Below are 72089 nucleotides of genomic sequence, written 5' to 3'. Positions count from 1 at the left end.
AGGCAGGTCCTGAGTTTTTTCCACTTGTCAGCATCTTCATTCCATACGTCATCCAACACAATAAGGTATCGCTTCCCACTTACTTCATTTTGAAGGTTCTGCAATGCCTTGTCACGGTCACTCTCACTGTCCTGACAGATGCTATTTGCAATCTTAACAACATCAAAATCATCTGACACACAACACCATCTCCGGAGTTGAAAATACTCCTTGATTGCAGGGTCATTGTAGACCAGTTGAGCAAAGGTGGTCTTGCCCAGCCCACCCATTCCAACAATGGGAAGGACAATGAGGTCCCTGTCGCTAGCTTGATTAACCAATATACTCACTATCTTCTTCTTCTCTTCGTCTCTTGACCTGCTGACAATATCCTTCTCGGAGTCGAGTATTATTGAATCCGTGCTACGCCACTGCTTGGATGGTGGTGCTTGCTGCAGGTGTTTCAATCCAAGTTCATTCATCTCTGTGAAAAGGACCTCAATGATGCGCACAATCCTGCGCAGCTTCTTGCCCATCCTGTACCGAAATATAATGGGGCTGTGAGCAGGGAAGAGGCTTACGATGTCAAAGCCAAGCTTCTTGTAGTGTCCCTTATCCTTGGCGTCACGCCGGAGAACCTCATACTTGAATTCGTCAAAGATATCGTTTGCCTCACAGGCCACCTTCTTGAGAGCTTTGAGCCAAGCGCTTACTCCAGATCGGTAAGCTCCTTGCTCCTCCGCATCTTCTATGATATTCAAGATGGCTGGAAGCTTGCGCTCCAGGATCTCACACTGCTCCTCCATGCCATCCATCACCTTGTACCGCTCCAGGAGGTAGCTGGACACCTTGTCCTTCAGCATGGAGATCAGTGGCCCAACTGCATACTCAGCCATGATTGCTCCAACAGTTTGCAACTCACACTGTACAGACACAGGGAAACACAAGTGTGTGCAGAAGAGAAATGGTATATGGGGTGCGGCTGCGCAGATCTAGATCAAGGACACCTAGATGAGCGTGTGTTAGCTGACTTCCCTTTAGAAGAGGGGGGGGGGGGGGGGGGGGGGTCAGCAGAAGTAAATCCTACTATAATACAAGGCCTGCTCTCTCTTTTTATGCAAAGCTAGCTTCTCGTGAGTATCCACCAATCTCGATGTGGATTCCAATTTAATTGGCTCACTCGATTGTGCTCTTCATTGGTTATTTTTAGCTTGTACTCACATGTCTTACTTGGAGCTCCTTGTATGGTAAGACAAACTATTTTGTTTCCCACTGAAGTCATGGACTCATATAGCACAAGCTGTGTACTGCTCATTAATGGAATCATTGGGAAGTAGAAGAGGAGCAGATGGGTTAAGACTTAAGATAACGTTAAGAGATAAGTACTTTGAGATTGGTATTGCCGTGTGTCATGTTTTAAGAGGTGTCTAATTTGATAAAGTAAAGAAGACCAGTTTTAGATAATTTTTGTTTCATCAGCGGTATGATTTGTCTGTGAGATCGAGATCTCAAGACAATAAGGTACATCATCACCAATTTACCATGTGAGAAGTTTTACCTTCAGCCACAAACCGTGTGATAGCATCTGTCTGCTCATAGAAAAATGCACCCAATGTATCCACTTGAAGTTAAGTAACTTTTGCCGATCTCGAGACTAAGATTAGGATATTATTGGCACTTCTAGCAAGAAAGAGTTATTTATTGATGTAAATATAGTCGTTCCACCGGTTACCGCGACCCCCTTTTGTGAGGGGGCACCCCTTCTCCCAAAGTAACGTTTACGTTATACTAGTAGAGAGGGGTGGGTATCACTGACACGATATGGTTGCCCCTCGTAAGGCCATAGCTAGCGTCATTCAAGGAATCTCTAATACTACTAGCAAAAATTATAACTAATTACCCAAACTAGAGTGCCAACACTAGTGCTTGGTTTAGTAGCACACAACTCAGCACGATTGCCAGAAGCACACAACAGCATGTAAATACCCCACAGCCAACGCCACCAAGGACCGATAGTTATCATGAAGATACCTGTTTCTCTCATTCTCAGGGGCATTTCATCGAGCAGAGGAAGCGCAGTCCGTTGCCCGCGCACCAAAGAGCAGAGCACGCACCTTTCTGCGGAGAGGCTTGGCGAGCGAGAAAGCTAGGCCGCCGAGACCTTGGGATACCTCCTCCCGGGCGATCTCGCCGCCATTGCCTCCATTTCTGACGCGGCAGGAGGGAGGGCCGGCGGCAGAGTCAGAAGAAGTTTCGCGGCGGTCCGGCCGGGAGCCGGGGAAGGGCTGGGACTTATCATGTGGCGCGGGGTAGGCCGATGAGGCGGGCGCCGTGCTGGCAGTGGACTCGCGCCCTCGCGAGGCGGCCGGCCGACAAGTCCTCACTGCGGAGAGTGGGAATTTGGACGTGTGCGAAAAGCGTTCTTTTTTTCTCTAACAAATATAACGTGGGTTCAGATTATGTGTACCTGCTATATGTAGAATATAGAAGTTTGAACAAATTTTACAAAATTTGACTTTACAGCAAAACTTAAGAAAACATACAACATATTTTGAAATAAAGAAATTACTTTGCATATTGATTTTACGTTAAAATGGGGCTAAATAGTTTGGTATTGGTTATACGATGTTTTTTCACGAAAAGGCCTAAGGGCAACTCTAACGCGCCAACCTAGATGAACGTGAATTTTATCTATTTTTTTGTCTGTTTCGGTTGCCAGTTTGGCCGACGTCTGCACATGAGCGCGCGTTTCTTGTCAATGCACCCAACTGGCCGACCCATTTGGTATGTCCCGTTCATTTTTTAAATTATCATTCGCACCCAAATAACAACCCAATCCGATTAAACACTACTGAACAAACACATACTCCCTCTGTAAAGAAATATAATAGCCACGTCGGTGCTGTGCCCTGTTTTTCATGGCACGCAGACAAAGTTGTTTATGTCGAATACATCACTCTTAAGTCCAGTCGCGCCATTTGTGAAAAATTACGAGTGAATTTAAAAATTACTCACCTTCAAAAATTGTTCTCAAATTTCAAAAAATGCTCGCCGACTCAAAAAATGTTTACGAGCTTGAACTTTCTTGCGAATTTGAATTTTTTCATGATTTCAGAAAATATTCATGAATTTTTAAAAGTTGATTCCATAATTAGAAAGTTTACGTATACAAAAAAGGTTCACGGATTTGAAAGATGTTTCCCGAAGAAACACAGAAATTAAAAAAAAGCAAAAAATGGAATAGAAAATAAAATAAAAACCAAACAGGAAAAAAACTGAAATGACAAACAGATTGAAAATAAAAGAAGGAAAAACTTAAAAAGATAAAAGAAAAAAAAAGTTCAGGTATTCTTAAATCTTCCCAAAACCGATGGGAAAGAAACTAGACTGGGCCAGCCTTATACATAGAACATGGCTCACTGGAGGGGCATTGAGGCTACCCAATGACCTATGCGTCAAATAGGAATCGCCCAAGTTTTGGCCCATTCCTCCGTGCAGGGCAAGGAAAACAAGGGCTCCTTTTTTTTGTGTGTGTGTGTGTGAAATCAGTGGGAAACCTATAGGATGGAATCTTTTTGAATATACTACAAAAATTGCTTTTTCCGATAAAGATAACTCCCGAACGTGCCGCCTTCTAATCTGTACCGTTCATTCTTTTAATTATCATTCACACCCAAATAACAACCGAATCGAATTAAACATTATTGAACAAACACATACTTCCTCTGTAAAAAAGTAGAATAGCCGTGTAGGTGGTGTGCCCATGGCTTTGCCCTCTTTTTATAGCGCAAGTGCAATTTCGTCCTTGATGGCCGTCGTGCACATTTTTGGCCGTGTCCCCGTCGTACATATTTTTTTGTCTGTGTCGCCGTTCGCAGCCGTTTCGGCGGCGCGCCAATGGTTTTGCCCTGTTTTTCATGACGCGTCCGGAGGTAGTAGTTTACAACTCAAATAAATAAAAATAACATGATTTACATCCAAATAAATTTAAAATTGTACCAAATACATTGAAGAAAAAGATACTTCTGTTGGTTTTCCTATGTGAGTCCACGTATGCTCAATCAATTTATTTATTTATTTTGAAACGGAGGTAAAAGTTTTGCCTCATCTCATTAATAAAGAAGAAGAGAATTGCCCGGTTAGTTAACAGAAAACCGGGCGAAAACCGTTACAACATGCCCACACAGGACACTAGGGCGACCTGGCAACCCACACAAGAACGCACACACGCCGTCGAGGAGGGAAGCGGCGTCGAGGTAGCAATCCGGTGTCATCGTCATCACACCTCTGCCAGGGCGACTCCGACTCCACCATCAACGACCACCGAAGAAGCCCTCACCATAAACGAGTGTCGAGGCCTGCGCCGGACAACGCCAAACAGTCCACCGCACGCGCCGAAGACCAGGCAGCTTCGACTCTGGCAACGAGCATTGCAGGGGGAAAGCGTTGGACCTGCGCCGAGCCAGCGCCGGGACCGACCACCCGTCTCATGTCATCTTAAAGTTGAATGTGAGTTGTCCAATCACGTATTTTTTGAAATTGAGTGAACTGTGCAAACGTTGCCGCTCCATACTCATGCTTAACATTTTCACCCTGATAATCCCATCTGTTGGAAATATGCCCTAAAGGCAATAATAAATTGGTTATTATCATATTTCCTTATTCATGATAAAGGTTTATTATTCATTCTAGAATTGTATTGACCGAAAACTTAAATACAAGTGTGAATACATAAACAAACACGATCTCCCTAGTGAGCCTCTACTAGACTAGCTCGTTGATCATAGATGGTTAAGGTTTGCTAACCATAGACATGAGTTGTCATTTGATAACGGAATCACATCACTAGAAGAATGATATGATGGACAAGACTCAACCGTAAGCTTAGCATTGGATCGTATCACTTGAGTTTATTTCTATAGCTTTTTTCATGTCAAGTACCTATTCCTAAGACCATGAGATCATACAACTCCGGATACCGGAGGAATACCATGTGTGTTATCAAACGTCACTTCCTAACTGGGTGATCATAAAGATGATCTAAATGTATCTTCGAAGGTGTCTGTTGGGTTGGTATGGATCGAGACTGTGATTTGTTACTCTGTGTGACGGAGACATATCTTTGGGCCCTCTCGGTAATACAACATCGTAAAGAGCTTGCAAACAATGTGGTAATGAGTTAGTCACAAGATCTTATATTACAGAACGAGTAAAGAGACTTGTCGGTAACAAAATTGAACTAGGTATGGAGATACCGACGACCGAATCTCGGTCAAATAACATATCGCCGGACAAAGAGAATTGCATACGGGATTATCCGATGTTTGACACGAGAAAAATATCTAAGACTTCAGGAGAAAGGAAGAGAGAGTGTATTTCTCTCATACGCCGGGGAAAGGAAAAAAAGTATGCGGGCGTGCCAGTGTACGAAGTACACAAAGAAATATGATACAGGAAACAAGTATTTCATTAATCTCATTGGAGAAATAAAATTATAAGATCCCATAATAAAAAGGTGCGCTCCATGGCCTACTAGCGCGGCCAGACTGACTGTGGCGATTGTGTGATCTCCTGGTTCTCGGGGCCTCGGAAGGCTTCCGGCGTTAATTACTTCTACGGGTTGCTCCACGGGATACCTCCGATTGAGCTGTGTGGTCGTCTTTGTCGTCTTCGCTTCACGTTCTCCATGCATGATGATGGTGATGTGTGTGTGGGCGGCGGCAGAGCCCGTGTCCTCGTCGGTACACGTGCCACAAGTAGCATGGCCTTTGCGGTGACCGGGCTCGCCCTCGCCGTTGTGCCTCATCGGTCTTGGCGGCGTTGGAGTGATTGTCGTTGAGGTATAGCATGGATTGCGCTCGGCTCAGACTTCTCGATGACTAGTGGCTTCTTGGGGTGTGCAAGGGGCTACGCCTTGCGGGAGTAATTGTCGGTGGACGTACCTCTTCGGCTCTGAACGCGCAGAGGGTGCCGCTGTCGTTGTTCTGGCCGACCCTCGCGACCCTCGTCTATCGTCTCTCTCGCAGAGCATGGACCTGCAGATGACCGATGGTCGCGTGCAAGACGCCAAGACCCAGCCAGCTGCTCTCCTCATGCCGCCTGTAACATGCGTCCCCGGAGCCGCTCGTCATTGCCCAATCGTCCTCGCGCCAGCCCTGCCTACAGGATGGGACACACGCTGCCCGCGTTAGCCGACCGGCTGGGGGCTAGGACGACGACGTGGCCAACCAGGCGATGCGTGTCAGCGGGACCATGATCCTGCTGTTGGCCGCCATCGTCGTCGTGCACGTCTTCATCGCTCCTAGCTAATGGCAGCGCCACCGTGGTCGTCGTCCTCGTCGTCACCATCGCAAGATGAGATGAGCGCCAGCCAGTAGCAGCTAGAGGGGATGAGCGCCAGCCAGTAGCACCAGGGGAGGCGCCCGCTGACACAAACAAAGTATTACGTGTAGCTATGCCTGCCCGTTGCTATAATTGTGCGTGCTCCCGGTCGATCCAAGCATCAAGGAAAATCAATCGAATGAACTTGTTGTTTGTTGCCTTATGTACCTGTATCTTTTGGCAGAAACGCCACTGGCTGCTTGTTGTATCTTGTCTGTTGGATGCAAGCGGAGACGCTGCTCCACTAGCCGAGCACCTGTAGGCTGTCGTAGGAGCTCTTCAACAGGAAGCTCTGTAAGCCTCTGCCCTGCCCTGCACTACTTGGGCAACAACACGAGTAGTGGCATGCCGTGCGAGCTGGCGCGCGCAGAGGAGAGGTCACCGCCTCGCGCTCCAGAGTCGATGGTGGCGCCGGAGAAGGCCTGCACGGGAGACCCCGAGTTGCGCGAGGCCGAGGCGAAGGAGGCTGCCTCGCTGCTCCGAGCAGGCCCAACATGGCGTGCGCGCGGGGCTCCAAGACCAAGGGCCATGGCACCCCGACGCGCTCCGCCCCAAGACACGGCGTGCGCGTGGAGCCACGGCGCGTGACGCTCCAAGACACGGGGCCATGGCTCCCCGTCCCCGGCCGATACCCTTGGCATGGCATGCGCGCGCGGCTCTGCCTCCTCCGATCCCAGCGCCCCGGCAGGGGCAACGCAGCAACTTCGGCGCCAAGGACAATGCCATCGCTTGGCTCGCGTGAAGAGGAGACGGTGAACACGACGCGTGGCTCCTGCTCTTCCGGCTCCTCCCCGCGGGCTCCCAAGTCCAATGGAAGAGATCCCCCGGCGGCGCCGACCTGACGCCGCGGCCTCCACTCTACGCCCGGCCGTGTCCTCCTGCAGAAGATGGTGGCAAACAGCGCTGCATCGCCTCCGCCGCCAGCCCTGGCAACTTCTAATCCACCCGAGACGTCTGGTGGGCCGAAAAAATCCACCCGATCGACAGGCCAGCTCGTCGTGACTTTATCGTTTCTGTTCCGCTTCTTCTATTAATAGTACCACACCGCCTGCTATACAACTTGTTTTGCAGCTTAAATAGCGTGTATCCGGCCATCTATTCGCCGACGACGCAAAGCTGTTCTAAATACGTATGCTGAGGCAAAAAGCAGTCACACCACACTTCTAGCTGGGCCAAGCCACGGGCCTATCACCTGAAGTTGCTGTTAAGTCGTGCATGAGGGGGGCCAGTCTGTTTTATAAAAAAATTTACAATTACGCCGACGCTGTTGTTACTTTATTTTCTTTTTGTTAATAACTTATTTTATTTTATTTTCTCTTTCTCATCTTCAAAACCTTCTTATATTTCAGTTACAAAATAAGCCGGACAAACATGCCCACGTCTCCGAGTCCAGCACATATACGTGAAGGAAGCATCACTAGTAGAAAACAGGGCTTTCGTTCGGGCCTGGCCAGCCCATTAGTCCCGGTTCTGCACGAACCGGGAACCATGGGGTGCATTAGTCCCGGTTCGTGAGCCCAGGGGGCCGGCCGGGCCACGTGGGCCACTGGTCCCGGTTCGTCTGGACTTTTTGGTCCCGGTTCCACGCACGAATCGGGACCAATGCGCCTCGCCCCTGGCCCATGACCATTAGTCCCGGTTTGTGCCATAAACCGGGACTAAAGGGTTGGTTCTCGTTGCGGTCAGAGTTTAGTCCCACCTCGCCAACCGAAGGGCGCTCATACCGGTTTTTAAGCCCGTCCCTCTCTGCCTTGTTGAGCTCCTCTCAAAATGAAAATAGATGCCCTTATACAGGGAATTTGACCTAAATTCACGGTGAGTTTCTCTAAAATTCATAGAAATTTATTATAAATTTAGGTTGAATTCTCTCTATAGGCGCATCTATGCTCATTTTTTTATGTTGGGGTTGGCGATCTTTACAGACTTTTTGTGTGTTGAATATGCACCATTCAAAATCAGTCTCTGCTTTGAATGGTTCATTTTGAACACACAAAAAGTCTGGAGTTCAAATAAGTTCAAGAAAATGAAATCCCTTTGTAACAGATGAGTTTTCGTCCGAAACCCTGATACTTCGAAAGAGATTGTCCATTTTGTTCACGAAGTGCATCCACCTTTTGCGGGGACCCTCTCAACTTTTTAGCACATGCTATGTGGGTGAAATAATGATACCATGCCAACTTTCAACCTTTTCAGAGTTTATTTGAAATGCTTTTCAATTTCAAGTTCATTTGAAATGCTTTTCAATTTTAGGGTATATGGCTTTGAATGGTGCATTTTGAACACACAAAAAGTCAGGAGTTCAAATAAGTTATAAAAAATGAAATCCCTTTGTAACAGACGAGTTTTCGTATGAAATCCTGATACTTTGAAAGAGATTGTCCGTTTTGTACACGAAGTGCATCCAGTTTTTGCCGTAACCCTCTCAACTTTCTTGCACATGCTATGTGGATGAAATGATGATACCATGCCAACTTTCAACCTTTTCAGAGTTCATTTGAAATGCTTTTCAATTTTAGGGTCTTATAGCTAAAAATAATTAGTAAATGCATGAAAAATAACAAATGAAGTCAGAAAGGATTGAAAAATGATGATGTGGCTTTGAATGGTGCATTTTGAACACACAAAAAGTCAGGAGTTCAAATAAGTTATAAAAAATGAAATCCCTTTGTAACAGACGAGTTTCCGTATGAAATCCTGATACTTTGAAAGAGATTGTCCGTTTTGTACACGAAGTGCATCCAGTTTTTACCGTAACCCTCTCAACTTTCTTGCACATGCTATGTGGATGAAATGATGATACCATGCCAACTTTCAACCTTTTCAGAGTTCATTTGAAATGCTATTCAATTTTATGGTCTTATAGCTCAAAATAATTAGTAAATGCATGAAAAATAACAAATGAAGTCAGAAAGGATTGAAAATGATGATGTGGCTTTGAATGGTGTATTTTGAACACAGAAAAAGTCAGGAGTTCAAATAAGTTTAAAAAAATGAAATCTCTTTGTAACAAACACTAAAAAGCTTTTATAAACCTCTAGTATTTTTTAAACTAAAATTATATAAAATTTATGCAACTAAAATTATCAAAGTATTTTGTGTTTAAAACATGAAAAGCAGAAAGAATTATCATAAAAAAATTTGTTAGAAACTTTAGTAGCAAAAAGAATTTTCGTAAAGAATTAAAATTTTAACTATGCAAATTTGGAAACTAATGGAGTAACAGAAAGTTTATAATTATTCTGAGCTAAAAGCAAAATAAAAATAAAAAAACAAAAATCAAAAGAAATAAATAATTCAAAAAACAAAAAAATACTGAAAAAAAATAAAAAAGCCGCCTAATGGGCAACACGGCCTGCATACGACTAGAAACCCATCTGCACATGGGCCAGGATGCAGGCCCGCAGGCCCAATAGGCCCAACATGGCAGTGAAAAGGGTAGGCATGTAATGCCTGCATATTAGAGAGGAGCTCAGCACCTGAGCTACAACGCAGCTTATAAACAGGTGCTGAGCTCTCTCAGCTAACGAGGTGGGACTAAACTTCCCACCGCACCGCGCCAGCACATGGCCTTTAGTCCCGATTGGTGGCTCCAACCGGAACCAATGCTCCCCTTTGGTCCCGGTTGGTGGCACCAACCGGAACCAATGCCCACCCTTTAGTCCCGGTTGATGCCACCAACCGGGACAAAAGCCCTCTGCTTCCCGCCCTTTGGGCTGGTGAAAAGAGGCCTTTGGTCCCGGTTGGTGCCACCAACCAGGACTAAAGGTGGCATTGGTCCCGGTTTGTGCGTCGAACCGGGACCAAAGCCTTTGCTATATAAGCCAACACTTAGGAAATTTTCAGATTTCCATCGCCAGTTTCCCCCCGCCCGACGACGCCGCGAGCTCGATCTACGACACCAGGCTGCCCCGCCGCCGTCGCCGTCGTCCCCCACCCCCCGCCGCCGTCGCCGTCGCCCTCCGCCGCGCGCCCCCGAACCGTGTTGCCCGTCACCGTCGCCGTCGCCCTCAGCGCGCCCCCGGCCCGTCGCGGTCGCGGTCGCCCTCCGCCACCCACGCCGTCGCCCTCCGCCGCCCACGCCGTCGCCCTCCGTCGCCCGATGTGAGCCGCCGCCACGCCACGGCTCTGTTTATTTTTTTCATATAATTTGTATTATTTTTTTGTTCATTGCATTTTTTCATATATATAATGTATATATATGTATGTGGTAGCTATATGATGAATGGATGTGGCTATGTATGTATGAATATAATGTTCATAGAATTTTTTGTTTATATACATTTTTTATATATGTATTAATTTTTTATTGACGTTAATTATTAGTAGATATCGATTTTAGGTTAGTGCTTAGTAGTTGAACTAGTTCATTTAATAAAACTATTTTATTAAATTTTACTATATATAGAAGTAGTTTATTTTTAGTAAGAACTACTTTATTTTATATATTTATAGTAAGTGCTTAGTAGTTCAACTAGTTGATTAATTAATAAAACTATTTTATTAAATTTTACTATATATAGAAGTAGTTTATTTTTAGTAAGAACTACTTTATTTTATTTATTTATAGTAAGTGCTTAGTAGTTGAAGTAGTTGATTAATTAATAAAACTACTTTATTTTATTTATAGTAAGTGCTTAATTAGTAGTTGAACTAGTTGAGTTAACAAAACTAGTTTATTTTACTATAGAAGTAGTTTATTTTTAGCAAGGGAATTAATAGAACTAGTTTTTTTTAGTTAAAGCAATTACTCCCGCATCGATGTCGATGATGCCTATCCCGCATACTCGTCGTCGACTCGGTGGAGGAGACCGGCTTGATCAGAGGGGCCATGTCCGGGACTGGGCTCCGCCGAGCTGGTTTTGGGAGGTGCTACCTTCCGGTGGGCGTAGGTTGGTGAGGAGCCAGCCCGTCGTTGACCCGAGCCTTGTTTGGTGGCGGTCGCGTGGGCCAGTGACAGTGCCGAGGCTTCTGGACACCGTGGAGGTGGTACGTCACCGTGTCAGCGAGGAGGACCAGCACGTCCGTCGCTAAATGGTTGCGTTGGAGGGCAGGTTCGACAATACCCGGCAGGTTCTCCAGGGATCTCACTGGAGCTATGATCCTGTGATGGTTCCGTCCCTTTGGGTGTCCACCGCTCGCGCCGATACCCGTCGGGCACTACTGTTCCAGCTGTACTAGCGATGCTATATGTATGATAGTATTCGAGGTGTATTAGTGATAATATTCGACGATGTACGGACGCATGGAGATGATGTAGTTTTGCTTATAACTGAATGCATCCTAATTTGAATACTACTTTATTTTGTGATTTGATTTTGCTTATTTAATGCTCAAAGTGGAAAACTACTCCTACTTTGAATGCTAAAATTGGAGAGCACTATGATTAGTTGATAGCTTATAGGGTTTTTGTTTTCGCAGAAATCTAGGAGCCCCCGGCCCCTCCATCATCCCCGCCGTCGTCCCCTTCACCGCCCCCTCCGACATCGAGGTGAGACCAGCCAAATCCTCTTTTAGAAAGATAATTAAACGATATTTCGGGTTGACTGTAAGTCTGTCGAGTCTCCACCATATATGAGAGGACGAAGAATCCCGACTGTTGTCGTGGGGGTAGCTTCTCCTTCGTTCCCGTGTGCTAGACAATTCGGTGTAATGCACTCGAGAACGAAAGGAGGAGCTACCATCACCGACGGTCGCAAATGTCAGAGAGGAATCAGTGAGGGAGAGTTCCACCATATATATATGAGAGGACGAAGAATCCCGACTGTTGTCGTGGGGGTCGCTTCTCCTTTGTTCCCGTGTGCTAGACATTTTGGTGTAATGCACTCGGGGACAAATGGAGGAGCGACCATCACCAACGGTCGAATGTATACACCACGTGAGCTGAGAGTTTTCAAGAAAAGACTCGACAAACCGATAGTCAACCCGTGATGAATAATAATGATCTAACTTAGGTTTTTTAGTACATATATTTAATTGTAGACGTTTAATATTTTAATTATGAACATAGGAAATGTCGTACTCGGATGACGAAAGTCTCCCGGGGGAGTGCGACTGGTGCCACGACGACCGAGGTCAGTGCGACAGGCCTCACCTGGACGAAGATCGGCGCTTCAGTATTAAGCTAGAGGAGACCTTTGATGTTGAAACGGTACGCAACGACGACAAGTGTTATTTTTTCGTAATTAAGCACGACTTCAACTATTTCAACGTGTACTTTTCATCTTTTACAATTCGGCTAGCTTATCACATGCCATGCAAGACGCTACGTCTTGGAGAGGATGGGTTTTGAAGACCATGAAAGTATGGAAACAAAGAAAATTCACCTAAGGACCCATCATGATATAGATTTTGAAGTAAATCTATATAATTCTGATAGCGTAACCCATTTTGGTTGCAAAAATTGGGAAGCATTTTGCAAGATGTATGGTTTTGATGAGGGTATGCTTGTCACCATGGATCTTGGTGATCCTGACATCGAGCAAGACAATATGGGCATTTGGGTCCTTGTTGATACGCCTCCAATTCTACCGCTATGTGAGTTTCTCAAACATAGTTATTAGCTAATTTATATTGTTCATTTCAAAATAGTTGACAGCTTATTTTCATTGACAGCTTATTTTGATTGTTCAAACAATGTGCGGAACATGGTAGACAGAACCTACTACACCGACGACTCTGAGTTAACTTATAAGGAGAACACTCATCTGGTCGGATTTTGTACTGATCTTGAGAATTACAATATCTATTGTAAAACTCCTCCACATTATGGTCAATACGTGCCACTAGTGCACGTGTTGAACTACGGTAACTACTATGGAGATACCCTGGTAAGATTTCTTACTATTACGACATCCGTGCATCTTTTGCATACTTCTAAAACTAGTACATCATTGCTAACTATGAAGTTATTACTATGTTTTTCAACAGATAATCCCAGAGGATTGTGTGCCTCATTTGATGTATCAGAATGGTAGGCTTGATGTTTGGAACATACAACCAGGTCATCCTACGAATCTCAACTGTCCATACCGGATTTCTAAAAGAAGTGGAGACATGCAAATCAAAGAATGGAAAAAATGTATGGACAGTCGCAAGAAGGTTCTTGGAAGCAAAAGGAAGCGAAGCGCAAGAATTGGAGACATGATGTCTCCATTCTCCATAATGGAGAGTCAGGGTCTATATTGTTTTATGTTATTTTACCTTAAAGACGGTATTTTGGTCCTACCTAATACTGATGATCATGTGCTAAGAACAATTAAGTAGGGTTGGTTCGATGACTATGAGGATGATGATCGTATGACTTGTTATTAATAACGAGTAGAAGTTGTATGATGATGATTAGTAGGACTTGTTATTATATATGATGATGCATGATGCGTGCATGAAGAGTTATTATATATCAGCGGGTGAAATGAACATGGATTGGATTGAAGTGAAGGCAACATGCATGTGGTGCATGTCGAAAGTAGTACAATCCAAACTTGATCAAGTTAGGATTAGTATTACTTTCGACATGCACCACATGTTGCCTTCACTTCAATCTAAGCCATGTTTAGGCATAGCAGTACGTAGCGTTGGTAAACCAAGCACGGAGATATAAGAGAGGACACTTCTCTCTAATAGCGACCTAATAACAACCTAAATTAACCCCCAAAACCCCTAAATCAGCCCCTTTCAAAAAAAAAAAACCTCAGCTCCAGCCAGATGCTGACGCGTGGACGCCTATTGGTCCCGATTGGTGTAACCAACCGGGACCAAAGGCCCCCTGCCTGGGCTGGCCGCAGCGGCCACGTGGAGGATCTTCTGTCCCGGTTCATGTAAGAACCAGAATTAAAGGCCAAGGGCATTAGTAATGACCTTTTAGTCCCGGTTCACAAACCAGGACAGAAGGCCCTCCCGAACCGGGACAATAGGCCCTTTTTCTACTAGTGCATGCATGTCCTAATAGGAAAGAAAAGAAGGGACAAAAAAGGGTTGCAACATACATGCTGCAAGCAATTAAAAAACAATTACTTGAGATAAAATTTGAAAAATATTCATACTTTTTTTGCATGGTAAGAAAAAGATCCATATTGGATAAGTTGCTATATCACCTTTCTCTTCAAAAAATCGGTACATTGAGATGTATCAAAACTATACTTTTATTCTTTTGCATGGTAAAAAAATATTCATACTGTATAAGTTGCTATATCAACTTTCTCTTCAAAAAATCGGATACATTGAGATGTATCAAAACTATACTTTTATTCTTTTGCATGGTAAAAGAAGATTCATACTGTATAAGTTGCTATATCACCTTTCTCTTCAAAAAATCGGATACATTGACACGTATCAAAACTATACTTTTACTATCTGTTTTTCCTGCAAGTCAACACGTACCAATGGATAGGATCCTAAGAAGCCCATTAGTATATGCATCTCTCTTAATAAAGTCCAGTAACTAAAGTAAAAGTTCTTTAGACCAAAGTCACGCCCGATCTTACTTTATAACCCAAAAGAAGCATTATCACACTCTTAATACATGAACGGTATGCACCAAAAAAAACTCACGATAAAAATATCTTTGCAGGGAAAAATCTTGCATGAACCTAAAAAGATATACACGTCTTCTTCAGAATTCCAACAAGAATAAATTGAAAACATCAATGGTGGCCTACATATTCAGTTATACTGTTTTTGCCCAAAAAAAAAAGACTGAATCTTCCCATTCATCGGTTATATGGTGGACCTAACTATAATGGTCCGACCAAAGGGCAACATATCATAGTATATTCATGTGAAAAACTAGGATTCTGAAACTCATGACAAGAAGAAATAGTAGCTCGGACTACATTGCATGTGCTGATGTAATGGTGACATCATGGACCACATTAGTAATTGAACATCCTTTATGTTTTTTCTTCCATTGAGTGTCTGGGAAAGCAGTGTGTTCATGTGAAAGAAAGAAACATAAAATAGAGAATCATTGCGTTTGTTCGTTCGACCGGTTCCATAAGCTGCACATGACAAAAACTTTAACTAACATTTAACGTACACATTTGCACAATAAATCCATTGGCCAGAAGGCCATCGCGAGCAATTGGCACACGTATTATCATGCATGGACTTGATCAAAATATACAAAGTTGTTTCGAGAATTATGGAGTTTTAATGATTTAGAAAATTTCAATGAGCATGCCACAATAAACAGTATGTTAGATATCCCGGCCATAACACATATTTTAGATGAACGCATATTATAAATGAAATATTTCATTGGTGATGAGCCTGGTGAGGAAGAAAACATATGTTTACATTAGAAAAAAAGTCCATTTTACTATCCTGAATAAAGTGCGTAGTTCGGACTCCCGGATATGATCACGGACATGACGAGGAGTCTTGAAATGGTCGAGGCATAAAGATCGATATATTGGACGACTATGTTCGCACACCGGAATGGTTTCGGGGAGTTTCGGACACATACCGGAGTACCGGGGGGTTACCGGAACCCCCCGGGGAGACTAATGGGCCTATTGGGCCCTAGAGGAGAAGAAGAGGGACGACCAAGGGCAGCCGCGCGCCCCCTCCCCCCCCCCAGTCCGAATTGGACAAGGGGGGGGGGGGCGCCCCCCTTTCCTTGCCCCCTCTCTCTCCTTCCCTCTCCTCTCCTACTCCCACTTGGAAGGGGGGAGTCCTACTCCCGGTGGGAGTAAGACTCCTCATGGGGAGCGCCTAGGGTGGCCGGCCCCCTCCCCCTCCTCCACTCCTTTATATACGGGGAGGGGGGCACCCCTTGGAAACACAACAATTGATCTCTTGATCTCTTAGCCATGTGCGGTGCCCCCCTCCACCATATTCCACCTCGATCATATCGTAGCGGTGCTTAGGCGAAGCCCTGCGTCGGTAGCATCATCATCACCGTCACCACGCCGTCGTGCTGACGGAACTCTCCCTCAATGCTCGGCTGGATCGGAGTTCGAGGGACGTCATCGAGCTGAAGGTGTGCTGAACTCGGAGGTGCCGTACGTTCGGTACTTGGATCGGTCGGATCGTGAAGACGTATGACTACATCAACCGCGTTGTGCTAACGCTTCCACTTTCGGTCTACGAGGGTACGTGGACAACACTCTCCCCTCTCGTTGCTATGCATCACCATGATCCTGTGTGTGCGTAGGAAAATTTTGAAATTACTACGTTCCCCAACAGTGGCATCCGTGCCAGGTTTTATGCATAGATGTTATATGTACGAGTAGAACACAAGTGAGTTCTGGGCGATACAAGTCATACTGCTTACCAGAATGTCATACTTTGGTTCGGCGGTATTGTTGGATGAAGCGGCCCGGACCGACATTACACGTACGCTTACGCGAGACTGGTTCTACCGACGTGCTTTGCACGCAGGTGGCTGGCGGGTGTCAGTTTCTCCAACTTTAGTTGAACCGAGTGTGGCTACGCCCGGTCCTTGAGAAGTTTAAAATAGCACTAACTTGACGAACTATCATTGTGGTTTTGATGCGTAGGTAAGAATGGTTCTTGCTCAGCCCGTAGCAGCCACGTAAAACTTGCAACAACAAAGTAGAGGACGTCTAACTTGTTTTTGCAGGGCATATTGTGATGTGATATGGTCAAGGTGTGATGCTATATTTTATTGTATGAGATGATCATGTTTCCTAACCGAGTTATCGGCAACTGGCAGGAGCGATATGGTTGTCGCTTTATAGTATGCAATGCAATTGCCCTGTAATTGCTTTACTTTATCACTATGCGGTAGCGATAGTCGTAGAAGCAATAGTTGGCGAGACGACAACGATGCTACGATGGAGACCAAGGTGTCGCGCCGGTGACGATGGTGATCATGACGGTGCTTCGGAGATGGAGATCACAAGCACAAGATGATGATGGCCATATCATATCACTTATATTGATTGCATGTGATGTTTATCCTTTATGCATCTTATTCTGCTTTGATTGACGGTAGCATTATAAGATGATCTCTCACTAAATTTCAAGATAAAAGTGTTCTCCCTGAGTATGCACCGTTGCCAACGTTCGTCGTGCCGAGACACCACGTGATGATCGGGTGTGATAAGCTCTACGTTCATCTACAACGGGTGCAAGCCAGTTTTGCACACGCGGAATACTCGGGTTAAACTTGACGAGCCTAGCATATGCAGATATGGCCTCGGAACACTGAGACCGAAAGGTCGAGCATGAATCATATAGTAGATATGATCAACACAGTGATGTTCACCATTGAAAACCACTCCATCTCACGTGATGATCGGACATGGTTTAGTTGATTTGGATCACGTGATCACTTAGATGATTAGAGGGATGTCTATCTAAGTGGGACTTCTTAAGTAATATGATTAATTGAACTTAAATTTATCATGAACATAGTACCTGATAGTATTTTGCTTGTCTATGTTGATTGTAGATAGATGGCCCGTGCTGTTGTTCCGTTGAATTTTAATGCATTCCTTGAGAAAGCAAAGTTGAAAGATGATGGTAGCAATTACACGGACTGGGTCCGTAACTTGAGGATAATCCTTATTGCTGCACAGAAGAATTACGTCCTGAAAGCACCGCTGGGTGCCAGGCCTGCTGCAGATGCAACTGACGACGTTAAGAACGTCTGGCAGAGCAAAGCTGATGACTACTCAATAGTTCAGTGTGCGATGCTATACGGCTTAGAACCGGGACTTCAACGACGTTTTGAACGTCATGGAGCATATGAGATGTTCCAGGAGTTGAAGTTAACATTTCAAGCAAATGCCCGGATTGAGAGATATGAAGTCTCCAATAAGTTCTACAGCTGCAAGATGGAGGATAATATTTCTGTCAGTGAACATATACTCAAAATGTCTGCGTATAACAATCACTTGATTCAACTGGGAGTTAATCTTCCGGATGATAGTGTCATTGACAGAATTCTTCAATCACTGCCACCAAGCTACAAGAGCTTCGTGATGAACTATAATATGCAAGGGATGGATAAGACAATTCCTGAGCTCTTTGCAATGCTAAAGGCTGCGTAGGTAGAAATCAAGAAGGAGCATCAAGTGTTGATTGTCAATAAGACCACCAGTTTCAAGAAAAAGGGTAAAGGGAAGAAGAAGGGGAACTTCAAGAAGAACAGCAAACAAGTTGCTGCTCAAGAGAAGAAACCCAAGTCTGGACCTAAGCCTGAGACTGAGTGCTTCTACTGCAAGCAGACTGGACACTGGAAGCGGAACTGCCCCAAGTATTTGGCGGATAAGAAGGATGGCAAGGTGAACAAAGGTATATGTGATATACATGTTATTGATGTGTACCTTACTAGAGCTCGCAGTAGCACCTGGGTATTTGATACTAGTTCTGTTGCTAATATTTGTAACTCGAAACAGGGACTACGGATTAAGCGAAGACTAGCTAAGGACGAGGTGACGATGCGCATGGGAAATGGTTCCAAAGTCGATGTGATCGCCGTCGGCACGCTACCTCTACATCTACCTTCAGGATTAGTTTTAGACCTAAATAATTGTTATTTGGTGCCAGCGTTAAGCATGAACATTATATCTGGATCTTGTTTGATGCGAGACGGTTATTCATTTAAATCTGAGAATAATGGTTGTTCTATTTATATGAGTAATATCTTTTATGATCATGCACCCTTGAAGAGTGGTCTATTTTTGTTGAATCTCGAAAGTAGTGATACACATATTCATAATGTTGAAGCAAAAAGATGCAGAGTTGATAATGATAGTGCAACTTATTTGTGGCACTGCCGTTTGGGTCATATTGGTGTAAAAAGCATGAAGAAACTCCATACTGATGGACTTTTGGACTTTTGGAATCACTTGATTATGAATCACTTCGTACTTGCGAACCATGCCTCATGGGCAAGATGACTAAAACGCCGTTCTCTGGAACTATGGAGCGAGCAGCTGATTTGTTGGAGATCATACATACTGATGTATGTGGTCCAATGAATGTTGAGGCTCACGGCGGGTATCGTTATTTTCCCACCTTCACAGATGATTTGAGCAGATATGGGTATATCTACTTAATGAAACATAAGTCTGAAACATTTGAAAAGTTTAAAGAATTTCAAAGTGAAGTGGAAAATCATCGTAACAAGAAAATAAAGTTTCTACGATCTAATCGTGGAGGAGAATATTTGAGTTACGAGTTTGGTCTACATTTGAAACAATGCGGAATAGTTTCGCAACTCACGCCACCCGGAACACCACAGCGTAATGGTGTGTCCGAACGTCGTAATCGTACTTTACTAGATATGGTGCGATCTATGATGTCTCTTACTGATTTACCGCTATCATTTTGGGGTTATGCTTTAGAGACGGCTGCATTCATGTTAAATAGGGCACCATCAAAATCCGTTGAGACGACGCCTTATGAACTGTGGTTTGGCAAGAAACCAAAGTTGTCGTTTCTTAAAGTTTGGGGCTGTGATGCTTATGTGAAAAAGCTTCAACCTGATAAGCTCGAACCCAAATTGGAGAAATGTGTCTTCATAGCATACCCAAAGGAAACTGTTGGGTACACCTTCTATCACAGATCCGAAGGAAAGACATTCGTTGCCAAGAATGGATCCTTTCTAGAGAAGGAGTTTCTCTCGAAAGAAGTGAATGGGAGGAAAGTAGAACTTGGTGAGGTAACTGTACCTGCTCCCTTATTGGAAAGTAGTTCATCACAGAAACCGGTTCCTGTGACACCTACACCAATTAGTGAGGAATCTAATGATATCGATCATGAAACTTCAGATTAAGTCACTACTGAACCTCGTAGGTCAACCAGAGTAAGATCCTCACCAGAGTGGTACAGTAATCCTATTCTGGAGGTCATGTTACTTGACCAAGGTGAACCTACGAACTATGAAGAAGCGATGGTGAGCCCAGATTCCGCAAAATGGCTTGAGGCCATGAAATCTGAGATGGGATCCATGTATGAGAACAATGTATGGACTTTGGTTGACTTGCCCGATGATCGGCAAGCCATTGAGAATAAATGGATCTTCAAGAAGAAGACAGACGCTGGCGGTAATGTTACTGTCTATAAAACTCGACTTGTTGCAAAAGGTTTTCGACAAGTTCAATGGATTGACTACGATGAGACTTTCTCACCCGTAGCGATGCTTAAGTCTGTCCGAATCATGTTAGCAATTGCTGCATTTTATGATTATGAAATTTGGCAAATGGATGTCAAAGCTGCATTCCTGAATGGATTTCTGGAAGAAGAGTTGTATATGATGCAACCAGAAGGTTTTGTTGATCCAAAGGGAGCTAACAAAGTGTGCAAGCTCCAGCGATCCATTTATGGACTGGTGCAAGCCTCTCGGAGTTGGAACAAACGTTATGATAGTGTGATCAAAGCATATGGTTTTATACAAACTTTTGGAGAAGCCTGTATTTACAAGAAAGTGAGTGGGAGCTCTGTAGCATTTCTGATATTATATGTGGATGACATATTACTGATTGGAAATGATATAGAATTTCTGGATAGCATAAAAGGATACTTGAATAAAAGTTTTTCAATGAAAGACCTCGGTGAAGCCGCTTACATATTAGTCATCAAGATCTATAGAGATAGATCAATACGCTTGATAGGACTTTCACAAAGCACATACCTTGACAAAGTTTTGAAGAAGTTCAAAATGGATCAAGCAAAGAAAGGGTTCTTGCTTGTGTTACAAGGTGTGAAGTTGAGTCAGACTCAATGCCCGACCATTGCAGAAGATAGAGAGAAAATGAAAGATATTCCCTATGCTTCAGCCATAGGCTCTATCATGTATGCAATGCTGTGTACCAGACCTGATGCGTGTCTTGCTATTAGCCTAGCAGGGAGGTACCAAAGTAATCCAGGAGTGGATCACTGGACAGCGGTCAAGAACATCCTGAAATACCTGAAAAGGACTAAGGATATGTTCCTCGTTTATGGAGGTGACAAAGAGCTAGTCGTAAATGGTTACGTCGATGCAAGCTTTGACACTGATCCGGACGATTCTAAATCGCAAACCGGATACATGTTTACATTGAACGGTGGAGCTGTCAGTTGGTGCAGTTCTAAACAAAGCATCGTGGCGGGATCTACGTGTGAAGCGGAGTACATAGCTGCTTCGGAAGCAACAAATGAGTCTGGATGAAGGAGTTCATATCCGATCTAGGTGTCATACCTAGTGCATCGGGTCCAATGAAAATCTTCTGTGACAATACTGGTGCAATTGCCTTGGCAAAGGAATCCAGATTTCACAAGAGGACCAAGCACATCAAGAGACGCTTCAATTCCATCCGGGACCAAGTCCAGGTGGGAGACATAGAGATTTGCAAGATACATACGGATCTGAATGTTGCAGACCCATTGACTAAGCCTCTTCCACGAGCAAAACATGATCAACACCAAAACTCCATGGGTGTTAGGATCATTACTATGTAATCTAGATTATTGACTCTAGTGCAAGTGGGAGACTGAAGGAAATATGCCCTAGAGGCAATAATAAAGTTATTATTTATTTCCTCACATCATGATAAATGTTTATTATTCATGCTAGAATTGTATTAACCGGAAACATAATACATGTGTGAATATATAGACAAACATAGTGTCACTAGTATGCCTCTACTTTACTAGCTCGTTAATCGAAGATGGTTAAGTTTCCTAGCCATGGACATGAGTTGTCATTTGATTAACGGGATCACATTAATAGGAGAATAATGTGATTGACTTGACCCATTCCGTTAGCTTGGCACTTGATCATTTAGTATGTTGCTATTGCTTTCTTCATGACTTATACATGTTCCTATGACTATGAGATTATGCAACTCCCAATTACCGGAGGAACACTTTGTGTGCTACCAAATGTCACAACGTAACTGGGTGATTATAAAGGTGCTCTACAGGTGTCTCCGAAGGTACTTGTTGGGTTGGCGTATTTCGAGATTAGGATTTGTCACTCCGAATTGTCGGAGAGGTATCTCTGGGCCCACTCGGTAATGCACATCACTATAAGCCTTGCAAGCATTGTGACTAATGAGTTAGTTGCGAGATGATGTATTACGGAACGAGTAAAGAGACTTGCCGGTAACGAGATTGAACTAGGTATTGAGATACCGACGATCGAATCTCGGGCAAGTAACATACCGATGACAAAGGGAACAACGTATGTTGTTATGCGGTTTGACCGATAAAGATCTTCGTAGAATATGTAGGAGCCAATATGAGCATCCAGGTTCCGCTATTGGTTATTGACCGGAGACGTGTCTAGGTCATGTCTACATAGTTCTCGAATCCATAGGGTCCGCACGCTTAAAGTTAGATGACGATCGGTATTATGAGTTTTGTGTTTTGATGTACCGAAGGTAGTTCGGAGTCCCGGATATGATCACGGACATGACGAAGAGTCTCGAAATGGTGAGGCATAAAGATCGATATATTGCACGACTATGTTCGGACACCAGAATGGTTTCGGGGAGTTTCGGACACATACCGGAGTACCGGGGGGTTACCGGAACCCCCCGGGGATACTAATGGGTCTATTGGGCCCTAGTGGAGAAGAAGAGGGGCGGCCAAGGGCAGCCGCGCGCCCCCTTCCCCCCAGTCCGAATTGGACAAGGAGGGGGGCGGCGCCCCCCTTTCCTTTCCCCCTCTCTCTCCTTCCCTCTCCTCTCCTACTCCCACTTGGAAGGGGGGAGTCCTACTCCTGGTGGGAGGAGGACTCCTCATGGGGAGCGCCTAGGGTGGCCGGCCCCCTCCCCCTCCTCCACTCCTTTATATACGAGGAGGGGGGCACCCCTTGGAGACACAACAATTGATCTCTTGATCTCTTAGCCGTGTGCGGTGCCCCCCTCCACCATATTCCACCTCTATCATATCGTAGCGGTGCTTAGGCGAAGCCCTGCGTCGGTAGCATCATCATCACCGTCACCACGCCGTCGTGCTGACGGAACTCTCCCTCAAAGCTCGGCTGGATCGGAGTTCGAGGGACGTCATCGAGCTGAACGTGTGCTGAACTCGGAGGTGTCATACGTTCGGTACATGGATCGGTCGGATCATGAAGACGTACGACTACATCAACTGCGTTGTGCTAACGCTTCCGCTTTCAGTCTACGAGGGTACGTGGACGACACTCTCCCCTCTCGTTGCTATGCATCACCATGATCCTGTGTGTGCGTAAGAAAATTTTGAAATTACTACGTTCCCCAACAGTGGCATCCGAGCCAGGTTTTATGCATAGATGTTATATGCACGAGTAGAACACAAGTGAGTTGTGGGCGATACAAGTCATACTGCTTACCAGCATGTCATACTTTGGTTCGGCAGTATTGTTGGATGAAGCGGCCCGGACCGACATTACACGTATGCTTACGCGAGACTAGTTCTACCGACGTGCTTTGCACATAGGTGGCTGGCGGGTGTCAGTTTCTCCAACTTTAGTTGAACCGAGTGTGGCTACGCCCGGTCCTTGAGAAGGTTAAAATAGCACTAACTTGACGAACTATCGTTGTGGTTTTGATGCGTAGGTAAGAATGGTTCTTGCTCAGCCCGTAGCAGCCACGTAAAACTTGCAACAACAAAGTAGAGGACGTCTAACTTGTTTTTGCAGGGCATGTTGTGATGTGATATGGTCAAGGTGTGATGCTATATTTTATTGTATGAGATGATCATGTTTCGTAACCGAGTTATCGGCAACTGGCAGGAGCCATATGGTTGTCGCTTTATTGTAAGCAATGCAATCGCCCTGTAATTGCTTTACTTTATCAATATGCGGTAGCGATAGTCGTAGAAGCAATAGTTGATGAGACGACAACGATGCTACGATGGAGATCAAGGTGTCGCGCCGGTGACGATGGTGATCATGACGGTGCTTCGGAGATGGAGATCACAAGCACAAGATGATGATGGCCATATCATATCACTTATATTGATTGCATGTGATGTTTATCCTTTATGCATCTTATTCTGCTTTGATTGACGGTAGCATTATAAGATGATCTCTCACTAAATTTCAAGATAAAAGTGTTCTCCCTGAATATGCACCATTGCCAAAGTTCGTCGTGCCGAGACACCACGTGATGATCGGGTGTGATAAGTTCTACGTTCATCTACAACGGGTGCAAGCCAGTTTTGCACACGCGGAATACTCGGATTAAACTTGACGAGCCTAGCATATGCAGATATGGCCTCGGAACACTGAGACCGAAAGGTCGAGCGTGAATCATATAGTAGATATGATCAACACAGTGATGTTCACCATTCAAAACTACTCCATCTCACGTGATGATCGGACATGGTTTAGTTGATTTGGATCACGTGATCACCTAGATGAGTAGAGGGATGTCTATCTAAGTGGGACTTCTTAAGTAATATGATTAATTGAACTTAAATTTATCATGAACATAGTACCTGATAGTATTTTGCTTGTCTATGTTGATTGTAGATAGATGGCCCGTGCTGTTGTTCCGTTGAATTTTAATGCTTCCTTGAGAAAGCAAAGTTGAAAGATGATGGTAGCAATTACATCGTCCTTGATGGCCGTCGTGCACATTTTTGCCCGTGTCCCCGTCGTACATATTTTTTTGTTCGTGTCGCCGTTCGCAGCCGTTTCGGCGGCGCGCCAATGGTTTTGCCCTGTTTTTCATGGCGCGTCCGGAGGTAGTAGTTTACAACTCAAATAAATAAAAATAACATGATTTACATCCAAATAAATTTAAAATTGTACCAAATACATCGAAGAAAAAGATACTTCTGTTGGTTTATGTGAGTCCACGTATGCTCAATCAATTTATTTATTTATTTGGAAACGGAGGCAAAAGTTTTGCCTCATCTCATTAATAAAGAAGAAGAGAATTGCCCGGTTAGTTAACAGAATACCGGGCGAAAACCATTACAACATGCCCACACAGGACACTAGGGCGACCTAGCAACCCACACAAGAACGCACACACGCCGTCGAGGAGGGAAGCGGCGTCGAGGTAGCAATCCGGTGTCATCATCATCACACCTCTGCCAGGGCGACTCCGACTCCACCATCAACGACCACCGAAGTAGCCCTCACCATAAACGAGTGTCGAGGCCTGCGCCGGACAACGCCAAACAGTTCACCGCACGCGCCGAAGACCAGGCAGCTTCGACTCTGGCAACGAGCATTGCAGGGGGAAAGCGCTGGACCTGGGTCGAGCCAGCGCCGGGACTGACCACCCGTCTCGTGTCATCTTAAAGTTGAATGTGAGTTGTCCAATCACGTATTTTTTGAAATTGAGTGAACTGTGCAAAAGTTGGCGCTCCATACTCAGGCTTAACATTTTCACCCTGATAATCCCATCTGTTGGAAATATGCCCTAAAGACAATAATAAATTGGTTATTATCATATTTCCTTATTCATGATAAAGGTTTATTATTCATTCTAGAATTGTATTGACCGAAAACTTAAATACAAGTGTGAATACATAAACAAATACCATCTCCCTAGTGAGCCTCTACTAGACTAGCTCGTTGATCATAGATGGTTAAGGTCTGCTAACCATAGACATGAGTTGTTATTTGATAACGGGATCACATCACTAGAAGAATGATATGATGGACAAGACTCAACCGTAAGCTTAGCATTGGATCGTATCACTTGAGTTTATTGTTATAGCTTTCTTCATGTCAAGTACCTATTCCTAAGACCATGAGATCATAGAACTCCGGATACCGGAGGAATACCATGTGTATTATCAAACGTCACTTCCTAACTGGGTGATCGTAAAGATCACTAGTAGGAAAAGGGGCTTTTACCCTGGTTTGTAAGGGCCTTTTGTCCCGGTTTTCGAACCGGAACTAAAGGGTCGTTACTAAAGCCCTAACCCTTTAGTCTCGGTTCTTACACGAACCGGGACAGCAGGTCCTCCACGTGGCCGCTGCTGCCAGCCCAGGCAGGGGGGGCCTTTGGTCCCGGTTGGTGCCACCAACCGGGACCAATAGGCAGGGCCTTTTGTCCCGGTTGGTGTCACCAACCGGGACCAATAGGCATCCACGCGTCAGCATTTCAGGGGCTGGGGTTTTTGTTTTTTTTGAAAGGGGGGGGGGGGTTGGGGGGTTTTGGGGGGTTTTAGGTGTTTCATATATTGTGTTAGCCAGCTAATTAATAGAGAGAAGCGTCCTCTCATATCTCCGTGCTTGGTCGACACTACGTACTATATACGTATGGAGAGGACTAGAGAAGCTAGCTAGTAAGCAAATGAAGGAAACAGAAGATCGTCATGAACATATGCATATAGAGAGAAGTGATATCGACCACCTCTCCTTCTCCGAGAGATTGGTCGAACAACAAGTTCTCGTATATCTATCTGACACTACCGGCTACATATATACAATAATTATCTCTTACAATATAATCTCCTAATTAAATTGTAAGAACACAGGGTCCATATAGTATTCTCCGTTTTCAGCGATCACGTGGTCAAGGAAGAATGCCGCCAATTCCTCTTGAATTGCTCGCATACGATCTTCTGCTAGGAGTTCATCCCGCATCCGAAACATCTAATTTGAAGAAGGGGGTCAATACATATATATATGAATAAATGAAACTCGACACAAATGATGGTAATAAAATAAAATTGTGAATATTATTGCTTACGCACTTCATATTATTCGTCAGAGTAGCCCCGCTCACAGGTCGTGTGGCGGATAGACTCGCAAACGTAGTATCCACAGAAATCATTCCCTTGTTCCTGCCACAACCACTTTACAAGAAATAGAGGTCAATCTAACTGATAAGCAAGCATGCTAAATGGTATTAATGAAACTAGCGCTTGAATCACTAGGAGATGTGCGGAACATGCTACTATAGTACTTACTTTCGGGTGTCTAAATTGCATCTTCTTTGGCAGTCCCGGAGCTTTTGTGGTGAATTTTCTCCAAACCCTGCCAGACAAAGAAAAAAATTACTTGATATCAGGAAATGAACAAAGTTGCTGATATGGTGGATAATGATCGATTTAACTTACTTCTCGAGCATTTGAGTCATGTTCGCATAGTCCTGGGGATCTTTTCGTCTCGAGTCTAAGACGGTTACTACTCCCTGCTCAAGCTTAATCTCTAGGAGAATATAGTGGAAGCTGCGCATGCATGCATAAGTCATCAATTACATTACCATAACCTCGACTAATAAGGGAAACCGAATATGGACAAGACAGTAACACTCACTTGAAGTTGTAAGGAAAGAGTATTATATCTTTGTTTTGATTTAATACCAACGATCGTAGCAAGTTGGCCTCGGCTTCTTTGGCATGTTTTTCAACCGTATATGCATCTATGAGATTTGTGTTAATGAACCCAATATCACCGATTTGTCTTTTCTTCAATTCGGCGATCTTCAATCTGCATAATATAGTGAGGATAATTGTAAATACATGCAATGAAAGAGCTGACCTATATAGAGAGACTTAATGACAGAAGTAGTACTACTTACAGACAGTAGCAAGTGATCGTTGTTTTATCGAGGGCCTTTTGATTGAAAAACTAGAAGAACTCCTCAAATGGAACATTCAGCAGTTCAATTCCAACGAGGTCATGCTCCGGTTTAACTCTCAGCGTCAAAGTATTCATCCCATCAGACTCTCTGTAGGTCTTCATGTACCAATCATGTAATCTTCGCATCATCGTTGTTAGAGATCTTTCATCTTTGATGAGAGGCTTCCCGTAATGGTATTTGTGTTCGTCCACCTCCATGATTTCATAATGTACATCGTCGGGCAGGTAATCTCCAAGATTGCTATAACCGGCCACCATCCTCGGATCATTAGCGACGATGTCTTTTGACACCTTGAGCGGGGGGCACGATTGGTTCGCTTGTTCGCCGAGCTGGGCAATTTTTTCCCTGCTCGTCATTCTTTTAACCTTTGATCACTGACAGTACTTCCCGACCGCTCCGCTTCGGCATATGTCTTTGCAAGAATGCGCTCATAGTTGCCTCTCCGCGGAGACTTTGGTGGTTTTGTCAGGGCAGCCAGAGTGCGCTTTGCTTTCACCGGATCTACCTTCTCCTCCGGAGGTGGATGTTTCTTTGCTTTCACCCCTTCAAAGAAGTTTGTCACTTCGGCTCGCACGATCTTCCTGGTTTCCTCCTCGGTCCTCTCGTATGGTAACTTCTCTGGAGTCTTTAGAGAAGGACGGAATCTGTATTGCCTCCCGCCTCTGGCAGCTGTACTGCTAGACGCCGGCAGAGCAGACGGAGCGGCTGTGGCTGTCTTCTTTCCTTGCTTACGAGGCAGAGGAGAAGGACTACGATGCGCCGGAGCAGCCGGAGCGGCGGCGGGTCTCTTCCGCCCTTGCTGACGAGGCGGAGAAGGAGGAGGCTGGCTGCTCTGGCGCACCGGCGCAGGCAGAGAAGGAGGCGGAGTGCCGCCATGCGCCGGAGAAGGAGGCTGAGTGCCCTGATCACTCGGCGGAGGAGGAGGCGGAGTGCCGCCACGCGCCGGAGAAGGAGGCTGAGTGCGCTGATCACTCGCCGGAGGAGGAGGCGGAGGAGGAGGCGGAGTGCCCTTACTCGCCGGAGCCGTCCAGTTCGGAAGGTTGATGAGCTCCTTCCGCCATAGGCATGGAGTCTTCAGAGCAGAACCCAGCCGAGTCTCCCCTTCACCGGTAGGGTGGTCAAGCTGGAGGTCCTCAAATCCCTCCGTTATTTCATCCACCATCACCCTAGCATATCCTTCTGGAATCGGCCGGCAGTGGTAGGTTGTGCCGGGTTCAGGAGGTAAAACAAAGCCAACAGCCGTCTTGACTTTGAAGTTCTGCCATTGCGCCATAAGGTGGCAATGTTGAGACTCCGTGATAGCATCCATGGGGTAGCTAGCAGGAGCCGTCAAGACATGCTCCGGCCGAAGCAGCTCGGTGGAAGCCACGCTGCTTCTCCGCTGAGATGGCGGTGTAGCTTCGGGGGTAGTTTCGGCATGTCGATTGTCGTCTCGTTCCTCTAGCGCTTGAACCCTTTCGTGCAGCTTCTGAATTTCGATCTGCTCCACTTTTTCCTCCTCTCCTGGCTTTTGTAACCGCCCGTGTCCGGAAAACCAGCCTTCCACGGAACGGAGCCTGGCGTGCCTCGTGTCTATCCAGGGTGCTCAGGATACCTGAGGGCCATTGTGAGCTCGCCGTTCTCTCTGTCTGGAACGAACGTCCCTTCCTGCGCTGCATCGATATATTGCTGAATATTCTTGACTGGTATTCTCAAAAGCTCGTTCGTCCAAACGCTCCTCCCTGATACAGGGTCCAAGGTTCCGCCAGCCCCGAAGAACCAAGTCCGGCAACGGTCTGTCCAGTTCATTGTCTGTGGTTCTATCCCTTTTTCAAGCAGATGATTCTCAGCCTTGGCCCACTTAGGCCGGGCTTTGAGGTAGCCACCTGACCCCGTGCGATGGTGAAGCTTCTTCTTCGCAACATTCTTCTTGTTTGTCGCTGACATCTTCTTACTCTTTTCTGATGTCTTGTGGGCCACAAATGCGGGCCAGTGATCTCTGATCTTCTCATACCGGCCGATGAATTCTGGTGTCTCTTCTTTGTCGACAAACGTTTTCAGCTCATTCTTCCACCTCCTGAATAGGTCTGCCATCTTATTAATAGCATGAGACTTGATTAATTGCTCTTTAACTGGCTTCTCCGGATCCTCCTCTGGCGGTAGGGTGAAATTTGCCTTCAGCTCAGTCCAAAGATCATCTTTCTGCATATCATTGACATAAGACACCTCAGGGTCTTCCTTCTTAGGCTTATACCATTGCTGGATGCTGATCGGGATCTTGTCCCTAACTAGGACCCCGCACTGAGCAGCAAATGCATCCTTTGTCCGGATGGGTTCAATCGGTTGGCCGTCGCGCGCGATTGCTGTGATCTCAAACCTTTCATCCGAGCGCAACTTTCTCTTTGGGCCTCGTCTCTTTACCGAAGTTGTGCTCGATCTGGAGGGCTAGAAAAAAGAAGAAAGACGAGTGTTAATTAATATGTGTACATACCAAAACAATGAATGCATCAATTAGCTAGTCAACAGAGGCTTAACTAATATATTTACCTGGCCGGACTCTGTTCGGTCACCGGAGCCGTCACCACGGGCTCCTTCTTGCACCAGCATTGGGTCACCGGAGCCATCATAATCATGTCTTTCCTCCTCCACTCTTCGATCACCGTAGCCTGCTTCTTCACCCTGTTCTTCCAGACCATCATTGTCATTAAGATACGACAAGATATCACCTCCGGCTAGGATTATGTCCCCCAACACCTCTTCTGCTTGCTCGTCTCGTCCGTGCTCCATTGTTTCTGCAAATATTACAACATGGCAATTATTACACAAACATGACAGCAGGTGGATATATTAGTGCAAACGTAGACCTAGCTTATTCCGGGTTTGGGGTGGCCTCGGCAACGCTTCAAGGGTAGGGGCGCGGCGGGAGGGGGTAGGAGACCGACATCGTTTTTTTCTAGGGTTTGGGTGTCCTCGAGAGTTTTGGTCGAGCGAGAGGGCCGGGGGGTGCTCCCGTGGTATAAGTTATCACAGTCGAGAGGGGGTATAAATATCGACCGTCCATCATGTTGAAGTTATCTGGGAGGGAGTTATATATATCGACAACGACGACATACATACATGGGAAAATAATGTTATCGGGGAGGGGGTATCTCGACCCCCCCCCCCTCGTGTTGAAGTTATCGGGAGAGGGGTATATCGACGACGACAGACCCGATAAAACATAAGAAAACGAAGAAGAAATAAAAAGAGGAGAAGAAGAAAAGGAATAGAGGAGAAGATCGAAGAAAAAAAAAAGAAGAAAAAAAAAGAGGAGAAGAAGAAAGGAATAGAGGAGAGAAGAAGAAAAAATAGAATTTTTTCTATTTTTTCTTCTTCTCTTCTATTCCTTTCTTCTTCTCCTCTTCTCTTTCTTCTTTTTTCCTCTTCTTATTTATTTCTCCTCTTCTTCCTCTCCTCTTCTTCCTCTCCTCTTCTTCTCCTTTCTTCCTCTACTTATTTTCCTTTTTCCTCTCATTCATAAAAAAATGTTCAAATAGAAAATTTCGAAAAAAACTAAAGGTTTTGCCTAATCCATTGTTCATATTTCATCATGTTCTATGAACAAAAAAACATCATATTTCATCCACATCCATGCATACATCATATATGTGATCATCTATGAGAAAAACATCATATTCTATAAAAAATCATTACATATATATATGAACAAAAACAATTATGATAACAAGCATATATATCATCATATATACAAAAAAACAAGCATATATATGAAAAAAAACAAGCATATGCTAGGGAGGGCGCCGGCCGGACCAAGGTGAGGAGGACCGCGGGGTCGGCGGCGAGGATGGCGACGGGGCAGTGGGCGCGCGCTCGGGGTAGGGGGTGACGGCGATGACGGGGACGGGCAGGGGCGGCGCGCGTCGGGGCAGGGGCGCGGCGGACGGCGAGGGCGCGGGCAACGGCGGGCGACGGCGACGACGGGCACGGGCGACGGCGGGGGCGGCGGGCGGCGTCGGCGTCGTCGGTGCGGCAACTGCAAGGTGAGAGTGAAAATTTCCTAAGTGTGAACTTATATAGCAAAGCCTTTAGTCCCGATTCGTGGCACCAACCGGGACTAAAGGTGGGCATTAGTCCCGGTTGGTGCCACCAACCGGGACCAAAGGCCTCTTTTCAGCAGCCCAAAGGGCGGGAAGCGGCGGCCTTTGGTCCCAGTTCATGGCACCAACCGGGACTAAAGGGGGGGCATTGGTCCCGGTTGGTGCCACGAACCGGTACGCATGCCCCCCTTTAGTCCCAGTTGGTGGCACCAACCGGGACCAAAGGCCTTGTGCTGCCCCGCGTCCAAAGTTTAGTCCCACCTCGCTAGTTGAGAGAGCTCGAGAGTGGTTTATAAGCGCTGCTGCGCCCACCCTCTCGAGCTCCTCTCTATAGCAGGCTTCTGGGCCTAACTTTGGCGCGCTGCCCGTTGAGCCTTCTAGCCCTTCTGGGCCTGTATTTGCAAACCCTAGGGTTGGCAGGCCCAGCGGGCAGCGCCCCAACAATTTTTTATATAATTTTCTTCTATTTATTTCCGACTAATTTTTTTGTTGTATTTAGTTTCTTTGTGAATATAAAAAAAATTATATAGTCCCACCTCTTGCTGCCCAACCGGGACCAAAGGCCTCTTGCTGCCCGCGTCGCGGCCAAAAGTTTAGTCTCACCTCGCTAGTTGAGAGGGCTCGAGAGTGGTTTATAAGCGCGGTTGCGCCCACCCTCTCGAGCTCCTCTCAACTGCAGGCTTTCGGGCCTAATCTGTCACTATGTGCCTGTGGGCCTACTGGGCCTCCTGCGGGCCAGAATCCTGGCCAATGGATGGGTTTCTAGTCGTATTCAGGCCGTGGTGGCCCAGTAGGTGGCATATTTTTATTTTTTGCCTGTTTTTTGTTTTCTTTTTTGCTTTATTTATTTTGTTTCATTTCTACTTACAACAAAAAACTTATTTATTTTATTTTATTTTGTTTCTAATTACTTATTTATTTTACTTTATGATAATTCTTTTTGCTATTAAAGTTTCTATCAAAAAAGTTCTTTATGAAAATTCTTTTTGCTTTTAATGATTTTGAACAGAAAATACTTCGATAATTTTAGTTGCATCAATTTTATATGATTTTAGTTTCAATAATACTAGAGGTTTCTTATAATGTTTTGAACAGAAAATACTTTGTTAATTTTAGTTTCATAAATTTTATTAAAGTTTATTTTATTTTGTCGTAACACAAGAAGTCCGGAGTTGTAATAAGTTATTAAAAATAAAAAAGAGGCGCAATGCTCGTTGATTAGCTTCAAGCCTTTCGGAACAGTGTAGACTGCACTGCACATAGCTCCATGCAGTCTACCTTATTCCTCAAGGCTTGAAGCTAAGCAACGTGAAGGTGAGCATTGCGCCTCTTCTTCATCGTCTCTGCACTCAGGGCTTATAAACCACTCCTAGTGCCTCTCAGTAGCGAGGTGGGACTAAAAAACTGCTTAGTAAGAAACTCTAGTACCGGTTCGTGCCACGAACCGGTACTAAAGGTGCTTGTGGGGCCACAGCCTCATTAGTACCGGTTCGTGGCACCAACCAGGACCAAATGGTGGAATTGGTCCCGGTTCGTGCCACCAACCGGGACCAATGGCCTTGCACAACGGCGTGGTGGTGGGAGTTTAGTCCCACCTCGCTAGCTGAGAGAGAGCCGCACCTGTTTATAAGGTGCGGTGCGCCTGAGCTGTCGAGCTCCTCTCTAAAGCAGGCTTACGGGCCTAACCTCTCTGTACATGCCTGTGGGCCTACTGGGCCTTCTGCGGGCCTGAATCCTGGCCCATGGATGGGTTTCTAATCGTATTCAGGCCGTGGTGGCCCAGTAGGTGGCATAATTTTTAATTTTTGGCCTGTTATTTTTCATGCATTTACTAATTATTTTGAGCTATAAGACCCTAAAATTGAAAAGCATTTCAAATGAACTCTGAAAAGGTTGAAACTTGGCATGGTATCATCATTTCATCCATATAGCATGTGCAAGAAAGTTGAGAGGGTTACGGCAAAAACTAGATGCACTTCGTGTACAAAACGGACAATGGTATCATACTCGTCTGTTACAAAGTTGGCATGGTATCATCATAATAGTTGCGGGAGAAAGTCTTCACTTTTTCTTCGCTTGTGTCATTTGCTTATTGCGCTGTAACCATGGATAATCTTCATCGTTTATCAGGATGCTTGGGTCAGCCTTGACTTTGAAGGGAGGAATTTCATGAAACTTTTCATAATCTTCAGACATGTCTGTCTTGCCCTCCACTCCCACAATGTCCCTTTTTCCTGAAAGAACTATGTGGCGCTTTGGCTCATCGTATGATGTATTCGCTTCCTTATCTTTTCTTTTTCTCGGTCTGGTAGACATGTCCTTCACATAGATAACCTATGCCATATCATTGGCTAGGACGAACGGTTCGTCAGTGTACCAAAGATTGTTCAGATCCACTGTTGTCATTCCGTACTGTGGGTCTACCTGTACCCCGCCTCCTGACAGATTGACCCATTTGCACTTAAACAAAGGGACCTTAAAATCATGTCCATAGTCAAGTTCCCATATGTCCATTATGTAACCATAATATGTGTCCTTTCCCCTCTCGGTTGCTGCATCAAAGCGGACACCGCTATTTTGGTTGGTGCTCTTTTGATCTTGGGTGATCGTGTAAAATGTATTCCCATTTGTCTCGTATCCTTTGTAAATCAATACAGTCGAAGATGGTCCCCTGGACAACGAGTACAACTCATCACAAACAGTGGTGTCACCTCTGAGACGTGTTTCCAACCAACTGCTGAAAGTCCTGATGTGTTCACATGTAATCCAGTCGTCACACTGCTCCGGGTGTTTGGAGCGCAGACTGTTCTTGTGTTCATCGACATACGGGGTCACCAAGGTAGAGTTCTGTAGAACTGTGTAGTGTGCTTGAGACCAAGAATATCCGTCCCTGCATATTATTGAGTCCCCTCCAAGCGTGCCTTTTCCAGTCAGTCTTCCCTCATACCGCGATTTAGGGAGACCTATCTTCTTAAGGCCAGGAATGAAGTCAACACAAAACCCAATGGCATCCTCTGTTTGATGGCCCATGGAGATGCTTCCTTCTGGCCTAGCGCGGTTACGGACATATTTCTTTAGGACTCCCATGAACCTCTCAAAGGGGAACGTATTGTGTAGAAATACGGGCCCCAGAATGACAATCTCGTTGACTAGATGAACTAGGACGTGCGTCATGATATTGAAGAAGGATGGTGGGAACACCAGCTCGAAACTGACAAGACATTGCCCCACATCACTCCTTAGCCTTGGTATGATTTCTGGATCGATCACCTTCTGAGAGATTGCATTGAGGAATGCACATAGCTTCACAATGGCTAATTGGACGTTTTCCGGTAGAAGCCCCCTCAATGCAACCGGAAGCAGTTGCGTCATAATCACGTGGCAGTCATGAGACTTTAGGTTCTGGAACTTTTTCTCTGGCATATTTATTATTCCCTTTATATTCGACGAGAAGCCAGTCGGGACTTTCATACTGAGCAGGCATTCAAAGAAGATTTCTTTCTCTTCTTTCGTAAGAGCGTAGCTGGCAGGACCTTCATACTGCTTCGGAGGAATGCCGTCTTTTTCGTGCAAACGTTGCAGGTCCTCCCGCGCCTCAGGTTTATCTTTTGTCTTCCCATACACGCCCAAAGAAGCCTACCAGGTTCACGCAAAGGTTCTTCGTCACGTGCATCACGTCGATTGAAGAGCGGACCTCTAGCTCTTTCCAGTAGGGTAGGTCCCAAAATATAGATTTCTTCTTCCACATGGGTGCGTGTCCCTCAGCGTCATTCGGAACAGCTAGTCCGCCGGGACCCTTTCCAAAGATTACGTGTAAATCATTGACCATAGCAAGTACGTGATCACCGGTACGCATGGCGGGCTTCTTCCGGTGATCTGCCTCGCCTTTGAAATGCTTGCCTTTCTTTCGACATTGATGGTTGGTCGGAAGAAATCGACGATGGCCCAGGTACACATTCTTCCTGCATTTATCCAGGTATATACTTTCAGTGTCATCTAAACAGTGCGTGCATGCGTGGTGTCCCTTGTTTGTCTGTCCTGAAAGGTTACTGAGAGCGGGCCAATCGTTGATGGTTACAAACAGCAACGCGTGCAGGTTAAATTCCTCATGTTTGTGCTCATCCCACATACGTACACCGTTTCCATTCCACAGCTGTAAAGTTCTTCAACTAATGGCCTTAGGTACACATCAATGTCGTTGCCAGGTTGCTTAGGGCCTTGGATGAGAACTGGCATCATAATGAACTTCCGCTTCATGCACATCCAAGGAGGAAGGTTATACATACATAGAGTCACGGGCCAGGTGCTGTGATTGCTGCTCTGCTCCCCGAAAGGATTAATGCCATCCGCGCTTAAACCAAACCATACGTTCCTTGGGTCAGCTGCAAACTCAGCCCAGTACTTTCTCTCGATTTTTCTCCACTGCGACCCGTCAGCGGGTGCTCTCAACTTCCCGTCTTTCTTACGGTCCTCACTGTGCCATCGCATCAACTTGGCATGCTCTTCGTTTCTGAACAGACGTTTCAACCGTGGTATTATAGGAGCATACCACATCACCTTCGCAGGAACCCTCTTCCTGGGGGGCTCGCTGTCAACATCACCAGGGTCATCTCGTCTGATCTTATACCGCAATGCACCGCATACCGGGCATGCGTTCAGATCCTTGTACGCACCGCGGTAGAGGATGCAGTCATTAGGGCATGCATGTATCTTCTGCACCTCCAATCCTAGAGGGCATACGACCTTCTTTGCTGCGTATGTACTGTCGGGCAATTCGTTATCCTTTGGAAGCTTCTTCTTCAATATTTTCAATAGCTTCTCAAATCCTTTGTCAGGCACAGCATTCTCTGCCTTCCACTGCAGCAATTCCAGTACGGTACCGAGCTTTGTGTTGCCATCTTCGCAATTGGGGTACAACCCTTTTTTGTGATCCTCTAACATGCGATCGAACTTCAGCTTCTCCTTTTGACTTTCGCATTGCATCCTTGCATCGACAATGACCCGGCGGAGATCATCATCATCGGGCACTGGTTCCTCTTGATCTTCAGCAGCTTCCCCCCTTGCAGCATCATTGGGCACATCGTCTGGTTTCTCTTGATCTTCAGCAGCTTCCCCCGTTGCAGCATCACCGTATTCAGGGGGCGCATAGTTGTCATCGTCCTCTTCTTCTTCGCCGTCTTCCATCATAACCCCTATTTCTCCGTGCCTCGTCCAAACATTATAGTGTGGCATGAAACCCTTGTAAAGCAGGTGGGTGTGAAGGATTTTCCGGTCAGAGTAAGACTTCGTATTCCCACATATAGGGCATGGACAACACATAAAACCATTCTGCTTGTTTGCCTCAGCCACTTCGAGAAAATTATGCACGCCGTTAATGTACTCGGAGGTGTGTCTGTCACCGTCCATCCATTGCCGGTTCATCTGCGTGCATTATATATAATTAAGTGTGTCAAAAACCATTACAGAACATCATGAATAGATAATTAAGTGACCAAGTTAATAGAAGTTCATCATCACATTAAAACCAAAGTACATACATAGTTCTCATCTAACAACATATATATAGCTCTCCAGAGCATCTAATTAATTAAACCATACATTGAAACTATGTAAAACATTTCAATGCGAAAACAAATGCGATCATAATCGCAACCAAGGTAACAATTGATCCAACGGCATAATGATACCAAGCCTCGGTATGAATGGCATATTTTCTAATCTTTCTAATCTTCAAGCGCATTGCATCCATCTTGATCTTGTGATCATCGACGACATCCGCAACATGCAACTCCAATATCGTCTTCTCCTCCTCAATTTTTTTATTTTTTCCTTCAAGTAATTGTTTTCTTCTTCAACTAAATTTAACCTCTCGACAATAGGGTCGGTTAGAATGTCCGGTTCAACCACCTCCTAGATAAATAAAATCTATGTCACGTTGGTCGGCATATTTGTCATAAACAATAAATGAACCAAATAGTTATAAGAAGATAATATATACCACATCCGAATCATAGACAGGACGAGGGCCGACGGGGGCAGATACCAAAACCATCGCACTATGTAATAAGAAGGAATAATAAAAGTAACAAAATTAGACAAGTATCTATCTAAAGTAAGAATTTTTCTTTCTTTCAGAAAGAAGATAAGAACAAGAGGCTCACTACGGTGGTGCTGGCGACGAGATCGACGCGGGCGATTGACGGCGGTGAAGACGGGGACGTGACGTGACGGACCGCTAAACCTAGACAAATCTCGGGGAAAATGGAGCTCGGAGGTCGAGTTTCGAGAGGAGAAAGATTAACTAGTGTGGCTCAGACATTTCATCGAACACCTCATGTGCATAGGAGGTGAGCTAGAGCACCCAAATTCCCTCCCCTCGCCGGCCAGAAAAAACAGAGCACTGTGGAGTGCTCTGCTGTGGCGATGGAGTATATATAGGCAACTCATTGGTCCCGGTTCGTGGCACCAACCGGGACTGAAGGCCTTTGGTCCCGGTTTGTGCCACGAACCGGGACCAATGCCCCCCTTTAGTCCCGGTTGGTGGCACCAACCGGGACCAAAGGCCTTGTGCTGCCCCGCGTCAAAAGTTTAGTCCCACCTTGCTAGTTGAGAGAGCTCGAGAGTGGTTTATAAGCGCTGCTGCGCCCACCCTCTCGAGCTCCTCTCAACTGCAGGCTTTCGGGCCTAACCGTTCTCTTTGCCTGTGGGGCCTACTGGGCCTTCTGCGGGCCTGAATCCTGGCCCATGGATGGGTTTCAAGTCGTATTCAGGCCGTGGTGGCCCAGTAGGTGGCATAATTTTTTCCCTGTTTTTTGTTTTCTCTTTTGCTTTATTTATTTTGTTTTGTTTCTACTTACAACAAAAAACTTATTTATTTTATTCCGTTTTGTTTCTAATTACTTATGTATTTTACTTTATTTATTTTATTTTTATTTATTTTACTGCTGCTATTTTTATTTATTTTACTGTTGCTATTTTTATTTATTTTATTAAGGTTTATTTATTTTATTTACTATAGTTTATTTTATTTTATTTTATTAAGGTTTATTTATTTTTATTTAGTTTATTAAGGTTTATTTATTTTATTTACTATAAAAAATGAACGTAGATGCGCCTATAGAGAAAATTCAACCTAAATTCATAATAAATTTCTATGAAATTCAAAGAAATTTAGTCTGAATTTAGGTCAAATTCCCTGTATAAGGGCATTTATTTTCACTTTGAGAGGAGCTCAACAAGGCAGAGAGGGACGGACTTATAAACTGGTGTGAGCGCCCTTCGGTTGGCGAGGTGGGACTAAACTCTGACCGCAACTAGGACCAACCCTTTAGTCCCGGTTTGTGGTATGAACCGGGACTAAAGGGTGAGCCTCTGGTCCCGGTTCAAGCCACCAACCGGGACCAATGGTGGTGGGCCAGGAGCGAGGCCCATTGGTCCCGGTTTGTCCCACCAACCGGGACCAAAGGGGTCGGATGAACCGGGACCAATGCCCCCACGAGGCCCGGCAGGCCCCTGGCCGCACGAACCGGGACCAATGCTCACATTAGTCCCGGTTCGTGACTGAACCGGGACTAATGTGAATATTGCCCTGTGATCAAAGCCCAGTTTTCTACTAGTGGATGCTTTAAATGTATCTTCGAAGGTGTCTGTTGGGTTGGTATGGATCGAGACTGTGATTTGTCACTCTGTGTGACGGAGACATATCTTTGGGCTCTCTCGGTAATACAACATCGTAAAGAGATTGCAAACAATGTGGTAATGAGTTAGTCACACGATCTTATATTACAGAACGAGTAAAGAGACTTGTCGGTAACAAAATTGAACTAGGTATGGAGATACCGACGATCGAATCTCGGCCAAATAACATATCGCCGGACAAAGAGAATTGCATACGGGATTATCCGATGTTTGACACGAGAAAAATATCTAAGACTTCAGGAGAAAGGAAGAGAGAGTGTATTTCTCTCATACGCCGGGGAAAGGAAAAAAAGTATGCCGGCGTGCCAGTGTACGAAGTACACAAAGAAATATGATACGGGAAACAAGTATTTCATTAATCTCATTGGAGAAATAAAATTACAAGATCCCATAATAAAAAGGTGCGCTTCATGGCCTACTAGCGCGGCCAGGCTGACTGTGATGATTGTGTGATCTCCTGGTTCTCGGGGCCTCGGAAGGCTTCCAGCGTTAATTACTTCTACGGGTTGCTCCACGGGATACCTCCGATTGAGCTGTGTGGTCGTCTTTGTCATCAACATACAAGTCGGCCTCATGTTTGTTCTGCAGTGAAGCACGGATATTGTTTGCGGAATTATAAGTCGGAGAGGGAGGGGCTCGCGAAAAGGGACGTGCTAGAGTGCAATGATCAACCGGCAACAACGATAGTGGTGAAGACAAGTGACAACATGGATTGGTCGCTAGAGGCCTGCTAGGGTGCGACGATTTGTCTTTCTCCCACAGGCACATTTGCTAGTAATTAGTAAAGATGGTTGTGTGCAACTCTGCATCATGCTTATGCAGAGACCATGGATAATCTTTCTTTTCAGAAAGAAAAAGGAAAAACATATGCACTGTATCCGCTCTGCCGCCCCATCCAAACAATCCCCTCAATTGTGAAAGGATTCCATTGTGAAATGTGGATGCTCAAGTCTCTCTCTTTCAGAGCGTCTGCCTTCCTTGCCTTGTCCTTGTGAGGGTTATTGCTTTGCTATATGACGCCAAGCCAGATGCAACGATGCAGATCGGCACGCTCGTGCGTGCACTGGCTGGATGCAAGCGGAGACGCCGCTCCACTAGCCGAGCACCTGTAGGCTGTAGTGTAGCACACTCGTAGCTCTTCAACAGGAAGCTGTAAGCCTCTGCGCTGCCCTGCACTACTTGGGCAACAACACGAGTAGTGGCATGTCGTGCGAGCTGGCGCGCGCAGAGGAGAGGTCACCGCCTCGCGCTCCAGAGTCGATGGTGGCGCCGGAGAAGGCTTGCACGGGAGAACGCGCGTCTAATTAAGCTATCCCACACTGTCGTAGAACATCAGCCGAGTCATCGGAGCTCGGCGTCGCCCCGAGTTGCGCGAGGCCGAGGCGAAGGAGGCTGCCTCGCTGCTCCGAGCAGGCCCAACCTGGCGTGCGCGCGCGGGGCTCCAAGACCCGAGACGTCTGCTGGGCCGAAAAAATCCACCCGATCGAAAGGCAGCTCGTGACTTTATAGTACCACACCGCCTGCCATAGAACTTCTTTTGCAGCTTAAATAGCGTGTATCCGGCCATCGATTTGCCGACGACGCAAGGCTGTTCTAAATAAGTCTGTCGAGGCAAAAAGCAGTCACACCACACTTCTGGCTGGGCCAAGCCACGGGCCTGTCACCTGAAGTTGCTGTTAAGTCGTGCATGAGGGGGGCCAGAAGTGTGGAATGACGTTAGTCTTTTTTATTTTATAAAAATACCATGATCCATCGTTCTATAATTATTACAGAAGACAAATAAGAAATAATATACAACGTTGATTAGTAATATTATTTACGGTCCTAAAGTTATATATGTTGGACCGACACGTACAAGGTGGATGAATAAATAGTTGGAAGTAGCAAACACAAAGAAGAAAAAGAAGCCGGACACACATGTACACGTCTCACAGACCTGCACAATTACTTGAGATGAAATTTGAAAAATATTCATACTTTTGTTTGCATGGTAAAAAAAAGATCCATATTGGATAAGTTGCTATATCACCTCTCTCTTCAAAAAATCGGATACATTGAGATGTATCAAAACTGTACTTTTATTCTTTTGCATGGTAAAAAAAGATTCATACTGTATAAGTTGCTATATCAACTTTCTCTTCAAAAAATCGGATACATTGAGATGTATCAAAACTATACTTTTATTCTTTTGCATGGTAAAAGAAGATTCATACTGTATAAGTTGCTATATCACCTTTCTCTTCAAAAAATCGGATACATTGACACGTATCAAAACTATACTTTTACTATCTGTTTTTCCTGCAAGTCATGCCCGATCTTACTTTATAACCCAAAAGAGGCATTATCACACTCTTAATACATGAATGGTATGAACCAAAAAAAAACTCACAATAAAAATATCTTTGCATGGAAAAATCTTGCATGAACCTAAAAAAATATATGCGTCTTCTTCAGAATTCAACAAGAACAAATTGAAAACATCAATGGTGGCCTACATATTCAGTTATACTGTTTTCGCTAGAAAGAAAGACTGAATCTTCCCATTCATTGGTTATATGGTGGACCTAACTATAATGGTCCGACCAAAGGGCAACATATCATAGCATATTCGTGTGAAAAGCTATGATTCTAAAACTCATGACAAGAAGAAATAGTAGCTCGGACTACATTGCATGTGCTGATGTAATGGTGACATCATGGACCACATTAGTAATTGAACATCCTTTATGTTTTTTTCTTCCGTCGAGTGTCAGGTAAGAAAGCAGTGTGTTCATGTGAAAGAAAGAAACATAAAATAGAGAGTTGTTGCGTTTGTTCGTTCGACCGGTTCCATAAGCTGCACATGACAAAAACTTTAACTAACATTTAACGTACAAATCGGTGTTGTGACAACTTGCACAATAAATCCATTTGCCAGAAGGCCATCTCGAGCAATTGGCACACGTATTATCATGCATGGACTTGATCAAAATATACAAGTTGTTTCGAGAATTATGGAGTTGTAATGATTTAGAAAATTTCAATGAGCATGCAGGGTCACCCTACTAGCCGCGCAAAGTGCTTATATATAGAGAATAAATGTTTAATTAGATACTTCACTCGTAAATAAGCACCGGTACTTAAAAAGCTTGGTTTATTTATCCCTATAAGGCCATTGAATCTAAGATCTAACCCGAGAGCATGGGAGAGATCCAACGGCCGAGATGGCCGGGGAGCATGGGAGCATGTCTCCCATGTCTGCACGTGGTACTCTTCCCTTTGCTTCCGCTCACAGTTTCTTTCCACACACTTCCCATCCCCATGCCCCTCTGATCCCGCGCCGCTCCGCTCCGGCATTCCGCCCCCGATCAGCACCGCCGCCCGATCCAATCCCCAAATCATGGCGCTCAGCCTCATGCCCCCTTCAAGCATTGCCCTCCTCACCCCACGGGGTCGCGTCAGAGTCGGGCCAGCGGCGCCGCCGCCGCCGCCGGCGTCCAGCGTCCGCGCCGCCTCCTCTTCCAGAAGGCGCAATGGTGGGAGGAGGAGGGGGCTGGCCGTCGTGGCGGCCTCGGAGGGCGGCCAGGAGGAGGAGGAGGAGGAGGGGCCCACGGCGGCGGCGGGGAGGATGAACCTCAACGAGTACATGGTCGCCGTCGACCGCCCGCTCGGCCTCCGCTTCGCGCTCGCCGTCGACGGCCGCGTCTTCGTGCACTCTCTCAAGAGAGGGGTAAAAATTCGACCTTGCAACGTCATTCTTTCTGTTCCTCACTTTTTCCTTCAGTTGATCTTTTCCACTCGAATTGCCACTAATCTACGCCAGAGGGATACTGAATTACTGACAGACATACTGCCAACTTGTCCAGAACATCAGAGCTGTTTCTCTGCATTTATCGCTGTGAATGAACTATCTATCTGAACTGTGTGCTATGGCCATCTCTGATTTGGAAGGCTTTTGCAAATTTACTAACTGTTGTTGCTGCTGCTGCTGCTGCTGCTGCAGGGAAATGCGGAGAAGTCGCGGATCATAATGGTTGGGGACACTCTCAAGAAGGCAGGCACTGACCACAATGAGGGTCTTGTTCGCATAAAAGACCTAGGTGACACGGAGTATGGCACTAGTAAAGTTTCTATTGCTGAAACCTTCTTCGTATTCTTCAAGTATCACAGAAAGATCATTGTGCTAGATAGGAGGTTTTCTGTTTGATATTAGCTATGTTATCCTGTATATCTGTTGCAACCTATAGCAAATATGTGGTGTCAACTCATAACTGTATGTCATCTCAAAACCATGTGGTACGGGCATACTTTAACCATAATACACCCTCCGCTTTAAAAAGAAGCGTGTCTCAGCAACACTTCGCATTTCAAGGAGTTTTTTTATTATAAAGGGTGAGTGGTTGATTAGGCACCCATGCTTCGGAGGCACATATGCATTTAACTAGTACCAGTTGATATTTAATAAATCATCTAAGCACCTACAAAGAGATGCTTGCATTGCAGGAGATAAGATTTGTAGGTGAATAATGATGTGGCGAACTGAGTCGCACATAAGCACTAACTGTACCATTCCATCAAAACATTAGTGGTTTCAACATCCTTAATTAAACTTACTAATGTTGAATCTCTGAAAGTAGGATGTAACTAGTGGTCACTCTTAGAAGTTTGAACTTGCACTTATTTGTTTGGTCATATGTTTTCTGTAATGTATCTGCAGGATGGTTCTAAAACAAGAGTCAGGACCATGCAATCTTGTCCTTGAAAGGCCAGTTGCGCCTTATCCAATACACCAGTTGCATCAAAATGAAGATTATCATATCCTATTTAACAGAGGGAGGGTTTCTCTTCCGACCTGGAATAGTGCTATGTTGTCCTCAAAGCTGAATAAATCATCTCCAGGAAATGGGAAATCTGGTTTTGCTGTATTTTCCCCAAGGCTACTAAGTTCCCAAGGATGGGCGCTTTTATCTAGTGAGAAAGATGGACTCAATAGGAGGAGTACGAACCTTGCAAATTGGATGAGTGAGATTGTTGGCTTTTACTCTGATGAGGATGACATGGATGCTGAATGGGCACATGGTAGTTTTCCTTTGGAGGAGTACATTAAAGCCCTAGACCGTGCTAAAGGTGAACTGTACTATAATCATTCACTTGGTATGCAATACAGCAAGGTCGGTAAATAATTCTTTATCCTCTTCTTCTTTTGCTATGTATACTACATGAAGTGATGAAGGTGCTATGCATTTCCTTTCAAAACTTTAGGACTAGTCTGTCAATCAGCATAGCAATCTTTGAATATTCGATGTATTTTGTCACAGATTACTGAGCAAATATATGTTGGATCATGCATACAAACACAAAAGGATGTGAAGATGTTATCAGAGACGGTGGTAGGTTCACTGACATAGCACAATGAACAGAAATCTTATTTGTTCAATTTGTACCTGGCCTTTTACCATTCAGTTAAGTTTCTGACATTTTAAAAGGCACCAGGGTATTACTGCTGTCCTGAATTTCCAAAGTGAAAGTGAGCGCATTAATTGGGGAATAAATTCTGAGGCAATCAACGATTCTTGTCGTCAGAACAACATCTTGATGATTAACTACCCTATCCGGTAGGATTTTATTTTTCTCACTAGTAGATCAGAATGAAAAACTTAGTTGATTAGAGTGCCTTGCAGAAGCAACAGTGGACGTGCTTAAATATATTATAATATCACTGAGTAAAAGAAATATTTATTCTTGTTGTCAGAATAACATCTTAATGATTAGCAGCAGTCTTTTTCCTGTTAAAAGAGATATTTATTCTTCCTTTATTTTGTAGTTACAGTAAGTAGGGTTATGTAGATACCTGCTAGTATAGGATGTAATGTTCAGCATTATCTGTACAGTATCCCTTCTGTTTGATAACTGTTGCACTTTCCTGTTTGGGAAATAAACATCGCTGCTATATAGTTGGCACTTCCTATGGAATCTGATTTTCATTGAACTATAGATGCCCTCTATTTTTATTGTTTTCAGAGAGGTTGATTCCATGGACCTGAGAAAGAAGCTTCCTTTTTGTGTTGGTCTTCTTTTGCGCCTAATAAGGAAGAACTACCGTATATATGTGACTTGTACCACTGGATATGATAGATCACCAGCATGTGTGATTGCATATCTACATTGGGTTCAAGATACACCTCTTCATATTGCTCACAAGTTCATCACTGGGTTGCATTCATGTAGACCTGACAGGTAGTTTTATATGACATAGTTTTCTTAATTTTAGGGAATTAACTCAACAAATAAGAGCAGTCTGGTTCTTATTTCCACTGTCTTAGTTATTGTGGCTATTGTTTTGGGAGCTTAAAGTTTCATTTGAATACACAGAGCTGCAATTGTTTGGGCAACTTGGGATCTCATTGCATTAGTTGAAAATGGAAGACATGATGGCACTCCTACACATTCAGTGTGCTTTGTTTGGAACAATGGTCGGGAGGTAAGTTCGTTCATGACAGAATGTATCCAGAATGTTCCCTAAAAAAAGTATCCGGAATGTATCATTGAGCAGTGCTTTTGGTGTGAAATTATTGGGTTAATTTCTATCTTCCTCTTGATAATCACTAACCTGACGGAATTGAATGTTATGCATTTTCTCCAGGGTGAGGACGTGGAATTGGTGGGGGATTTTACAAGTAACTGGAAAGACAAATTAAAGTGTAACCACAAGGGCGGATCCAGATATGAAGCTGAGGTTCGACTTCGACATGGAAAGTAAGCTGCCGATTATAAGATTCTGAAAAAAAAAATCAGTAACGAGATTCATCAGTGCCTTGGAGTTGGTATTATATGAGAATATTGCAGAGAGATGTCATCTTTCTATCATGGTTCAACTTATGATCAATTTTCTTGTGATACTTTAGAGTTATCCACAAGTAACTAACCCATACTGGTTCAGGTACTACTACAAGTTCATAGTTGGGGGTAATTGGAGGCACTCGAGTTCGTTGCCGTCAGAGACAGATGAACACGGAAACGTCAACAATGTGATCAGAGTCGGTGACATCGCCCGGATTCGTCCTGCTCCCAGCCAATTGCAGATAAAGGTATACAACCTGCCTATTTTTACGCTAGTTAGACAGATATCCTCATAGTTCCATTTCTCGATCAAACCATGCCTGCTTTTCTAATGCACATCTTTATGTAGATATCTGTATTATACGATAATAAAATGTGATGTCTCTCATGGCAGGATCCATCTGTTGTTAAGGTGATGGAGAGGGCACTGACTGAGGATGAGCGGTTTTCGCTGGCGTTTGCGGCACGCCTCATGGCATTTGCAATCTGCCCAATCAGATTGGCTCCAAAGCAGTAGGCATGCCATCCCAACCCAACTCCCGATTCCGTAGTTTACATAAACCTCATGAACAGAGAGCAATCGTTTCGCACCGTATGCTTGTTGAAATCAAACGTGGTTGGGCACAATGTATATCTCTTGTAGTTCTATGAGCTGTACCTGAAATGAACTTTTACTCTGGGTCTTTGGGTTGTTCACTCTAAACGGAATAGGTAAAATAACTAACTACTTTGCTGGAGGCTCTCCCTGTCTCAAGGTAAGAAATTGCCTCTGTAACCCGGGAGGCGGGAGAAGGGGGGAGGACGGCCCCTTTGGGTCGACTATCGGCTTTACCTTACCGGATCCCGGACTCCTGAGGTAAGGGTTGAGCTTCGCCAAGACAGATCCGTGAGAAGTGTGACCTGAAGATTCAGTGCTGAAGATAACCGGTGTATGCTGGGAACGTAATAATAATTCTTACCGTACAGTTAAGGTGTCAATTACAAACAGAACAAACAGCTGCTGTGGTGTAGTGGTTATCACGTCAGTCTTACACACTGATTGATTGCAGGCCGAAATGATTGATTGAATTATTATTTTTCTCTCCATTAACAAACTAGCTTTATTTCTGCTTTCTTTCTTATTTTTGAACATCAGTACAGACACAAACGCTCATATACACGCGCATACACCCACCCCTATGAACGCACACACGCACACCCTACCCCTATGAGCACGTCCGAAAGACTGAGCCGGCATATCATCTTGAGATTTACGAAGTCACCGTAGGCGCCTCGTCGTTGACGGGAACGTCCCCTCCCACTGAATGCGCATCGCCGGAAATACTGAAATAAATACAGAAATAAATGCGAGCACCAGGATTTGAACCCTGGTGGGCTGGGGATAGCACAGTCCCTCTAACCATCCAACCATAGGTTGGTTCGCTCTTTGTTACCTTCTATGATGATGTACTTTGGTTGCACACGCGAACATATTTGTTATGTAGATTAAATCTATACCTACTAATAAAATAAAATAGGTATTCTTAGTCCGTTTTACTATTTTATAGAAAATCCCCTAATGTTTCTGACATTAAACCCACAGTACATATTAAATGTTTTTAAAAATACTCATATCTTGTAAATCGTAACTCCAAATTTAACATGTTATATATGGAATTTAATTAGAAAAATATGTAGAATCTGAAAATGATGTTATTTTACCTGTTAAGAATTTTAAAAATACTATCTAAGCTGCAATGTTAATTAACAATGCATTATCCATCTTTTTTTTATACCGGTACTGATTTAGATTGGGGGTGAACACCTCGGCAAAATGAGGATTGGACATGAAATTGAAGATAAATTTGCTAGAGACACCGAATAAATAAGGACATGCATGACAAGAAATAAAAGAATGACCCAATAAAGATAGGATGTCTGCTATAAAAGATAAAAGAGAAAATGCAGAGGGGATCCGATAAAGATGAGATGTTGCGTATTCTCCTATATATAAGAAGAAAAAGGAGAGTACATGCATGAAAAATAGTAAAAAGGAGGCATGCATGATAAAAAATAATATAAAAGACAAGTTTGATAAGATGTAAATAGTGATGAAACAGGGACCAGTACCTATGACATGTATGGCAAGAAATAGTGATGAAATAGGGGCGCAAGTACCTGTGTCCACATGAGACCATAACAAAATGTTCTTTTTCAGAAAAAAATCTCTTTTTATGATTAAAAAATCATGTATCTATTTAACAACCTTTTTGACAACTCTTCATGTATTTAAAAAATATGCATGTGAAACAAAGTGTTGAAAAGTTACCATAAGTTGGTGATTCTTAAACTGAAAGTTGTCATTGCTGCACACATGTCTTTGTAGTGTGCTAATGTGTCATCGTTTGTTTTTGTCGTTTTTCTTTACTCGCCCGTGACAACACCCCATTCCGAACATGACATGAATAAATGCATGACCACTTACCCGTTTCTTTGTACGAATTAAATCTACATGCAAGCCGTGTTGAAATAGAACACATGAATCTTAAACTGCGCTTTTATAGGTTAAGATCATCTTTGTTTGGGCCGTAGGTACAAATTCTCAGATTATAGACCATTTTTTGCAAATTAAGAGCGTGTGGTATTTTTTCTCCTGTTGCAACGCACGGGCTTTTTTGCTAGTTGAACTAATACATTGAAAGGAAATCACGGACCAACAACAAAAGATTTCATACTTATGCTCTACTAATCATATTGCTAGACCATCATTTATATTGTTTGAATATATCATATGTATCGTCTCCTAGTGGTTGCACCATAAGACAAAGTCTCCCATGCCTACACATGTTATTGTTGAAGTGAGCACCTTGCATGGACTCGATATGTGCCCTACAAGAAGTTGAAAACTCTAAGTTCTTGTACAATGTTAGGTGCTCAGAAAAAAAACCCGGGAGTTTCTAAAGCACAAGTGCTATAGGAGAGCCGCCTAATTAAGTGTCTATCCTCTATAATTAAGCACCGACAGATGCTTAAAGGAAGACTGATTTATTTCTTTAAACACCTCTCCTAAACGTCTTGCATTGTACAAGGCCTAATACGGTTAGAAACAACATCATTTCGACAACTCTGCGTAACCTAATATAATGGCACACTCTCACTCGGATCTGAGCCTCTCAGCACTAACCCCATTTAGTTAGCTAGTTCCCAAACATATTGAGGCACCCGTTTTTAAAGGTATATGGAAACCAACATGAAAAGTCTGCCGCAAAAGTGAGAGGGCGGACATGGGAGAAAGATGTGCCACCCATCACGATAACATCAATTCTTACTACCATCCAATCTACACTTGGTCAAGTTATCTTTCTTTAATAAGACTACTAATCTACATAAATAGCAACTGAAAATCCAGTGGCATATAGTTATCCTCAGTTGTACCAGACATCCGCTCCTCATCTTGTCACACATCTGAGCAAAGGCAATACCTTGGCCGGTCCGGTAGCGTGAGTCTGTGGTAATGTTGTGTTGGGCGAACCCTATATCCTTGGGGGTGTAGGGAAGAACGGGAGCAACGTCGTATCTCCGTCAGATCACATCGACGATCTCCATCTTGCGGTCAGAGTTCAAACAACAACACCATTTGCATTTAGTGTGGCATAAATTATACAGTTCTTATAAATAACACCCAAACTTTAGTTATTCTAGTCGATTACCCCTAGCCCACCCAAAAAAATCGCCCCACCCACCGATATCCGATAATGCCTCCATTTCACCTTCAAATTCTGCTATGCTCCACTTCTACGTTCTCCCTCCTCCAACCTCGCCTCGCATCATCTCTCCTCTCATGCGACCAGCAGAGTCCGCCATTGCTCCACCATCATGGATGATGAGGCTATAACAAGGGGCAGTGGAAGGGTGGATCTCTTAGATGAGGTGGGAAGGTGGCTGAGCCATCCTAACTCAGTATAGTATACGCCTTCTTTGTGAAAAAACGACACTCCCTTCGACCCACATTTATTGTTGGCAATTAATATGGACCGAAGGGAGTACGAGTTATTATTAACAATGATGATTTAGAAAAACAATGATAAAAGTTGTTTTGGTGCGTAATATTATCACGCTGAAGATAAACAGGACGAGGATACCAACGGTAAGGAGGCTAGGCACGTAATAATAACACTTGCCGTACAAATTCGTTGTTAACTGAAAAAAAAGACATAGTTGCTGTGGTGTAGTGGTTATCATGTCAGTCTTACACACTGAAGGTCTCCAGTTCGATCCTGGGCAGCAACAATTCTATGTCCTTCCTAATATTTTTTTGGCCCATTATTTTCCAGTATCTTGTTTTTCTTTTTCTTTGGCGCTGCGGTCAGGAGTGACTCAGACGACTATTATTCTGCGTGTCAGTGATACATAGCGATAGGTTTTACAGTACATCTTACTACAGAATTTAAGGTGATGAAATAACTTTTTCTCTTCATGAACATACTAACTTTACACACACACAGTGGGAATTACAAACTGCAGATACAGAGTAAATTGTACTTGATGAACAGCTAGTCATTAACTCCACTAACTCTAGTATAACACAGTAATAAAACTAGACTAAAGAACATCGGAAAAGAAAATGTCTCTTTAGATCATTTTCTCCTCTCTTCTTTGACTCCACCAGCACTAGCATGACAGAGATGTAATAACACTAGACTGAAGCACTGCGAAGAAATTGCCCCTTCAGCAGTGGCGGAGCTAGGCAGGAATCTATTGATCTTCTCCTTATCTAATCCATGCACAGTAAAATTTCTTCACTGTTTTTTTTGCCTAAGGCAGGGGGGGCCACGGCCCCCTCAGACTTGCACTAAGCTCCGCCACTGCCCTTCAGATCCTCTTTCCTCCATGTTGATGCGGTCAATCCTGCCGAGTGTTGAACGCTTTCTTTTTCTTCTATGTTCCAACATCGATTTGGTTTGGCCATGGGCCACTGCATCTTGACTGCGATAATACCTCTCATCATATCACACCGCTCCTATAACAATGAAGTTTATCAATGAAACACATTTCAGATCCAAACCCGCCATGTTTGCACTTGCATTCTTGCTGCTCCTGCTCATAGAAACCACACAATAGGTTGCCCAAGACAGCTACATGGAGGGCGCATGATCTTGGAGAATGCATCACGAGGGGAGAGGGAAGACTTGATGTCCATGATGGCATGTATCGCAGATGACCCTGATGGCCTCCTCTCATCGTGGCGAGGGCAGGACTGCTGTCGGTGAGAGGGCGTAAGGTGCAACAACATGACCCGCCATGCCATCGAGCTCGACCTTCATGCACCTTACAACATCTAGTCATCTACTAAAGGTGAGATAAGATCTTCTCCAAAATACCTGTAGCATCTGCAATATCTGGACCTTGGCGGAAACTATAATCTCTTCGGGTTTAGAGGCCGCCTCCCAGACTTCTTAGGGTCTCTTCGTGACCTGCGGCACATCAACCTCTCTTACCTAATTTTTAATGGCATGGTGCCCATCAGCTTGGCAACCTATCCATGTTACGATACCTCAATCCGAGGACTTATTATCTGCACTCATTCGATCTCTCATGGCTGCCACAGCTCTTTGCTTAAGTGCCTTGACCTGAGCAACGTGAACCTATGTGTCATGGTAGGCCAGGTTGCTTTGTGCCCTGCTCGAACCTCACCAGGCTCAAGATTGTCGACATCTCTTCCAATTCAATTCAAATGCATTTCAACATTATTAATTGGGCTTGTGACACAACCAGCGTCAAATATCTCAACCTTGAGCGCAACAATATATATGGCATGTTTCCTCCACAGTCGGGAAACTTTAGCTCACTTGGAGACCTTCAGCTAAGTGGTAACTATCTGAAGGGAATAGCCTTTGCAGCCTGAGAATATTTGAATAAATATCACATGTTGAAGTGCTTGGGGGGGGGGGGGGGGGGGGGGGGGGGCGGGCAAGGGCCCCCTGCGCACTTGTTGGCGTTTATGTTTTGCAGATCACTTTTTACGGGCAAGGGCCCCCTGCGCACTTGTTGGCGTTTATGTTTTGCAGATCACTTTTTAATTATTATTTAGAGAACAAACATACAGATAAAAAGGAGGCGTGATAACCCACAAGTATAGGGGATCCCAACAGTTTTCGAGGGTAAAGTATTCAACCCAAATTTATTGATTCGACACAAGGGGAGCCAAAAAATATTTGTAAGTATTAGCAATTGAATTGTCAATTCAACCACACCTAAAGATTAAATATCTATAACAAAGTGACCAGTAGCACAGTAATGATAGTTTGATAGCAGTTGTGACGGTACAGTGGTAACGATAACAGCAGTAACAGTTTTGTAGCAGTTGTAACAATAGCAATAGCAATAGTAACTTAACAAAAACACTATGTGGAAAACTCGTAGGCATTGGATCGGTGAATTCGTTGGATGCTATTCATCGTATAATAGTCATAACCTAGGGCGATACAGAACTAGCTCCAGTTCATAAATATAATGCAGGCATGTATTTCGTAAATAGTCATACGTGCTTATGGAAAAAACTTGCATGACATCTTTTGTCCTACCCTCCCGTGGCAGCGGGGTCCATAAGGAAACTAAGGAATATTAAGGTCTCCTTTTAATAGAGAACCGGAACAAAGCATTAACACATAGTGAATACCCTCAAACTATGGTCATCACCGGAAAGTATCCCAATTACTGTTACCCTGGGGTTTACGGATCATAACACGTAATAGATGCGTGTGACTTGGAAGATCGGATCTTGAACATAGATATAATGGTGAAAACATAAACGGTTCAGATCTGAAATCATGGCACTCGGGCCCTCGTGACAAGCATTAAGCATAGCAAAGTCATAGCAACATCAATCTCAGGTCACAACAATCGATTAAGTCTTCTGTAAGTCATGATCACCATCGGCCAACAACGGGCTATTGGTTGCAGCAATTTTGCTCCTCATCTCCAGGCCTATCAAATGCATCGATAAGATAATAAATCTCAAGAGAGCTAGCTTCGATATCTTTTCCACCACTGTGAAAGATGTTCTTCCGAGTGGTACAAGTAGACAGCTTGGACTTGAAGAATATGTACAACAATCAAGAAATTTCTTTAAGAATCAGAAGCCTACGTTGCCATATTTTTCTAGGTGGCCTGAGAGCTGCATGCCCCTCCATTCGCCTGAGAGTTGAGAAGCTATTTGCGGACTATGCACATAGCTATTCTGACCGGCTTGATAACCTAACATCCTTCTGGGTCCTTCACTGCTCAACACCGCATGAGGTGATCAAATCTGGACTCGCCAGCACTTTTGAACTTCTCTACACCAAAAGCCATGCTGCACCCATAATGTATGTGATCAGATCACAACTCACTGCCACTTTTGAACTTCTCTACATCAATACTCGTATTCTACGCATAATTTATGTGCCCCATATTTTTAAACTTCTCTGCATGCACTAGAACTCGTCCTCTTCCACGCATAGCCCCGAGATCTTATTATTGGACTCAATATTGCTGATGAACATACCTACACCAGAAATCGTGCTCCACGCATAGCCGCATCTCAACTATCGCCTATCGATTATCTTTCTTTGGCAACATGGGCATCATCTACAGGTTTGCCAATTGTTGCCATCGGTCTCTTCCACAGTACTGACAAACAAGCATATAGAGTTGCCAATGTCATTGTCACACTGCTGTTGCTGTACGGCAACCTTGCTTTGGAATTTATTTCTGTGTACTTAGCAGTACGTTCTAGCGGAGAGTGGCCTGACATGGTTGCTCAACATAGCCTTTTTGGATTCTTTGCCCAAAACAAAAGGCACATTGCAAGGACTTGCTTGACCAATACTGGTGCATGGATGCCTGCCACTCGTTGGAGGATATTACAATGCTAGCTCGTATACACATTAATTTGGTGTGGTATTATTACATAAAGGATGATGAAAGTTACATGGAACACACCAATGCTAGGGGCCAGTGGACTATGAAGTCTATGTTTTTTTTTGAAAGATAGGGGTTTCCCCCCTGCCCCAACTTTTATTAAAAAGCAAAGGCGAAACCAACACGACCAGGACAATGTACAGCGCTCGGCAACAGCCAAAGTAGCTGTCACAGAAGGACATAGCAAACTACCCTATTACAAGGCAAAATAGATGGGTCCAGCCAATGCCTGGAGAACCAAAACAGGTGGACTAAGTTCAGGTAGTTCAGAACATTTCACATCTCCCAAGCTATTCTAAGCAATTCCCCTCTTCGCCGATCCAAAAGCCTTAAGCACCGGAGAAGCAGCGCACCTTGGGCGTCGGAGCACAAGATCTTCCATTGTCTCATCAGTCCACCCACCAGGTCCATGATGCAGCGAATGCTTCGCCATTTTCGCCCCTGAAACACAAATTCATTGCGCAGAAGCCATAAGCCCCACAAGGTAGCAGATGTGGCAATATTGATAGCTTCATATTTCTTTTTCTCTTTCCACAAAGTAGACAAGGACAAAAAAGAAGATGGGGCACAGATACCCATCCCTTCAGCAATTATATTCCAGATTTGATTGGCTACCACACAATCGAAAAATAGATGGTTAATCGATTCATTTTCCCCACAGAAAACACAAGTAGGATCTTCCACATGTCTTCTCTTGGCTAGACTATCTCTAGTCAAGCACTTATTGTTATATGCTAGCCAGAGAAAAACATGGATATTAGGGGGGGACTTTGATTTTCCAAATAGCATCTTTAATATCAGAAGATATCCCTCCAAAGTTAATCATTTTGTACAAAGATTTAACTGTTTAAATCCCAGAAGGTTCAAGATTCCATCTAGGAGAGCCTGGAGCAGCCCCAAGGGTAAAATTCCTAACTATCTCACACAACTCATACCATTTTTCCATAATGCTATCATCTACACACCTCCTGAAAGTCAGCTGTAGAGAATTGACATCCCAAACCTGGGCAATGGTGGCATCTTGTTGTTGACAAATGTCAAACAACTCCCAGAATCTAGTTTTAAGGGAGTATCCCCCAGTCCAGGAATCATGCTAGAAGGCAATGTTCTCACCATCTCCAGGGACCCAATTAATAAAAGTTTTAGATCCATCAAGAGCCCAGGTTAGGCTTTTCCAAAAAGGAGAGCCTAATCCAGGGTTTCCCCAATAGATATTGGGTTTGTCAGTAGCATATTTGAAGTTAATAATTTTCTTCCAATCACTATCCCTCCCATCATAGAATCTCCTTCCCCATGAGGCAAGGAGGGCCATGTTGTACTCTCTAAGATTAGGAACCCCTAAACCCCCAAATTCTTTTTTCTGAGCAATCTAGCCAGATGGTATTTATGATTGTCACCCACATTGCCCCCAAAAAAGTGAGACGTCTGTGAGGTGATGGCATCAATGGCCCACTTAGGGAATTTCATAACAGACATCAGGTAGGCAGGAATGCTGGCTATGCATGTAGTTAAGAGAATTAGTTTGCCCCTGTAGGAAAGATGTTTACCCAACCAGCCAGCAATATTTTTAATAATCCTGTCAATAATATGCTGAATGTCCTCTCTCCTAAGCTTTTTATAATGAAGAGGCACTCCAAGATATTTGAATGGAAAATCTCCAAACTGACAACAGAAAACTTGGGCAAAATTGTTGGACAATTCCAAAGGAACATTGATGGTATGGAGATCACTTTTATTAAAGTTGATTTTCATACCAGAAAGGCTTTCAAAGCAAGTCAAAATCAATTTCAGGTTCTTGGCATAAGCCATTGAGTCTTGCAAAAATAAGATAGTGTCATCAGCATACTGCAGGCTGATGACACCCCCAGGAATCACCTGGGGTAGGAGACCAGCAATTAGGTCAGCTCTGGCAGCTTTGGATAGCATTTTGGTAAACACATCCGCAACCAAAGTAAAAAGTAAATGAGAATGAGGATCACCCTGCTTTAGCCCCTTCCCAGCCACAAAATGTGGCCCATTAGTTTCATTGATTCTAACCTTAAAAGTCCCTTGATGTAGGGTACTAAGGACCCAGTTAACCCACTTGATCCCAAAGCCACTAGAAAGGATCATCTCTTTAATGAAATCCCAATTAACCCTATCATATGCTTTCTCATAGTCCAACTTAAGAATAAGGCCACTACTCCCAGACATGTGAACCTCATGAATCACTTCATCAGCCATCACAACACTTTCCAAAATGAAGCTCCCTTTGATGAAGGCAGTCTGGTTGGAGGAAATTAGTTTATCACATAAAGGAGAAACTCTAGTAGTCATAGCTTTAGAAAAGATCTTAACAGCACAGTTACTAAGGCTAATAGGCCTAAAGTTTTTCATCTCCCTGGCCAAAGGAGTTTTGGGGATGAGAGTAATCAAGGCAAAATTGAGTCTGAAAATATCTAGAGTACCAGCTTCAAAATCCCTGACCATCCACATGAAGTCATTTTTGATGATATCCCAAAAAGTTTGGTAGAACAAAAAAGACAGACCATCAGGGCCAAGAGCCCCGCAGGCATATGAGCTCTTGATAGCTTGCTTAATTTCCTCTTCAGAAAAATGTTTTTCTAAATTATATCTATCAAGTTCAGAAACCTTCTCATCATCTTCCGAAAAGTCAGCCTCAAGATGAACATCAGGTTTAGCCTCAAAAGCAAGAAGTTTCTTATAGAAATCAGTGGCCACTTCCAACATGTCAGCAGTAGACGTCACTACCCCATTGGGGCCATCCAGTTCTGCAAGATGGTTTTTCCTGTGTCTATGGTTTGCCAAGGCTTGGAAATATGCATTGTTCCTATCCCCTTCCAAAAACTTTTTATCTCTTGATCTCTGCCACAAGGCAGTTTCTTCTTTTTTCCAAATATCTTCCAATTCCTTTTTAAAGTATCCTAGTCTAGCAAAATCACTGGGGGAAAGGTTTTGTGTCTCAGAAGAGACATCCAGCTTGTCAAGCTCCACAAGTATGACTTTTTTCCTGTTCTTAATAGCAGCTTCAATGTTAGTACTCCACCCCTTAATTTTTTTCCTGAGAACCCTAGACTTAACCATCCAATTTTCCACAGACGAAATATCAGAGGAAACAGATCCCCAAGCACTTTCCACAACCTGATTGAAGTTAGGTTGGGAGAGCCACCATTTTTCAAACCTGAACATCTTAGATCCACAGTGTCTACTCCCCCCAGTATTGTAACATCCCAGAATTCTAAATTTTGGAATGTTATAATAAATAGATAGATTTGATTGATGGTTTGATTGTGGTGTGGTTGCTTGTGTGAAATTGAGTGAAAATTGAAACTTTTTGAAAGTTAAATGAGAGGGAATAAAAGGACTTTCCCAAACTTTCATCTTGCATTTATGATCTCCATGAATTCAAATTCTTTTCATCACAAAACCCTAGAGTGAAGATGGCATGACTTCTTCCATTTATTTAAATGAAAAGGGTTGTTGAAAATATTTGAATTTCATTTGAAAATATTTCAAATTCAGAAACTTTAAGCAACTTAATGATTTTCATGAGAGAAGATAAAATGACTTCTTCAAAAACATATGAAATATGAGTTGGGAGTTTAAAATAATTAAATTTAAAGCCCCCTTTTGAAATTATTTTCAATTTGGAGTTATTTGGATTTTATTCAAATTATTTTTCTCCAAAAATAAAATATATGGAAAATAGGGTAAAATGATTCCCTAGAATATAAAATTGGAGAGAAATAAATTTGAAATCATTTTGGTATTTTTTAAATGATTTGTATTGGATTTTATTGCACGAGTAGCATTGTTTGCTTTATTTAAAATATTGTGGATTTTATTTGAAGCTAGAATAATGTTCATATTGTAGAAAATAATTTTCTGAAAAGTTTGATAAATTATATGCCTATATAAAGTTTTTGTTTATTATGTTCCCTTTTGTTTTTGTTCTTCGTAAAAAAATCCTACGAACAGTGCCAGGCCGAAGCCCAGCACTGCTCCTCACCGCACTGGCCCACTGGCCTTTCGGCCCAGCCCCGCCGCACCCGCTCGCCCGCTCCGCCGCCCGCTTCGCCCAGCCACCGACAGGTGGGGTCCACCTGTCGGGACCTTCTCCTACCCGCCGCCGGAGTCCGGCTCCAGCACTCCTCACCGGCGACGCCGTGTCCAGGCGGGACTTCTCTCCCCTTGCCCCTCGCCCAAGCCGCCCTCGCCTCCCCTCCTATATAAGCCGATGCCCCGGCCCTCTTCTCTCCTCAACCCGAGGCACCACCGCGCCCGCTCTCGCCGGAAACAGCCGCCGCCGTCGAGATCCGCCCGCCGCCACCCGCTCCGTCCAGTCGCCGTCGACCTCTGTCAACTCCGCCCTCGTCTCCGCCACGTTGAGTCGCCCCTGCCCGAGCACTCATCCGCCTTCTCCGACCACCGAAACCACCGCCCCGACCGGACCCGAGCCGCCGCCGCCGCCGTCTTCTTCTTCACCGACGACGTCGCTGCCGCCGCGGTAAGTCGCCATCGCCGCCCCACCGTCAGATCTAAAACCCACGGCCCGGATTAGATCTAGCTGTTTTTTTCTTTTCGAATCGGTGTGTGCTATTTAGCGGGCGTTCGCTGTTTAGTTTCCGCAGCGGACGGTCCTCAGCCAGTAGAATTCTGCCACGTGTCCAGGGACCCAGTTGCAGATATAAGTTTCATAGATTAGTCCCTGGATTTTTCAAAACAGCCCCTGAACTTCAAAACCCTCCAACTCTTTATCCGCAACTCCAATTTAAGAAATTCTTTTTGCAAAATACTCCATGTGACATATACTTTCCAATAAAAAGTGGATTTTGGAGATTGAGCAAATCAAATTTATTCAACTTCAAATCTAGTTCAAACCTTCGTTCGATCGTAATTTTTGAACCGGAGGTCCATTTTTTATGAAACCAACGCCCACATCTTCGTTATGATCCTCTCTGTCCAGTAAAACAACTTAAACTTGTTTTTGAAAATTTAAAATTTGATTTCAAACAGATTTGAATTTGAACTTCTTTTGTTCATAACTTAAGTTTTATAACTCCGTTTGAGTTGATTCTTTTTGCAAATCGAAGCTCTTGACCCAAACTTTCTGATAAGGCCAAATTCACTTAATTTTGGTACTATTAGAAATTGTTTTCTGTTGCAAGAGTTATTTGCCTATTTTCGAAGTTCTTCGAGATCTTTTCTTCGATTCTTTTGTATGAGTGCTTATGTATGCAAGTGCTTGCTTACGATAGATTGAACGGAGTGTGACGAATAGAACTATCAGGAGTTATGAGTGTGAATCATCTTCATCAACAGTACAAGGCAAGTTCACACTGCATTAGTTTCAACCCTCAAACATTGCATGAGTAGGATTGATAACATGTGGGTATTGGGAAGTAGTTAATGAGGTAGAACCTATTGTCTTATATTCAAACCTTGGGAGTTACTATGTTATGTTTACTGCTATGCTATGCCCATAGACGTGGTTTGGTTTTGAGAGAATTCATGAAAGATGTGAGAGTTATGATTAACTAAGGGATACTTAAGGTGGCTACTTTAATACACATCTGGGTGGAATGGTTGGGGCACCCTGGAGCACCCAGTGGTTTGCCCGGGCACCTGGAGAACCCAGTGCTTGCCCAAGGGGATCCCGGAGGACCCGTGTGATCACCCTATGGAATGCCACCCAGGCTCAAAGGGATCATAAGCATGCCAGAAACTTCCGTGTGCAGCCACAAGCTATTATGGGCTCTAGTATAGTTGAGTATGTTGCATGAACTCTCAGTGGCAGGCTAGTAGATGTAGGGGATGTAGGTTGGTACTGTCTACCCAGGGTTAGAGTTAATGCTTCAGAAAGACTGTGTCTCGGTCATCCGTTTCTCAAACACCATGTAGTGCGAGAAATCCAATGGAGGAGATCGAGTCTTGTGGGGAAAAGTGCGCAAACTCTGCAGAGTGTACAAACTAATCATGATTAGCCGTGTCCCCGGTTATGGACATCTTGAGTCTCTGGTACTTGGATTATCATGTTGATCTCAACACTCTATTTAATGAATTTGATTGGGTTAATGATTATTATTTTGGGATTGAGTTGGAGGAACCTTCTCAATATTTTCAACAAACTTTGTAGTTAATAAAATATATTCCTTTGCAGTAGGGAAAAATTGGCTTTTCGCAAAACATTGTAACCATAGAGCCTCCACCAGCCATATATGCATGTAGTGATAGTTATTATTCATCATTATCCTATGGTGTGAATTTGCCAGTACATTCAATGTATTGACCCTTTGTGGCTGCAACGTCTCATGTTGCAGGAATCTTACGACGAGTAAGTGATACGTTAGGGTTACAATTTGCTACACTCAGCTTTGTCGTTGGTGTTGATGGGTGAAAGAACATGTGGTGCCCCCATGTTTGGTTTTGGTAATTGACGACAATCTCTATGGACTAATGGTTGCCTTGAGTTATATTTGAAGGTTTTGTCCGTAGGCTTTTCTTGGAGTACATGTGTTGGTTTCAAGGATAGTTTGTGTTGACCAAGGTGTTATTAAGGAATTATCCAAAGATTGGTCATGTGAGAGTTGAGCTTATTGCAAGCATGTCTTGAAGAAGAAGATTGTGTGATCATTCATGTTTACCTTCAAGACATCATCCAAATGAAGAGAGTTGGAAAGAGTCAAGGTTGATCAAGACTAAGTCAAGAGTGAATCAAGTTGATCAACACACAAATCGCACAAGATGTATCGAGGGATCAAGCGATCCCATGGTATGGTAAGCATTGTCAATTACACCTTGTGTACTAACCCATGGTCTTCGTGAGTGTTCTATGTGGGGTTAGGTATGTGTTCATGGGCTTGCGTCAAGAGGAAGATATCACTCAACCCATGAAGAGGTTGACATCAAGTGGTGATCGTCATCAACATTGCCGTGTGCAAGTTCAAGTGGAGCATCACGAAGAGATCAAGTGCTTAAAGCTTGCCGTCCATTGTGGTGACAATGGACTTGTGAAGATGTGCGGAAGGGTGGCTCACCCATAGTGGAGTATGGGGGAGCAATCAACTAGTCTTCATCGAGCCAACGCAATCAAGAAAGGTGGTCCATCTTGAGGGAGTCAAGATCGTCATCATCTAGCTCAAGTGGACCATGTGCAAGGCAAAGGTTTGCTCTTGATAGGTTTTCTATTTTACCGGTCTCATGATGGTAGTTGGGAGACCGGGTTATAGGATCGATTGCCGTACTATCAAGGGGGGCTCTCGATGAGTAGCTTGATCGTATCGTTCATAGAGAGCTCAAACCATTGCATCCTTGCATCATCTTTATTGGTTCTTGTTTGGTTCTTCTCTTTGTGAGTTTTGGAGCTTATGGTCATCTTGATGATAAGCTTGAGTTCATCGAAAACGGAGTTCACTCGCATCTTCTATGATGTTTTCGATGTTGGAGGTTATGCCGGTTCTTCTCGGTTGGAGGTTTCACTCCTCTATTTGTTGGCATACCTCCCCTGCCTCTTCTTACTACCTCTTACTATTTTATATGTTTTGATGCTACTCGTCTTCCTCTATCCAACAAGCTTGAGTTTGCTCAATTCGGAGTTCATTTGAAGAAGTTATGGCAGTTCTGTTTTTCTTCCGTGCGGTAGTACCGCGGTGGCAGCGGTAGTACCGCTTGTAACGTCAAGCGGTAGTACCACGGTGGCAGCGGTAGTACCGCGGTGGCAGCGGTAGTACCGCTTGTAGCGTCAAGCGGTAGTACCGCTCCAGTACCGCTCTACTACCGCCTCGATTTTGGGTCTGCTCTTTTCGTGTCGGGTTCAGGGGTAGTCGCGCGGCAGTAAGGCTCGGTAGTTCCGCCTATAAGCGGTAGTACCGCTCCGGTCGAGCGGTAGTACCGCTGGGGTGAGCGGTAGTACCGCTTATAAACGGTACTACCGCCCCAAGGTTCATGTTTTGTTGATCCGTTTCCCTGCTTCTTCCGCCCGAGCGGTAGTACCGCTCGTGGAGCGGTAGTACCGCTCGTGTGCGGGCTGAGCACATAACGGTTGGATTTTCCCCCTCCTATAAAAGGGGGTCTTCTTCCCCAATCAACCTTATCTCTTGAGCTCGTGTTCTTCCCCCATTGTTGACCTTCTTCGAGCTTGCTAACTCTCAATCCCTCCATGGATTCTTGCTAGTTTTTGAGGGAAAAGAGAGAGGAGATCGAGATCCACATTTCCACCAACCACTTTCTCCTCTATGTGAGGGGAACCCATTGGATCTAGATCTTGGAGTTCTTGGTGTTCTCCTTCTTGTTCTTCCTCTCATTTTCCTCCCTAGCATTAGTTGCTTCGGTGGGATTTGAGAGCGAAGGACTTGGGCACTCCGTGTGCCCTTGCCATTGCATTTGGTGCATCGGTTTGAGTTCTCCACGGTGATACGTGGAAGTTACAAGTTGAGAAGCTTATTACTCTTGGGTGCTTGGTGCCTTTGAGCTTGTTCCTCTTGGGTGCTTGGGCGCCCTAGACGGTTGGTGGTGTTCGGAGCTCAATCATTGTGGTGTAAAGCTCCGGGCAAGCGTCGGGGTCTCCAATTAGGTTGTGGAGATCGCCCCGAGCAATTTGACGGGTACCGGTGACCGCCCCCAAGGGTTGCCAAAGTGTACGGGTTCGGTGACCGCCCCCAAGGGTTGCCATTTGTATGGGTTCGGTGACCGCCCTCAAGGGTCCCTTAGTGGAATCACGGCATCTTGCATTGTGCGAGGGCGTGAGGAGATTACGGTGGCCCTACTGGCTTCTTGGGGAGCATTGTGCCTCCACACCGCTCCAAACGGAGATTAGCATCCGCAAGGGTGTGAACTTCGGAATACATCGTCGTCTCCGCGTGCCTCAGTTATCTCTTACCCGAACCCTTTACTTATGCACTTTACTTTGTGATAGCCATATTGTTTCTTGTCATATATCTTGCTATCACTTAGTTGTTTATCTTGCTTAGCATAAGTTGTTGGTGCACATAGGTGAGCCTAGTTGTTGTAGGTTTTGTGCTTGTCAAATTAACCGCTAGGTTTATTCCGCATTTGTTCAAGCCTAAACCATAATTATTTTAAAGCGCCTATTCACCCCCCCTCTAGGCGACATCCACGATCTTTCAATGGGAATCCACAACCTTGTTGTTACTTCCGCTTTATGGATTGAGGTAATAGTATTTACGTTACTTTATACATGTGATTTACCTCTGTTATAAATCCTCGAGTACTGTGTGTGTCAGCATACCGATCCAGGGATGACACTTAAGCACAGAGACTTGACCGTCTGAGGTCGGGTCACTACAAGATGGTATCAGAGCACATGTTGACTGTAGGAGGTGACCCCTAGAAACTGGCAAGCCCATAGGAAAGATTTTTCTCTACAACTTTCTTTTCAAAAAGATCTTTTACCTCTCTTCTCTTCTGAGCTTATTCAAATATTCCCTTTTAGTGAGACTATACCCCTTTTCCCCTCTTGACCATGAAGATTCGACTGATGAGACCACTCCAAGGAGTACAAGATAACGGACAACTAAGACCACTTCGGAATGAAGAGTATTTTACCGAGCATTGGAATAATTGGAACTACAACGGTTGAAGACTCCGAATACTAGGAGAATTTGAAGGCTTTGAAGAATTTCCAGATTGGTATAAACAAGGAAGGTTACCCTGATGGAACTTGCTAGACTATGGAAGCTGTAAATACCCGAGATCAAGGTGTCGGAAAAAGACCGGAACATGGAGCATTAGAACTCAAAGTTTTGTCAAGAAAACCCCAAGACAGGAGATATCAATTATGGAACGAAATCCCATGGCAGTAACATGGGCATAGACACGGTAACCATGGTGTTATCGCCCGCTGATGCTATTGTCACCGTGCGGAGTTAAGCATGCATATGCATGGATGGATTGGATGGTAGAAGGCTGATGGAGCACCTATTGGAAATAGAAATTTCCATAAGACCCCACCTATTAACCCAGTCATTGAACAACAAAGAACTTTGTTGGTCTACAAGACCATTGCTCTTCTCTTTACTCTCTCTCACTAAATTGAAATCACCACAAATCAAAACAGGATAGGTACTGGAATCAAAGATATCATGAAGCTCAGAGACAAAATCCATTTTGAACTCAGGGTAGGCAGAGCCATAGACTATGACCAAATGCCACAAGAAACCATCACATTTGTTTTTAATAGTGGCCCTAACAGAAAATCTATTGTTGGTAAACCCAATCACATCAAATAAGTCATTTTTCAGGCCAACTAAAATACCTCCAGCAGTCCCTATAGCAGGAAGAAAATGCCAGCTAAACAGCTTCTTACCATCCAAGGCTCTAAGGAAACCCTCAGAAATAACTTGTTTCTTTGTTTCTTGAAAACCAATAAAATCAGGATTAGTTTTAGCAATCACATCACAAAGGCACTGAACTTTACCAAGCTTACTTAATCCTCTAATATTCCAAATGAGACCTATCATCAGGGTATTCTAAAAGGGTGAGACAAGACACAAGGCTTAACCTTAGTGAGGACAGCAGGGGATTGGTCTATATTATCAGCAGTGCCAACTGATGCCACAGAGAAATCTCTAGCAGGAGTCCCAACTAACTCTTTTTGAGACAGATCAATATTATCAGGCAAGGCTACTTCTGGTTCATCATTAGCAAAGGCAATGCATTTCTTTTGTTCTTTAACTTTTAGTTCGTCTATAATCTCAAACATATTATCATTACTTCTACCAATGGCAAGACCTACCTGAACAACTTGATTGGCAAGGAGAATAGAATCAGTGGTAGGGAAAGATTTACCTTTGAAAGTTGGAGGAATCTCCAGGTTCTTCTTCATCTTATACTGGGCAGCTTTTTTAATTATGTCCACATTCCCATGCAGCCTAGTATCATATTTCTGGGCTTTGACAGGCCCCCATTTTATGTTCTTGTCTTCCTTGTTTCCACCAGATCGGGCTTGGTCCAAAAACTCCAACAGTGAACGTTTTATACCAGACTCTTGTATTTTCTGAACTGTACCAGGGGAGAGAACTCCCACATCCACCTCTTCTACACTTTCATCATCATCAGATACAAACATGTCCACTAAGTTCAGCAGATTCAAATAGTAGCTCATACTATCACTTTGGTTACCATCATCATCTCTTTTTAACAAAGTCTTTTCAGGAGTACAAACTCCATCTCTCTTGTCAATCAGGGCACCCTTATTCATGGAACACACCTCCTCATTCATACCATCCTCTTCAACATTCCTCTTGTTTGAGAGGCACTCCAGAGTGAAGTTCCCCTGATCATCCCCCAAACAGTCAGACATCATGTTGCATGCTTTTTTCCCAGCAGAAGAACTTGTGCCCCCTTTGGATGTAAAGTTAGCCTTATCAAGACCATCAATGGCAGTGTCATCATCAATGAGTTCATCATCATCATTGTTCTTGTTTGGATCATGTGGTTCTTGGCTACCATTGTTTTCCTCAAGGTTATCATCATCATCATTGTTCTCTCATCTTCAATTTCTACCATAGAACCTTTGCCTCCCACCTGCTCAAAACCCTCCACAGTGAAACCAAGCAAGAATAGCTTCTTCTTCATCTCAATCAACCTCTCAAAAGGAATTTTCCTAGGGTCTCTGCAAGCAATCTTAATCCTCACATTCTCATAAATTTTTCTAAACATGCCATTCCAATCAACATCAGTGAGCACCCCAAACATGGATGCAATTTGTGTAAACACTTTCTAGGAGCACCACTTAGGAGGAATCCCCTCAATCAGCACCCATGCCTCAATAAGTTCACCAAATGGGTCACAAGACCCAGTCCATTCAGTCATTTTGACAGATATATCTTGGGGTAAACTGAAACCATGAAGTTCAATTAAATCCTCTACTTTCCTCCATGGAGGAAATCTGACTAGAAACTCTTTACTGGATAACTCCCTAATCTGCCAAGCCCAAGCTCTGGTTTTGCAAAAAGTAGCAGTCAAAAGACTCACCAATTTATCCTTGTCCACCTCACCTTTGGTAATGTTAACCACACCACAGTTCTGGAAGTTGATCCATTTGGATTCATTTGCCACAGGAACCTCAACATGATAAAAGCCCAGGCCACTAGCACCATTCCCAAAGAAAGCTGCAGTGGGCTGAACCCTAGTCCAAGCAGAGCAGTTGTTCACATTGTGGGATTGTTGGCAGATAAAACAAGCTTTAGGTCTAACACAGTTACCCACATAGTGCCCAGGGCCACCACAGTTAAAACATATCATGTCTTTGTACCTGGGATCTAGAGGCTGCTCTTTTTCCACCTCATTAACCTGGGACGATTGAACCTGAGAGGAGGTGGTGGTGGAACCAGTGGATCTAGTTGGTCTTTGAGGAGGGACAGGATTTTTACTAGTCGTGTTCATCTGCTTAGATCCACCAGCACCCAGGGCGGGTTTCTGCACCGCTCCCTTGGCCGGACCAGCAACACCAGAAGGGTTGGCACCAATGCGGTCGGCCATCTTCGCACCTTGTTTGACCACTTCAGCAAAGGACAGAGATCCTGGGCCAATCCCTTCTCGGATGAGCTTGATTGTTTTTGGAGTGGGATAAAAAGCGCGAAGGGTGGCCGGGAAGCAATCAGAGGCTAGAAATGACCTATTCTCCACAAGATCTTTCCGGATCCAACAGAGGAATCCGGTGGAGGTAGCATTTTGCGGGATGGAAGGGATGTGCTATGGGGGTGGCGGCGGAGAGGGGATGGGATGAGCCAAAGCTGGCCGAAGTGTTCCTCTATTTCTAGGGCTTCGTCAGAAGACGAACACGCTTTTTTTAAATCCGTGCACTCGGAAGGATGGACCAGGAATACGCGTAGGGGTTGGTTTGACAGATCAAAAATCCCCACCAAAAGCGGCAACCCGCTGAATGTTGGTCGCCGCCGAACACACCGCGTCACTCGACCTCTCCGTGCAAGACCCTACTGCAGAAGCAGAAACCACTCAATCTTCAACCTTATCAGGAGCCCCATCAATGGGGGCAACATTCAAACGATTTTTGCGCAGCCTCTCACGAAATGCAAGCAACCGGGAACGAAAATTCGGGGGGAGATGGATAGGGGGCACCTCAAAATTACCAGACCAGGGAGGAGCTTCAATGGAGTGCCGCCGTAATCGTACATGACGGGAAGGAATTAGGGATGAGCCGGAGGCAGAACCCTCGACGGCAGCTCCTCCGGCAGGATGCTGGCCAGCGCATCCACCCGCGGCGGCCTGATGTTGAGCCGCGAGGGGTTCGCCGTCCAGAAGGACGCTCACCGAGCCGCCTGTTCTGGAATCACCGATTCGGCCTCCTGGATTGCCCAAAACAGGAGCTCCACCTCGTTCGCGCCCTCGTCGCCGATGAAGCGCGACCTCTCTGCGAAGGTCGCGTGGTCGATTATCTGAAGGTGAATGTCGCCCCACTCGCTGCGATCGGGAAATCGCTCCCGCACCACACGACGCATCTCCCTGCGCGCCGCCGGCGAATCCGGGTCGATCAGAGCCAGCGGCGCCACCGCCGGGGCTGGCAGCGCCCTTGGCTCCGCCACCCTTGTCGCCGGACCCAGCCTCCGCATGCGCACCCGCTTCCGCAGCCTCCCCGCCATGAGTGCCTGTCGTGATTAGGTCTAGGGTCGGAGAAAACCAGGGGAAGGGCTAGCTGGAGGCGTATTGGAGGGTGGGTAGGTGGGGAGGCGAGTAAATTCCGGTTCGGGGCTCGCCGCCAACGCGTTTCCCGATGAGGCGTGGGGGACGGGGGCGGGGGTGGGACGGGTCAACATCTCTCAAAAATACTATTTGTTTCCTTTGATGGGGAATTTAGGAACATACTCTACTGTACTGTACTGCTTGAACATACTCTATGAATTTTGTCCCACTCCTGGGCTGGAGCATAGATAAGCTATTTGATGAGAGCGTCCTTCTGTGGCATATAGCCATGGAATTCTTCTTCCACTCCAACACAGACAATGATACTGGTAGCCGATGCAGACAGATGTCCAACTATATGGTGCATCTCCTGTTTGCCAATCCTGAGAGGCTACTGCCAGGCAGCAGGAAGAGTCTGTTCACAGACGCCTACAACCAACTCAGTGATATGACATCCTCAAGGGTGAGGGTACATCGGGTAACGCTGACCGGCTCAGCTCCCTCCCCCTCCCGTGACGCTCCCGCGAGCGCGGGGGGGGGGGGGGGACATCCCCTCCCCCACTCCCTCCCGCAACGCTCCCGCGAGCGCCCGGGGGGGGGGGGAGTGAACCCTAGCTCCGCCTCCAGCTACCCCCTCCTTGACGGTGTCGTGGACTAGGGGGTACTCACCACGTCATCTCCCAATCTGTTAGATTGGGCCCAGGACCCCCATGGCCGTATACTCATGGGCCAGTTCGGATAGCTACCACATACAAGGAAGATTCCACAAGACTTGGCGATGAAGACAAGGACTCCTCCCCATCGGCGTATTCGGCTAGGACTCTTATTATCCTAGGCCTCTGGTGCATTATATAAACCGAGGCCAGGCTAGTCGATAGAAAAAGAACAACAAACATAATCATAGGCTAGCTTCTAGGGTTTAGCCTCTACGATCTCGTGGTAGATCAACTCTTGTAATACTCATATCATCAAGATCAATGAAGCAGGAAGTAGGGTATTACCTCCATCGAGAGGACCCGAACCTGGGTAAACGTTGTGTCCCCCGTCTCCTGTTACCATCGATCCTAGAACTGGTAAGATCCAGGAGTACCTACTATACCATGCTCTATTAAAAGAAACTATGTTAAAACTGCTTTATGTGATCTTAGAGCCGGTGTTAGTGTTATGCCTCTCTCTTTATATCATAGACTTGATTTGAATAAGTTGACACCTACTGAAATATCTTTGCAAATGGCTGATAAATCAACTGCTATACCTGTCAGTATTTGTGAGGATGTGCCTGTTGTGGTTGCAAACGTTACTATTTTAACGGACTTTGTTATTCTTGATATTCCCGAGGATGATAGTACGTCTATTATTCTTGGAAGACCTTTTTTGAATACTGCAGGGGCTGTTATTGATTGCAACAAAGGCAATGTCACTTTTCATGTTAATGGTAATGAGCATACGGTACACTTTCTGAGGAAACAACCTCAAGTCCACAGTATCAATTCTATTGGAAAAATTCCATCGATTATTTTTGGAGGTTTTGAATTTCCTCTTCCTACTGTCAAAAAGAAATATGATATTCTTATTATTGGGGATGTGCATATCCCCGTTGAGGTAACATAGTGTTATTCAAAATTTCTCCGGTTCCATGTTATTCGGAATGAGTTTGTTAACAAGACTTGATCAACCTTGTTAGTGGATTCCTTTTGATGAGCATGAGATGGATGAAACTAGAAGGCACAACCTTCTGTACCCTCTTTCTACTTTTTATTATTTAGTTGAAATAAAGTAAAAATAGTATTTTTCTGTCTGTTTTCTGATTTATCCGTGCAATATAAAAATACCCGAAAATAAAAGTTCTCCAAATGCCCTGAAAATGAAATATGATTTTTTCTAGAATATTTGAGAATATCTGGCACTGAGAACACAGCAGGAGGGGCAAGCACCTGGCCACGAGGGTGGAGGGCGCGCCCTACCCCCCTGGGTGCGCCCCCTGCCTCGTGGGCCCATGGTGGCTCCCATCCACTTATTCCTGCACCCACACACTTCTTCTTCCTCCCAAAAAAATCACCATCCAGCTCAAGCACGAGTTCTAGCTCATTTTGCTGCGATTTTCGATCTCCTTGCTCAAAGCTCCTCTCACAAAACTACTCAGGGGGATTGTTCCTTGGTATGTGACTCCTCCATTGGTCCAATTAGTTTTTGTTCTAGTGCTCTATTCATTGCAAATTGGTGCTTCATAGGCGACCATGTTCTTGAGCTTGCATGTCAAATTTATATGGTTCCAAGTAGTTCTAATGCATGATATAGTCTCTAGGCACTTGTAGGAGTAGTTGCTATCAATTTTGTTGAGCTTGGTTCACTTTTATTTGAAGTTACTAAAAATTTCAGAATTTTTCAGAAAATAATGAAGAGATTTTTGAGGGGCTCATCGAGCCGAAGCTCGAAGGAAAAGAAAAATGAAGAAGCAGAGAGGCCCAAATATAATCTGCCCCGCACCGCGGAGGATCGGCCGTGTGAATGGCCTTCCGATGATTTCTTGAGAGAAGCCGGGATTTACAATGATTTTTATGAATTGGCTGAGAATGCAGGCCTCACCGACTTCCTCCGCGATCAACGCAACCAGTATCTCTTACTCACCAATACTTTTATGCAAAACTTCTACTATTATCCTAAGGAATCACCTCCTTCAGTAGAGTTTCATTTATATGATGTTGCTAAGAAGATGCCACTAGATGAATTTTGCAAGGTTTGCAAAATACCTTTTGAGGGTAGTTTAGATGAACCACATCGTAAAGATGTGGATGGGTTTATTGACACTATTACTGTAGGGGAAACTAGGAAGGTTTCCGATGCAAGAATCACTAGCATACATTTTCCTGTTTTACGCTACTTTGCCAAATTTGCTAGTCACTGCTTAATTGGTCGCGGAAACTGTGGAAACCTTAGTGTTCCTGATATTATCATTTTGTTCCATAGTTTATTCTGTGATAACACTGTTAGTATGGGCGGTATTATTGCTAAACGGTTAAGTTTGAACCGTACAAAGAGCCCCATCTTTGGAGGTATTTATGCTTCACGCCTTGCTGCACATTATAACATACCTATGAGGCACTATGAAAAAGAAGAAAAATTGCTGCCCAATGCTTATTTAGACTATAAGAGTATGGTAGCGCATGATTTCATTGTTAAGAACAGGGAAGGGGCGCTTAAATACAAATTATTCTTTGATAAACATCACCCTGAGAGTATTACCTTGCCTGCTCCCTCTTGTTTGATTTATCTGCAGGCCAGTATCTCGTTCCGCTGGCGGCCATTCACGCCTACCGAAACCCTACACCAGCCACGGAGCCGGAACCACAATTTGAGCCTCCATGACAGTCTAACTACTAGTGGGATCCGGAGATGATTTCCATCTAGTGGCAGTCAGAGTCCTCTTCATCTCAGTACGACCCCAGCTACAACTACGGATATCCGCCAGGCCATCCGTGGCAATGAACCAACTTAGGCCAAAAGCCTAAGCTTGGGGGAGTACGTATTTCCCACCGACATTACATTCATGTTCACACACACGCATTGCTAGATGTCGGTGCTCATACTCTTTCATTGTAATATCCATGCTAGTTTATTTTCCTTTTTCCTGCTTTCTTCTTGTGTGTTTGATAAACCTTAAGAAAAACCAAAAAAAATTAGTGTAGCTTCTAGCTAGTTTACTTTTCTTGCTGTAGTAGTAATAATTAAAAAGGAAAACCCAAAAATATTTCCCGTTCTTCTTCTGCTTGTTGGGAGCTTTCCCGTGTAAATAGTTTTATTTCTTTTCTTTTCTTTGGGGGTCGATAGGAGAAGACCATAATTAAATTGTTTAAGTGGCTCTTATATGCATTATTGTTGATTTAACCAAGAGCCCATATTGCCTTGTCTTCTCCTGTTTATTGAATGCTCGTAGATTCCAGCTTAGTCCAATGCACGTGCACTCTTATTATTATTCACACCGTTCGGTCGTGCAAGTGAAAGGCAATTATGACGATATATGATGGACTGATTGAGATGAGAA

The 72089-nt window shown here is 44.4% G+C and overlaps 2 protein-coding genes and 1 non-coding gene across 4 annotated transcripts in view; 2 read left to right on the top strand and 1 right to left on the bottom strand.

Moving 5' to 3' along the window:
* The window catches only part of LOC109773062 (disease resistance protein RGA2), a 6361-nt gene extending 4047 nt beyond the window's left edge, over positions 1 to 2314 (bottom strand). The window contains exon 1 of the mRNA XM_020331765.4: positions 1 to 2314. This exon is cut by the window's left edge and continues 2702 nt beyond it. Within this exon, the coding sequence (XP_020187354.1) occupies positions 1 to 875 (875 nt within the window). The 5' untranslated portion in view covers positions 876 to 2314.
* A 40577-nt stretch (positions 2315 to 42891) lies between these two features.
* LOC109773061 (phosphoglucan phosphatase LSF1, chloroplastic) lies at positions 42892 to 47127 on the top strand. 2 transcript variants are annotated; one of them, XM_020331764.4, is made up of 10 exons: positions 42892 to 43334; positions 43608 to 43725; positions 44322 to 44775; positions 44923 to 44994; positions 45098 to 45219; positions 45626 to 45841; positions 45977 to 46085; positions 46248 to 46360; positions 46545 to 46692; positions 46839 to 47127. In XM_020331764.4, the coding sequence occupies exons 3-10, from the start codon at positions 44323 to 44325 to the stop codon at positions 46959 to 46961; spliced, it is 1356 nt and encodes a 451-aa protein (XP_020187353.1). In that variant the 5' UTR covers positions 42892 to 43334; positions 43608 to 43725; position 44322; the 3' UTR covers positions 46962 to 47127. The 2 variants fall into 2 exon arrangements, with proteins under 2 accessions (XP_020187353.1, XP_020187352.1); XM_020331763.4 differs by having other exon boundaries at positions 42895 to 43334; positions 43608 to 43714.
* A 3513-nt stretch (positions 47128 to 50640) lies between these two features.
* TRNAV-UAC (transfer RNA valine (anticodon UAC)) lies at positions 50641 to 50713 on the top strand. Its single transcript has one exon. It is a non-coding gene; the product is annotated as a tRNA-Val (tRNA).
* The last annotated feature ends 21376 nt before the right edge of the window (positions 50714 to 72089 follow it).

The sequence above is a fragment of the Aegilops tauschii genome, chromosome 1, assembly GCF_002575655.3.
Source record: "Aegilops tauschii subsp. strangulata cultivar AL8/78 chromosome 1, Aet v6.0, whole genome shotgun sequence".
Taxonomy (NCBI): domain Eukaryota; kingdom Viridiplantae; phylum Streptophyta; class Magnoliopsida; order Poales; family Poaceae; genus Aegilops; species Aegilops tauschii.
Note: the sequence above shows the minus strand (reverse complement) of the source record. Positions and strands in the feature narration are given on the sequence as shown.

What these genes read in the sequence shown, in the direction of transcription:
- LOC109773061 (XM_020331763.4), top strand. Translation starts at nt 43,005, where the DNA reads ATGGCGCTCAGCCTCATGCCCCCTTCAAGCATTGCCCTCCTCACCCCA. An exon ending in AAAGACCTAGGTGACACGGA is followed by an intron (nt 43,715 to 44,321) that starts GTATGGCACTAG and finishes ATGTATCTGCAG; the next exon opens with GATGGTTCTAAAACAAGAGT. An exon ending in CCAGCCAATTGCAGATAAAG is followed by an intron (nt 46,693 to 46,838) that starts GTATACAACCTG and finishes CTCTCATGGCAG; the next exon opens with GATCCATCTGTTGTTAAGGT.